At 35.9% G+C, this 72,089-nt stretch overlaps 1 protein-coding gene across 1 annotated transcript; it reads left to right on the top strand.

The window, feature by feature from the left end:
• The first annotated feature begins 19,609 nt into the window (after positions 1-19,609).
• On the top strand, positions 19,610-53,298 carry LOC145266472 (archaemetzincin-2-like). The gene is made up of 3 exons (XM_080122159.1): positions 19,610-19,823; positions 44,758-45,588; positions 51,119-53,298. The coding sequence occupies exons 2-3, from the start codon at positions 44,839-44,841 to the stop codon at positions 51,422-51,424; spliced, it is 1,056 nt and encodes a 351-aa protein (XP_079978285.1). The 5' UTR covers positions 19,610-19,823; positions 44,758-44,838; the 3' UTR covers positions 51,425-53,298.
• The last annotated feature ends 18,791 nt before the right edge of the window (positions 53,299-72,089 follow it).

The raw sequence follows: 72,089 nt of genomic DNA, 5'->3' as shown, positions 1-72,089 counted from the left end.
ACAATCAGTCTCAGCTGTATAAAGAATTAAATGGTAGTAAACAGGCGAGAAATAACAACACTCCAAATACAAAAGATGCAAGGAAGTTCTGGAGTGGGATTTGGTCTGTCGAAGGGCGATATAATAAGAAAGCTAGCTGGTTGGGTGAGATCAGAGAAAGGCTATCAGAAATGCAGCAGATGAAGAACGTTGAGATAACCATCGATGACATTAAGGCTGGCATACGAAGGATGACAAACTGGAAGGCACCTGGTCCAGATGGAGTGATGGGCTTCTGGTTTAAACAGTTCCCATGCCTTTATGCACCTATAGCTGCTGCTCTGCAAAGGGTTGTAGAGTCGGGAGATGTCCCTGATTGGCTTGTGAAGGGAAGAACATCACTGATTAGGAACGCTCCTGCAAAGGGAACAGATGCCAATAATTATAGACCAATTACATGTCTGCCACTGATGCGGAAACTGTTGACTGGTATAGTTGTGGAGAAAATTTATGAACATCTTGAGAGTAATGGTGTTTTTCCTGACGAACAAAAGGGGTGCTGGAAAGGCTCGAGATGTACCAAAGAGCAATTACTAATTGATAAAGCATTAATGCAGGATGCGAAAAAGAAGAAGTGGAATCTGAGCATAGCATGGATCGATTACAGAAAGGCTTATGACATAGTTCCTCATTCATGGATACGTGAAACACTATTGATGATGAAGGTTGCTGAGAATGTGGTAGGGCTTTTGGAGACAAGTATGGCTCAATGGACAACAAACAGAAAGGAGATGGGGCAAATTGGCATTAAACGTGGAATATTTCAAGGAGATTCGTTATCACCACTTCTTTTTGTAATGATAATGATGCCACTGAGCATCCTCTTGAAGAGAGAAAAACTGGGGTATAACTTTGGATCTGGTGACAGACGCCTCAACCATATACTGTTTATGGATGATTTGAAAATATTCGGTAGAAATGAAAAGGAAATGGACAGACTGGTAGAACTTGTGGTGACATACTCAGAAGACATTGGGATGGAGTTTGGGATTAGTAAATGTGCGGTGCTGGTGATGAAAAGAGGAGTAAAGGTTCATTCGAATGGAATAGTGCTGCCAAATGGAGAAATCATGAAAGAAATATACGATACAGGATATAAGTTTTTGCGAGTGTTGTAGGCATCATGAACAGAGAAATGAAGGAGAAAGTCAGGAAGGAGTATCTTAGAAGAGTGAAACTAATTGCAAAGTCGAAACTGTATGGAAGAAATCTAATGAAAGCAGTAAATGCATGGACAGTCAGTATTTTGAGATACAGTGCAGGAATTTTGCATCTCATGGATATCAAAACAAGTTTTAGCAATGTTTGGTATATTTCACATTCGAAGTAGCATAGCAAGGCTGTATCAAAAGAGGAAAGATGGTGGGAGAGGATTGAAAAGTGTAAAAGATTGTGTTAGAACCAAGGAAATGTCATTGAAGCATTAGAGCAAGGAGGGAATGTGTTTGAAGACGCATGTTGGCTGCTACCCATGAGTGATGCTCAGCACATCAACTTAGCAGAGCTGGACGCTGTTATAAAAGAAATAAATCTTACACTGCAATGGCAATCAAAGAAACTGCACCTGTACATGGATTCTATCTGCATCTACCATTGGGTGTCTGACATGCTTTCAGGATGGACAAGAATCCGCACTAAGGCAGCCAGCGAGATGTTGATTTGGCGAAGGCTAGACAAGCTGAAGAGTCTGGTCTCTGAGTATGAACTATCAGTGGGGGTAATGCTGGTAACATCACATTGTAATCGTGTCGACCAACTAACCCATGTACTTCACAGATGGTATGGAGCCGTGAAGATGGGTGTGGAGCACACTGCTCGATCCAGGTGTCAAGAGAACAGTGTATTTTGCAAGGCATGTGGATCCAACAGTGAAAAAGGCAGATTGTCAGGCACTGTGAGGCATGTCAGTCTATTGATCCTGCACCAGAGCAATGGTGAAAAAGGCGATTGGACGTTAAGAAAGTGTGGCAGTGGGTGGCGATGGACATTACCCATTACAGTGGTAAACCCTTTCTAACTTTTATCGATTGTGGACCCACATGTTTTGCGGTATGACGAAACGATTAGACAGGACTCAGCAAGTGTTGTTCGCATCTTGTCATCCATCTTTTTTGAGCGAGGTGCGCCGGAGCGGGGTGCGCGGAGTGAGGTGCGCCGGATAACGATGCTGCTTTTAGCAGCTAACAAGTTTGGCAGCTGCTAGATGAATGGGGCATCCGACTACAGCTGCGATGCGCTTGTGTGCCATCAGGGAATGGCATTGCTGAGAGGCCATGTATTGGTATAACATCATGCCAAAGGATGGGAAATTACCTACAACAGTGCCGCCCAATGCCATATACACATATCGTATTAGACTAAAGGGAATTGATGCTGCACAGCCAGTCAACCAGAAAAGACATACCAAATATGAGGTAGGGGATCCAGTTTAGGTGAGACCACCTGGCAACCGGTGCACCACTAAATTCAAGTGAGGACGAATCTCTGGGGTGATCAGTCAGCAGTCGGTCCTAGTTGATGGAACCCCGCTCCATGTGCGCGATCTCTACCTGGTTTCTGAGGTGCATCATATAACTACTGATGAACGAAATCAACAGACCAGAGAGTGATGATTATAGTTCGGCAGAAACAGAATCAGGACCAGACCCGAAACCAGAACCAAAATCTGAACCAGAACCAGAACCAAAACCTATGAATGTGCCCCTTCACAGAAGTAAGCGGACAAGGAGACCAACCCTGCAGTGCACTCTGTGTGATCATCAGATCAAGGGGGAGTGTAATACTCACCAGAGTAGCAAGAGTCTGCGTATTTGTGCATTGTGTGGATGTGCGTGCAAGCGGTGGCGTGACGGAGGAGGGGTGGACTTGCCACAGGGAAGTGTTGGATGGGAAAAGAGAAAAAAAGATGGAGCCTGGTGTTTTATAAACTGTGGTCTCGCGAGATCGCAAGATCACAAGAAAACAGAGGGCACACATGCAAATGAGACAGGTTGAAAAACTGCATAAAAAGCAAGTTTGAGTGAGAGGAAGGGACAGTGTCGTTTACAGTCACGAGGTTATTGTGTTACTACTGCGAGCGTTGGTGACGATTGAAGTTGAATTCGATACAGCTTATTCTGTGCTTTCACCAAACAGGCCACCATTGAAATAACCAAAAAACTGCTGCGAACCTGAGCAATGATTCCCCTAGCCTTTAACTTTTCCTATCATCAAGTACAGGCTTAATTTTCAGGTTACAAAAGAATTTCAAGGTAATATTTTTAATGATTGTAATAGTCGGGGAACAATTTGTAATGATAACGTTCTAATAAATGGAACACACACTTATTTTGTCATATTAGATGTTAATGTTGCCCGTAGCCGTTAAATGTTTCTCTTTTCTGATAGTAAGGTGCATACAATTTTGTCCAAGGTATTTTATTAATATGAAAGCTAACCATGTAATCTATGATAAACGCTGTGAAAATGTGTGAACAATTGAAAAAAAATAATGTAAAAGATAGTGGCAGAATTAACAATGAGAGTAGCCAAAAAGTGGGTGTTCACTATAATAGAACGTTATAATTCCAAATATAAGCACTAATAATCGCCTGGATAATTTACGAATAAGTGTAAAAGAAAAAAATTAAATGGTAGGGGCAGCATTGTTCAGGACCACCAATTCTTTTTTTTTTTTTTAATTATTTTGCAATTTGAAAGTTTTAAAGGTTTTAAAAGGGTAAACGTGCCCAGTAGCTGACTCTAAATGGATTGGCAAACTCTACTAAATATTTGAAGGCAAATATTTAAGAAAAACCCCCAAAAAAGGCCAATTATTAGCCAGAGTTACATAAATAAAAAAAGTAAAATTGTAAAAATAAAGAGTGCATGCATAAATATATAAACATTTTACAAGTTTGAAACAAAAATGTAGTAGGCAAAACAAACAAACAAAAAAATACAACTAAAAACAGACGGAACAAAAACTCACTTCTCGCAGACACGTGGGTCGTAACAAGCACAATCTACTGGCCAGAATCACCTACACACAATCTGCAGAACGCCCCCTCTCCTTTCCAGTGTCCTGCCTTTATAGCGGCCGGGAACGACATATTTGCATAATCGCGCAAGAGCAGACGTGATTCAACGCTAATAAAAGCCCATGGATGCCATCTTGAAACTCTCTCTTTCGCTCAGCCCAAAACAGACATATCCGAGGTAAGCTCTCTATTTCTCATTTTGGTTACTGCTAATTCTGCTACACTCCCCCCTGATCTCATGATCACAAATGGGGCATGGGGGCAGTCGTCTTTGTCGGGTACTTCTTCGAAGAACCGGAGGCAGCACTTCCTCCTTGTCATCTTCCTCATTACCACCGTTATTGCCGCCAGCCTGTTCCATAGGCGGTGTTTCACAATCAGGACAGGGGGGCAGTATCTGTCTTTGTCGGGTACTCCTTCGTAAAGGCAAGACGGGTGATCCCTTTTTTTTTTTTTTTTTTTTTTTTTTTTTTTTACAAAGGCGTCACCACATTATCAAGGCCCAGAGGCCACTCAAGGATAAGGGTTAAAGAGTGTACAGTAGAAATTGGTCAATATAGTAATCATTAGTAATGAAAATTTGGTAAATTTGATAACTTATATGGAACGGCTCATCAAGAACTTATTTACTTTAGACTTGAACACAACCATATTGTAGTCAGCCGGAAAGCAGGAAAACGGAAGACAATTCCACAGGCGTGCAGTTCTAAGAAAGAAGCTTTGTTCATGGAATCTACGTTTAGGTTTAGGCACAGATAAAGAGTGGGGGAAATTATTGATAGTGTTTACAGCTAGACGAGTGTTTCTTGTGAAAGTTTGGCGAGGGGGGACCATAGATTGAAGCTCAGTTGAACACTTTCCATGAAAATAACGATACATCAGAGACAAACTCGCAACATCTCTTCTGTGAGATAGAGGTTGCAAGGAGGAGAAAAGGACATCTCCTACGAGGCTACGAAGTCTATTTTGAACTCTATCAAGGCAGGACAAATCCTTTCTAGCAGCTCCTGCCCAGATGTGGCAACAGTATTCCATCCTTGGACGTACCTGGCTCTTATATAGATAGAGAATAGCATCAGCAGTGAGATATCTACTGGATCGATAGAAAGATCCCACCATTTTTCCAGCGGCCTTGGCAACAGATTTGATATACGTGTTCCATTTAAGATTAGGAGTAATGGTCAAGCCCAGAAGCTTGTCAAAACTTGAGGCCTCCTGAAGACGAGAGCCATTCATTTCAATTGATGACAAATGTGAATTAGAATGTTGATGATGTAAAGAGAGAAGCTTGGTTTTAGATGCATTAAAAGTAACCAGCCACTCCTTTCCCCATTGTACTACGTGCTCAAGATCAGAGGAGAGAGAATTGGAGAGAACTTGGTCGTTTACTGTCTTAGATGTGCTACCATAAATGGTAGTGTCGTCAGCATAAATGTCTACAAATGATGTAAGGATATGATTTGGAAGATCATTAATGTAGATCAGGAAAAGAGTTGGGCCCAGGATGGATCCCTGAGGGACACCGGCATTAATACTGTGAGCTTCTGATTTTTGCCCCTCAACTACTACTCTTATGAACCTATCAGAAAGAAATGATTTAATAATTGAGAAGACTTTTCCAGCTATACCATAGCTAGCGATCTTATGAAGTAAACCTTTATGCCATACCCTATCAAAGGCTTTAGATATGTCAAGAGCAATTGCCCTAGAAAGATTGCCACCGTCGAGAGATTTGCTAATCCTATGCGATATAACTGTAAGGACATCTGCTGTAGATCTAGCAGAACGGAAACCATATTGAGTGTCACTAAGAAGGTTATTTTTGTTGAGATGTTTGATTACTTCTGTATTTAACACAGATTCTAGCAACTTACTCATGACGCACAGGAGACTTATTGGCCTGTACTGAGAGGGGGATGAGCGATCACCTGAATTCTTAAATACAGGGCATACTGATGAGATTTTCCAGGGAGATGGGAAACTATTCTCCTTAAGACAACGTTTAAACAGTTTTGTAAGTATGGGCGCTAATTCAGGTTGAAGTTTTTTGAGTACTATAATTGGAATACCGTCAGGGCCAGTTGCTTTACTCGAATCAAGGTTTTTGATTAGCTTCGCAACATCACATACAGATATACGTATATCACATAGCGTGTTTTCTGATACAGGAGGAAATATTGGGGGTTGGCGGTCTTGGTCGCAAAGGGTAGAATTAGCTGCAAAGTTCTTGACAAAGAGTTTGGCTTTGTCAGATGCTGACGAGATTACCTCAGGTCCATTGATAATAGTTGGGATGGAGCACACGCTTCTGTTCAGGATTCTGTTTGCTATTTGCCAAAACTGGTGGGAACCAAGCCGCTGCTCAGCTACTTTGGACTTAACAGATTGAGCATACAACTCTCTTGCGTTCCTTATTACTTTCTTACAATGGTTGCTGGCAGTCCTGAAAACGGCTTTAGTTTTCATACATCTATTACGTTTGAAGCAGTGGAAAAAGTGATTTCTGTGCGCAATGGCAGCAGCACATTCTGGAGAGAACCATGGCTGGCTGTTAGGTTTTTGCTGAAACTTTTTAGAGGGTATGAAATGGTCCGCTTCTTCAGTATGTGCATTATATGGCTCTCCATCGTCCTGTGTTATAATCTCTGCTCGTTCAGAAGACATTGTACTGTCTTCCTCTTCCTCTTATGTAACAACATAATGGCGAGGACGTAGATCTTTCATGTGGCGAGGCACACCGTCCACCAAAATCGATTGAGGGCTGATTACCTTGGTGACCTCACCCTTGCCGAACCTCGTGGTACATCGATTTTGCGGTCTTTTGACCCACACGCGATCTCCAACCTGGTAAGAGCTGTCCTTGGGATCTGCGGACGCAGTTGCGAGATTGGTCTCCTTTACTCGAACTTCGTTTTGATAAATCCTGTTGGCAGGCGCAGTGAAGGGAGATGTGTCGTCTCTTGGTGTGATGTTATACCAGTAGACAGCTTCCTGTATGGGACAGCACATTCTAGCCGCTATTCGTTTCACTGTACGGTGACATCGCTCCGCTATGCCATTCCCGGCTGGAGCGTACACACAACGGAATCGCAAGTGAACTCCCCATTTATGTGCAAATGCTTGGAATGCGTTGCTGCAGAAAGCCGTGTCATTGTCTAAAAGGATTTCATGCGGCGAGCCACGCTCGAGGAACACTGTTTCCAACTGATGGATCACGCTTACCGAGTCCTGCCTTGCCAATTTCCTCCAAATGGAGAAACGCGATGGACCACAGTCTGTTAGAGTTAAAAAATGGAAGGTGCCATAATGCGTGATATCCATTCCAATTCTTTGCCAATCTCGTTAACTTCCACCTTTCCCTTTTCCCACCTGACTGGTGCTGGGTCAATGGACTGACATTCCTCACATTTCCGTATGACCGTTTTAACAGTTGCTTTTGTCGTGGTTGGGCAACTTCTCCTGACAAAGTAGGTAGTGCGTCGCACCCCCGGATGTCCACTACCTTTGTGAATAGCCATGATTTGACTCTCATCCAGCTCGTCTGTGTGAACCGCGCATATCACCGGGTCAAGCCCGTTTTTCTTTTTCATTGCCTCAAACCATGTCTGTGGTACTCATGTCAATCGGTCAGCAATGTTTTGTGCTGATGGAACCAGTGTCACGTCCACTGTCAGCCTGTACTCTTTCACGAGCTCCTTTAGAGTACTTAGTCGCCTCCTAATAAGCATCTCGCTTGCTGCTTTGGTGCGTACTCGCGCCTTTCCAGTTAGCGTGTCCGAGACCCAATGGTATACGCAGACAGAATCTGTCTTTATGTTTAGCACTTTGCTCTGCCACTGTAGAGCCAAATTGATACCTTTCAATATGGCATCCAGCTCAGCTAAGTTGATATGTTGCGAGTCACCTTCAGGTCATAGCCAACATGCATCCTCCAACACAGTTTCGCGCATCTCCAAGGCTGCACCAGTTGCTAGGGAGTTAGCATCGACCCATACATTCAGCTCTTTGCCATCCACACACCAATTTCCCCAGACCGGATCATTCCGCTGCACAGATTCCAAGGTTTCAAACATCATATGATGCAGTACGGCGTCCCTTGCTTCATCATCCCAGCCCTTCGTTACCAAACTTATTCTCCTTCTAAGTATTTCACAAGCCACACGAAGCCAACCGCACACCGGAAAGTGCCCGACAAGTCGACCACACAGAGAAAACATTGTTTGTCACGTAACAATGCTGGGAGCCTCTGGAATTGCATTTCCTCGCTTCCACCGTAGTTCACTGTGTTCCATCCAGACTGCCAATCCCAGCACCCGTGCACCGTCCTTCAACCGCTCCGGGTTCTTGCACTCCAACCCGAACTGCGCTAGGTGTTCTCTTACATGGGTCGCAGGCACCACGTCCTCGTTGACAAAAATGTCATCGATGTAAGCAGATGCTGCGCGGCTTACAACTTCTTCCTCAGACAATACTTCGCTGACAATTGCTCTCATGATCAGGGGAGCCACATTCAAACCGAACCCCAGACGGGGCAGGCAATATTTTTTCCCATCGATTTTCACAGTCTGGTATGGCCACAGTGTCTCATGGACCCGGACTTGTAGGTATGCTCTCCTGAGGTCCAGTAGAGACACGTTAGCACCTTTTTGTCTCCATTCGCACAGCTTAGCCGCACAAACATCTGCGTTGGCCGTAAACGCGTCTACGTAATGATTGAGCTCCCGGTAGTCTAATACCGGGTGCACTTTGGCTTTGTTCTGCTGCATCACAGCCATCAGGGGAATTAGGCCTTTGGGAGGTCCCAATTTATCTTCTGGGTACGGCACGAGCCAACCATTATCTATCCAGGTGCGGAGCTCCTGCATGTATTCTTCACAGATTTCTGCCAGCACTAGGTATTCTGACACTCGATTGTGTAGTCTTTCAGGGGGGTGGTCCTCAGACCACTTCCACGATGCGGTCCACGTTCGGTTTTGATGATCAAAGGTGGCAGTGAAATCTGGTTCATTAATAGAAATGGCTGTGCATTTAATATTTTTCCTGTCGCCCAGTCACACTGATCCTGTAGGGTTGACAACGACACTGCCCAGAGCTTTTATGGCATCGATCCCTAGAAGTAAGTCAAACCCCAGCGGTTTGCCACGCACCACCAACACATCGATTCTGGCAGACACACCTTCGTCAGTGGACACAGAGACCGCTCCAACACCGCAGCACGTATGGGACATTCCACCAATCGTTTTGACATCTATGTTCGTTTTTCTCCAAGACCGACACCAGTCTGCATGTAAAATAGTCCTAGAGCATCCTGTATCAATAAGCGCCAAACATCGCATCCCGTCAACATGGATGCTTATCACCGGGAGCGTCGTGCTCGCATCTTGGTGGGGAAGGAGACTGGCGCTTATGTGTCCTCCCCGTGCTCGTTTCCCGAGCAATTCCAAGCCCAGTGTCCACTCTCACCGCAACGGTAACACCGTGTTCCACGTTTTCGACAGTCTTTTGCAAAGTGGCCTTTCATATTGCACTTGAAACAGGTCACACTAACAGGAATATTCTGGGCCCTGTGGTTGTTGGGTGAGCATGTGGCCGCAACCACATCCTGATTGTGTTCCCCAGTCGTCGTCAAAATTCTTGCTCTCGACATTAGTTCCCCCATGATCAGGACTTTGATGTTCGGCACCTGTTGAAGAGCAATTGAGATAGCATCAGGGAACCCAGTGACGAAAGTCAATTTTGTGAGTCTCTCTAAGCCATCTCCCGTAAATCCGGCCAATCCAACCAACTGCCTGATTTTGTTGGCGTAAACATCCACACGTTCTCCAGCCCATCTAACCATAGTTATTTTTCTGTATGCTGCAAACGCGTCGTCGGTAAATGCCTCCTTTAATTGGGCCTCAATCTGGTCTATTTCTCTTTGATCGTCCTCCTCCATTTCCATGTAGAGGGCCAGTGCATCACCTTCCAGATATAAAAGTAGCAGACTTGCTACATCATCCATCTGCTGAAGTTGTGCGACAAGTCTCACTTTTTTCAGCCACGCTACGTCTCCCTCTCCAGAGAACGGCTTGATAATATCGCTGCTTATCCGCACCTTCGCCATAGTCGGGCCGAAATAGCTTGAAACAAAAATGTAGTAGGCAAAACAAACAAACAAAAAAATACAACTAAAAACAGATGGAACAAAAACTCGCTTCTTGCAGACACGTGGGTCGTAACAAGCACAATCTACTGGCCAGAATCACCTACACACAATCTGCAGAACGCCCCCTCTCCTTTCCAGTGTCCTGCCTTTATAGCGGCCGGGAACGACATATTTGCATAATCGCGTGAGAGCAGACGTGATTCAATGATAATTACATTGGGTAAACGCTAATAAAAGCCCATAGACGCCATCTTGGAACTCTCTCTTTCGCTCAGCCCAAAACAGATGTATCCGAGGTAAGCTCTCTATTTCTCATTTTGGTTACTGCTAATTCTGCTACATTGTGCTTGTGCAGGTGGGTGATGTTAGAAACCGATGCATTTCATACATATAGGGTACATTGAAGAGTTTAGCTTTCAAATAATCGCATCTTATTTATTACAATTGGTTCTGAAAGAAAAAGAAATTACGAGATTGTATTAAAAGAATATGGCGCAGAAAAAAAATTGTTTGCAAAAAGTAAGTTTGCCGCATTTTGTTCAATAAACATCCGAAATTTTTTTCAGTATAACAATAAAAAAAAAACGCAGATATTTGTGAGCTAACCTCTTCAAATTAGTACAGAGTTAACATATTCAATATAGCCGTAATCTTTGTGTAGCATTTATAATGGTAATGTATTGCTTATCACCTCCTTTCACATTCACCTTAATGTGACGACATTTCTAGGTTTTCAGGTAATCTGCAAATGAATAACAAATAGCCAAACAACGCGCGCATGTTTCTTTGGCTCACTGAAGGCATAATGTTCTTACATAATGCGATAATGAGAATAATAATATCAGAAAACCAATAAATCTGGTCAAGTTGCATCGAAAAGATAAAATAATTTACAAAAAAACTTCCATAGTTTTCTAAGTGTTTTTTTTTTGTGATTTTTTTAGTAGAAATCTTAATATAAAAAACGCAGACTAAAGTCTTCAATATATAAATATGTATGCAATATGTCTGTTTGAAACATCACCAATCTACACGTAGTATATTTAATGGTATAAAAATACAAAAGCGATGGGTGTTTATTTTTTGTTTGTTTTGACAAAGACGTCGTAATATATCTCTTAGTGACGCCATATTTTAATGTAAGTAAGTATTCGTTTATAAAGTGTACAATTGGATTCCACAATAGGAGAATATATAGAGCTCAGCCAGTCAGAATGGGCGGGCTTTGGAAAGGGATCCTTTATTATTTATGAATTGGAAATTATAAAGATTATGTTAGGTCTATGTTATGAGCCAATTACAGTCGGTGTAATCACAAAATATGGAATGTGTAGAATTCGTTCCAGTGACAATTTGGAGTAGTGGAAGGACTAAATATCTGAAGAGAAAAATAGGGACTCATCTCTCTAAAGATGTTGCGATCGTGATCATGTTGGTCATAGGATGAAATGTAGCATTTTATTATCACGACTAAATGTGTATAAAATGATGTTTGAAAGCTTCATAAGATAGTGGCTATTAGGCTAGATGCATTGAAATTGTATGTGGTATTTCTTGTTGCAAACCTACAATACTTTGGTCCAGAGGGAACTTTCTGCAGTCATTTTATTATATATGGAGATTATGACATCCGGTATTTTTGCTTGAGTTCATCCATTTGTACATCCATGTCCCATAGGATTTTGTGACTTCATTTTCTAGTATTGCTGCCGGTTTGCATTTGTACTGTTTGTCTGGATGTTCAAGATGCAGTTTCTTGCATAATTCTCAGTGTATTGCCTTCCCCTTCATGCCTATTTTTTTCTATTGGGCTAGTTTACTACAATCCCTTATTATATGGTTTATTGTTTCATCTCTTCGTTCACAGAGTCTGCATTTGCTGTTGCCTTATGTCTTGTCGATCCTTGCTTTGATGTAGTTGGTTCTAATTGTATTATCTTGTGTGGCTGTTATTAGGGATTCAGTTTCTCTGTTCAGGTTTCCTTTTGTACCATGTCCAAGTGTTTTCGTCATCTTTTGTCATCCAAATAAATCTTCCGTATAGCTGTTTCTCTTCCAATTTTTATTTTCCTGTCTGATCCCTTATATATTTCTTCTGTCTTGTTTGTTTTTCAGTGTCTCTTGCTGCAGTAATTATTCTTTCAGTGTTCTGCATTATGTATTTTGCTAATTCTTTTTTGTGTTATTTGCACAGTATTCTAAACAAACCAGCCCTCTTCCTCTGTCTTTTCGTTTCACAGTCGGTCAATATCCTTTGAGTATAGTGCATTGTACATAGTCAGGAGTTTCCTGGTTTTCTGGCTGAGATGCCTCAGTTCTTCTTTTGTCCAGAGTTAATGGCACTGCTTATGTGTTTATACGTTTAATTAGGTTTCTACTATATAGTTTAGTTTTAAGGAGTTTTCTTGCTCTTCTGAAGTATTCCTTCTTAATTTTCTCTTTCATTTCTGTTGCGTTGATGGTGTTTGCTTCCAGAACTCCCAAGTTCACTTAGTAGATACCATGTTCACTTAGTGCCCTCATTTCTCTTTATTTTGATAGTTATATGCCTTCCCTTGCTTCCAGTTTTCTCATGAGCAACAGTGTGCATGTTTCCGTAGCGAATTCCATTCGGATATCCTGCCTAAAGATTCTGATTGTGTTTATTAGAGTCTCTAGTTCCTTCTTGGTTTTTGCAAACAGTTTCAGGTCACCCATGTACATTAGGTGATTTATTTTTATCTGTATTAGTGAACTTGTATCCTGCTTGGTATTTTCTCAGTATATTGTTGAGGGGCATCATGACTATGATGAACAATAGTGGTGACAAGAAATCACCTATTTGTATTTTAATTTCAGTTATGTATCCTTGATCAGCTGTCAGTTCATGTCTCCATGTTCTCATTGCATTTTCTGTCAAATTGATAATCTTGCCTGATATCTTGTTCTCGGGTACTCTATTATCCATGCTTATGGGATTGTTATTATTATTATTATTATTATTATTGGCTGAGAATGAACTTTCACACAGGTTATGAAGGATTTCTCCTTGAGAACAACCTGGAAGCTGAAGGACAACAATTCTTCTCAGATTTCCAGTACTCTTTACTTCTTTCGGTGGTATTTGCAAATAAATTTGAATTATAGCAACAGCTGCTTACCATTGATTTCTTGTTGACAGCAGCTATTGGTCTTCGCTGAAATTTGAGTGGCAATAAACCTCCTCAAGGTCACAGTTCTCTTTGCACTCATCCAGCAGAGATCTGGTCAGTGCTCTCTCCTCCGTCTTTCCTTCCTCCTTGACTCCACTTGACTGTTTGATCTCACTTTTTTTTGTTGGGGGGGGGGTCAGTGATGTTGTAATTAAGAGAACTAATAGATATGCGGCTTCAATGTACTTGGTTCCATGCGGCATTTCATGTTTTGCCTCTGCAGCAGTTTGTCTGGTCCGCGCTTATTGCTCATGTGTGTTAGTTTTTACATTCAAGGATTTTCCTTAATATTTCAGCTATTTTGATTATTGTTGTTTGTTGTATTTTCCCAGTCATTCCTTTAATTCCAATTTCCCCCATTTTTTTTTTTTCAAAGTTTTTCGGGATTGTTCCTGGTGCTCCTACTATTATAGTTATCATTTTGATTTTCTTCATCTTCCATATCCCTTTCAGCTCTCTGGCTAGCTGTGTGTATTTGTTCCGTTTCTCCTTTTCTTTGATATTCAGCCTGTGGTTGGCTGGGACAGCAAATTCTACGATTTGACAGAATTTTTCTTTCTTGCTAATTATTACGATATTTGGTCTTCTTGTTTGGATGGGTTTATGAGTTTGTATGTCCATGCCCCATAGGATTTTGTGATTCTCGTTTTCAAGTACAGTTGCCAGCTTATGTTTGTACCACTTATCTGTGCATTCGAGATGCAGTTGTTTGCATAATTCCCAGTGTACTGCTTTTCCCACTTGGTCATGTCTGTTCTTGTATTCCTTTTGGGCAAGTTTGCTGCATTCACTTATTATATGGTTTATGGTTTATTGTTTCATCTCTTTTTCCACAGAGTCAGCATGTGCTGTTTTCTTGTGTTTTGTTGATCTTTGCTTTGATGTGGTTGGTTCTTATCAAGTTATCTTGTGCTGTGGTTATTAGGGATTCAGTTCCTCAGCTTATGTGCCCTTTTCGCATCCATGTCCAAGTGTTTTCATTATTTTCACCTTTTGTCATTCTTATGTATTTTCCGTGGAGTTGTTTCCAATTTTTCTTTTCTTCTTTTATCCTCTGTTTTCTGTTTTATTGATTTTTTTTGTGGCTCTTGCTGCCATGATTATTCTTTCACTATTTTGCATTATGTATTTTCCATTATTATTATTATTATTATTATTATTATTACTGTTATTATTATTATTATTATTATTATTATTATTATTATTACTGTTATTATTATTATTATTATTATTATTACTGTTATTATTATTATTATTATTACTGTTATTATTATTATTATTATTATTATTATTATTACTATTATTATTATTATTATTATTATTATTATTACTGTTATTATTATTATTATTATTATTATTATTATTATTGTTATTATTATTATTATTACTGTTATTATTATTATTATTATTATTATTATTATTATTATTATTACTGTTATTATTATTATTATTATTATTATTACTATTATTATTATTATTATTATTATTATTATTACTGTTATTATTATTATTATTATTATTATTATTATTATTATTATTATTACTGTTATTATTATTATTATTATTATTACTATTATTATTATTATTATTATTATTATTAGATCCCTGTTGTTGAGGATTAGAATACATCAATCACTGTCCTGAAGTGGCGTGTCATAAGAGCCGATTAAAGGGAGAGTCGGGTAGAAGTCTTTAACTTTTGTTGCTAACCCTTCTAGAGGTGGTGGTGTACCCTTAAATTCACCAACCTCATTTATGGAAGGATGTTTAATCAAAGTATTGAAGATAATGACGTAATGGGGCTGGAATATTTCGTGAAGGTTTCACGTCCAGCAGCTATCCCACAGTTCAGCAGTGTGGGCCCGATCATCATCATGCAACTGTTTGAAATTATGGGAATATTGGTGGCTGTAAGGCAGTAAGGATTGACAAGAAGGGTATCCAGACTCTAGGGAGTAGCAATAGAGAATTTTTAAAAACCGTGGACAGATGAAGAAAAAAAGAGTACTGTAGGAATACTTTGTGAGAAGTGGAGGTATCAAATCAGATGGATATATCTGGAAAGTGAAGGAGGGGTGGGAATCTCGAGGAGGAGGTGCTAGGAGTGTGGAGAGTTTGTCATCTCAGTTAAAACATTGGAAATAACAACCTACTCATAGTGATTGCCAGAGATGAGATTGCAAGAATGGTTAGGGATGACATGAATAAGGAAAGTAAAGGTGATGAAATTAATTCTGATAAAAGTATTAAAAGTGTAGGAGTGCAGAAGGAGGGTTAGGGTTTGATGGAAAAGGGAATGATGGCAGTTCTAGCAATGTTGGTAAAGAAGGTCCATGCTGATGGTATGAAAGTTAGGAACTTTGTTGGAAAAAGTGTTGCTTTTCAGCAGAACAAATTTTTCTGAAACAACCAGTCTCAGCTGTATAAGTGGTAGCAAGGAGGCTGGAAGTAACAATACTCCTGATATTCTGAGGAATTCTGGAGTGGAATTGGGTTTGTCGAAAAGCAGCACAATGATAAGGCTTGCTGGTTGGAAGATGCCAGAGTAAGGTTCTCAGTGAGGCAGCAAACGGAGAACGTTGTGATAACCCTTGACGACGGCGTGAAGACTGGCATTCAAAGGATAACTAGAAGGCATCTCGTGCAGAGTGAGGTCTTCTCGTTCAAGCAGTTCCAACGTTTTCTCAATAGCTGCTGCCCTGCGACGGGTGGTTGACTCAGGGACGTTCCTGATTAACTTGTTTGGGGAAGGACGGCATGTCTACATGTAGACATCGGATCAGTCTGTAATTGCTGGCTCCTCCCAAGTCATTGCCATCATTCAAGGTTTATGGCCATCTTTTGAGCAATGGTATTCTCCCTGATGAACAAAAAGAATCCCAGCAAGGCTCGAAGGATATGAAGGATAAACTAATGATTGATAAGGTAGTGTTACAGGATGCAAAGAGTAATTTGAGTGTAGCATGGATCGATTACAATAAGGTATATTACGGCATAGTTCCTCACTCATGGAACTGCGAAACACTGTTGATGATGAAGGTTGCTGGAAATGTTAGAGGACGTCTCAAGACAAGTATGGCTCAATGGAAAACAACGAACAGTGAAGTGTTTGAAGAGACTGCCACCTGCTGTTTCTGGATGACTTGAAGGTATTTGGTAGGAATGAGAAGGAAATGGAGACACTAATGTGGCTCGCGGAGACATTTGACTTTGAAAACGTGGAAATAAAATTTCGGATGAGTAAGTGTGCATCTGAATAAAATTGTGTTGTCTGATAGAAAAGTTGTTTTTTTTTTACACGGTGGTCACCACTTATCAAGGCCCGGAAGCCACTCAGGGATAAGGGTTATTGCAAGTACAGTACGATAGTGTGGAGATTTGATGAAGTGTTTACTTAAGAGGGTGGTTCATTAGGAATTTGTTTACGTTGGACTTGAAGACATCCAAGTTGTAGTCAGGTGGGAAGCAGGCAGACGGAACAGAGTTCCACAGGCATGCAGTTCTAAGAAAGAAACTTTGTTCATGAAATCCACGTTTTGATTTAGGCACAGATAAAGAGTCGGGAAATTTTTCACAGTGGATTCAGCTAGACGGGTGTTTTTCGTGAAAGATTGGCGAGGGAGGACCAGAGATTGGAGTTCAGACGAGCACCTGCCATGGAAATAACGATAAAACAAGGATAGGCTCACAACATCTCTCCTGTGGGAGAGAGGTTGCAGGGTAGAGAAAAGGGCATCCCCCACTAAGCCACGAAGTCTATTTTGTACTCTGTCAAGGCAGGATAGGCTGTTTTTAGCAGCTCCTGCCCAGATATGGCAGCAGTATTCCATCCTTGGACGTACTTGGCTTTTATAGAGATAGAAACAGAAGAAGCAGGGAATACATATTTGGGGGTGTTAGAGGGTGAAGGCATCATGAACAGGGAGATAAAAGAGAAAGTCAGAAAGGAGTATCCTAGAAGGGTGAAGCTCATTACAAAGTTTAAGTTGTACGGAGGAAACCTGATTAAGGTGGTGAATGTATGGGCTGTCAGTGTTTTGAGGTACAGTGCATTTTTGTAATGGTCTGAGAAGGAGTTGCATAACATGGAAATCAAAACAAGAAAAGTTTTAGCAATGTTTGGTATATTGCACATTAGAAGTAGTATAGCTAGGTTGTATCAGAAGAGGAACAATAGTGGGAGAGGATTGATAAGTATGTGTTAGAACTGAATGTATATCGTTGAAGGAGTATGTGGTGAGAAGTGAGGAGTGGATGCTCAAAGTTGTAGCCAATGAAGCTGAAATGGATGGAACTAACACTGAGTATGTGAAATCTATGGACAGAAAAAGGGCAGAAGAATTGGCTGGGAAAAAGATGCACAGAAAGTTCTTCCAGGATGTAGCAGATGTGGCAGATGAACAAGCATGGCAGTGGCTTAGAGCTGGGTATCTGGCTAAGAGCACTGAAGCCTTCAATTGTGCGGCACAAGAGCAGGCTAGAAGCACGACTGTACAAGTGATTCAAAGAGAGGATGTTGCAACAGAATGCCGGATTTGTGGACAGTTTCTGAATCAATTGTTCACCTTGGATTCATTATATTATTGTTAATATCATTATAAAATTGATTTGTACGCAAAAGACTATTTTGTCTGGAGAATTCATTTTACTCCTACGATGACATGTATTCTTCTATTATGTGTCATCCTATCCATGTGCATACTTGAAACAGAGCTTCCTCGCCACATGCTTTAAAAACAGAACTTTCACTAAGAATGCGACTGTTTCCTTGTGTCATCACCCATGTGATTCAGCTGATTCTCGAACTTTTGGTTCAATTGTAGTAAGAGATTAATAAGAACTTCTCTGTGTGTGTGTGTGTGTGTGTGTGTGTGTGTGTGTGTGTGTGTGTGCGTGCGCGCGCACGCGCGTGTGTTCTCACTTCCTGTGTCTCACATTCTGGGACAACCAATTGATAATTTGAAAGGTAAAAAATAAAAACCGAAAGTAAAAACAGCACAAGAATTAGTAGGATGACGACTCTGAAGTGGAAGAATAGGAACCACCATTTTGTCAAGGTGGTTGCACCGAATAACACTCCTGTGTTTACTCTGTAGACAATGGCATTGTTCAAACCGAAAAAGTTCTTGGAGATTATTAGCATGACACGGTCGGCGACGAGGACCAATTAATTAAAGAACAAAAAGCACAAACTGTGTACTAACATTAAAATCAGTTTCATTGAAGAAACGGAATTAAAATAAAATGATATTACAGTTATATATATATATATATATATATATATATATATATATATATATATATATATATATATATATATATATATATATATATATATATGGATAGATGGATGTACATGCTAGTGAATTTCAAATTATAATTAAATTTGAAAATTCTATTGTGATAAAGACATCCTTCTTTAATAAAAAAACAAAAACAAAAACAAAACTTTCCTCTTTTTTTTCTCATTCTGTTCGAATTATTTATGCCTTCCTACTATTAGACTGAAACAATCACCCTGACACACAAATATCGATATATGCGTGAGGATGACATAATATCGATTTTTTATTGCAATAACTTGGTTCCTGGTGACGTAAGTTTATAAATATTACAGTATTTCTTTTTACTGTACTAGGTCAGGGTCACTTCCATGATGTAAGGGTATCTTATGAAGTTTCTGACTTTTACCCCATCATCACAACTATTTAGTTAATAGAAGTTATATGCTTTCCTTTCTTTCTTCTTATCATGCGTCTCAGTGTTGTCGTTCCATTTTACTCAGCGTTTACAAGAGAATAACTTTTTAAAAAAAAACACTCAAAAAACTGGAAGTTTTTAAAATAAAATGAGAGTTTAAAATGTGAATGAAACAGAAGACAGAAAAGGGCGGGGAAGATAGGTAGAAATAAACAGGAGAGAAAGAAGGAAACAGGGAGAGGGAGATGGTTTCGGGGTTTAAACACTAAAGGACTTTGTTTCTCATTTTCCGCAACGCACGCGCGTCGTTGACGAGGAGCAAAGACGCACACTTGAAAACCTTTAGATCTTCGTCTGTACTGACATTCAACTGATATTGTTCATTATAGTGGCTCCCCCACCCTATCTTTCTCTCTCTCTCTCTCTCTCTCTCTCTCTCTCTCTCTCTCTCTCTCACACACACACACACACACACACACACACACTTCCTTTTTTACTTACCTTATAGGCAGTAGTAATAGTATAATTTATAGTTCTACTAAACCCAACAGAGAAGCCGGATCTACAAACTTTTGTGTGCAAAACCGTATGGTTTTGTTAGCCGTTACTCACAGCAAGTTTCGTTTGAAAAGAACTTTTAAATATACAAAATAGAAACATACATTAATTAAATATATAATATATACATTTTTCTCAAATATGACTACGAATACTGCGATTAAACATCAGGTAAGATTCATTAATTTAATATAATATATATTATATAATATATATATATAATATATATATATATATAATATATATATATAATATATATATATAATATATATATATATATATTATATATATATACATACATACATATGTACGTACACACACACACACACACATATTAGTGGCCTGGCAATACCACAGGGGGGGGGGGCAAGCAAAGAAAACGCTAGCTTACCAGGACACTATATATACAAATGTAGACCGATTTGAGCGTATTTTATTAGTTTGAAAATATACGTTTTTTTTTTGTTTTTGTTTTCTAACCAATTGTCATATAATTTAAACCATAGAATAGTATTATAATCTTCAAAAAGGCTGCAAATTTTCACGTAGTTTCGTCCCATAGAACCAAAGATATGAGCATTTAATAGTCAATTTAGCTATGAGTATATATATATATATATATATATATATATATATATATATATATATATATATATATATAGAGAGAGAGAGAGAGAGAGATAGATAGATAGATAGATAGATAGATAGATAGATAGATAGATAGATAGATAGATAGACCGCCTTTTTTAGTAATTTTATAAGTTCCAAATGTCAGTGACTATTAATCAGAATTTAACAAATAAAGGCTCGTTGGAAAGGTAATGACCTGAATTGAGTAGTGGAGTGGGCTATGTGACATTTGCTCTAAAGGTCGCGCATTAAGGCTATCATCCATCATTCAGAGTCTAGTTTTGACACTTTTTTTTACAGCTTTCGTCTCCCCTCAAAAATCTTTTAAAATTACTACTATTTTATAAAAGTTTGAAATTCCAGAAAACGAGCAGTTTCCAAGATATGAAGAAATTATTAATTTAAACGTAAAATAAGCACCCATTTTCTGGCCACTTTTTATCGATTGGGGTCTGGTATTTTTTAAGGGGTGGTATTTATTGTGGCTGGTAGACCAACACAAAACCTACCTTAAAAAACTTGATTTCTATAGGTTTTCGGGTGTACTGAAAACGAATATTGCATTTAAAGTTTCCACAAATAAATCTTTTTCCGGCTATTAAGCAAAAATATGTGCGCTTGCGCGTACAACAATGACCACTAACAAGAATTACATTGCTTAATACCCGTAAAAAGACTTTCTTGCGGAAAATTTAAATGCGATATTCGTTTACAGCATACCCGAAAACCTATCAATAAACAAGATTTTTAAGGTAGGTTTGTGTTGGTCTACCAGGCCACAATTACCAAATAAATACCACTCCTAAAAAAATAAAATACGCTGACCACACACAAAAAAAAAACAAAAAAAAAAAACGGAGGCTATAAAGTGGGTGTTTATTTTACATTAAATTAATATAGAAAAGTGATCCCCAATTTTTCGAAACTATAAATTCTTTATATCTTGGAAACTACTCGTTTCCTGGAATTTTAAACGTTATTTTCGTTTTCAGCATCCTCCAAAACCTTTAAAAGCGGTAATTTTAAAGGATTTTTTTTTTAAAGTAGAAAGATACTGCACCTTTATCAATGTTTCAATTATAGTAATTTGTTTTCCTAGTTTTGCATATGAATTACAAAATATCTTATATTTCCCCAAAACCTCAGGCCTCGATGGAGCGGACACTAAAACTTGCTGCTATGGTTTCAAATGGTCTGAAATAACAGTAAGGAGAGACTTGATTCCAAATATTTCTCATATGTGATATTTCCCCTCTTTGGTTTTCATACATAACGTAAATTTCACAGTGTATAAGGATTATTTGAAATTCATAATGGTACCCTATTTCCAAAAGAGGGGAGATATAACAAGTATCCCTTTCTCCCCCCCCTCTCTCTCTCATTCTCCTGCAAGTTCCATAAGGTTTACATAAATAATTTACTTTGCTATTAGACCGTCATCGTAAAACGGACGTCTTTTGCAGAAAAGTCTCGCAACTGGAAAAGTGAGTGTTGCAAAACATTCACCTGTGATCTGCCTTTGTGAGCCCCGTTCAAACATGCATCAGGTTGAAGTTAAGGTTGGGGTTCGGGTTATGTTGTAGGAAATGTTGAATAAACACATTGCAGAATAGTAGACAGTTAAATATGTTAGTATATGTGGGGCGTAGGAATATGAGAAATAATCTTTTTATGACATAAATTACATAAGCATTCATGATATGTTTATGAGCATGTTTTAGTTAGCCAGTTACTAGTAACTAAAGATCTCTTCAGGCGGAATTTAGGAAAACTCGTACCCGGAAAACTCGTCTCCGGAAAACTCGTCCCCGGAAAACTCGTCCCCTTTTGCTAGGTAGGAAAACTGGTCCCTTATTGAATAAACATCGATTGGAAACACATTTTATGACCGTTTTTGAAGAAGATATTGTGTTTAAAAGAAAATGCATATCCCATAATATTTAAAAAAAATATTTTTTCTTGTTTACTGTTGTTTTAAAAAAAAATTAATTTTTCTAAGTTTTCGTTTTCTACCTAGCTTTGAACTTTCGACTTATTTTAAAGTATTTATTTAGTTAAAAAAAAAAAAGTAATGTCGAGTGTTATGAACAAAAAATGTCCGACTTAGGAGGATAATTGCTCCAAAATAGAAAATTAAAGAAAATATTAAGGTAGCTATAGTTTTAAAACAAGCCCCCCCCCCCCCCAAAAAAAATAGAAAATAAATTTGTATATTTTTAGGTAATGCAATGCAGTAATGCAATAATGCAGTAATGCACATCCCATAATATTTAAAAAAAATATTTTTACATGTTTATTGTTTTAAAAAAATTAAATTGATTTTTCTAAGTTTTCGTTTTCTACCTAGCTTTGTAAGTTTTTGGTGTGCAAACTTATTTTAAAGAGTTTATTTAGTTAAATAGAAATATTTTTACCAAAAAAATGTCCGAAAATTGAAGAAAATATTGAGGTAGATATAGTTTTAAAACGAGCCCCCCCACCTCCAAAAGAAAATAAATTCGTATATTTTCAAGTACTGCACAAGCACAAGTGCCCCCGAAATGACTTTTAAACGATACCCTCTCCTCCCCATGTTAAGAATAGCTTTCGAAATAATAACGTTATTATTTCAGCGCGGTACCAAAATTACATAATACCGTGTTTTCTTTTTTGTTTTGTAATAACACAAGAATTATTTAAACTGAATTAATTCTTCTAAATAAAATAATTGCTTTCTTTGATAATACGTGTTTTCTTTATTTTTGTTTCGTAATGACACAAAAAGTGTTAAAACTAGAGTATTTTTTTAATAAATATTTGGTTTCGTTTTTCCCTATCTTAACTCCGTGATCAAGTTTATTTTTTTAAGCAAGAGTTAAAAAATTTTTTTTAAATATTATGGGGGTGCATATAGTCTCTTTTAAAAACAATATCTCATTCAAGAACGGTAATAAAATGTGTTTTCAATCGATATTTATTCAATAAGGGACCAGTTTTCCTACCTAGCAAAAAGGGGCGATTTTTCCGGGTACGAGTTTTCCGGGTACGAGTTTTCCGGGTACGGGTTTTCCGGAGATGAGTTTTCCCGGGACGAGTTTTCCGGGCATCCTTCAGGCGATATTACTTATACAAAAGCTTAAACCGTTGAACATGCTCATGAATGTGTTGTGACATAATGCTTATGTAAAACAAATAAAAAGTATACCGTGACCTACTTCGGCATTGAGCACTCTTGTTAATATATATATATATATATATATATATATATATATATATATATATATATATATATATATATATATATATATATATATATACTACAAGCCGCAATTTGTCTGTTTTTTTTGGAGGGGGAGGGGGCAGTTTGTTCTCCCACAAAAGATCCAACTTACTTTACAATGATGCAATTGATAACCTTTCCTGCTATAAGTAGGGATTTTGGTTACAACGACTATAAAGTAAGTGTCCATTTTACGATGAAGGTAAGTGACCTCCTCCCCTCAGTGCATTAAATATTTAAAATAAAAATAATGCACCTCTATTTCGAACTTCCGCCATTATTCTTTGATTGATGCTTTTTTATATACGATTTATTATGAATGGTTTCCATTAATGGATGAGAACAAATGTTGCCGGAGAGTTTTTACTTTCATTTTTGTTTTGATTTGAAAAAATATAATGTCAAGATTTACTCGTTTCCGAAAGCAGCGAGGTTAGACTGGAATTTAATTTAACGTGTGTGTTTGGACGCGGGAGGGGAAAGGGGTAGTAGAAAAAAAATTAAAACGCTGCCGCTGCCCCTAGGGACACTTCTGAAAGGGTACAAAAATAGTCAGGCATCTAACATTTAATCAAATCCCACTCCTGAAAGAGGGGAAAATGCCTTGAGGAATTCACCTCCGACGACCAAACTGGACCATATCTTATTCCGAAAAAGATCATTCAGGACAGTCAGTCACTAGGTTTCCAAAATGATGCTAAGGAGGAACATCGGTTCCTTGGCGTTTTAACTAGGAATGAAGTGTAGTATCTGTTTCGATACTACACTTCAAATGTAATGTCTTTGATCAGTAAAGGATAAGTCCTTCTAGACCGAAGAAATTCTCATAATTCACAACCTAGAGTTCCGTTTCAGGAAGGGCAACCAGTGCCTTTTGCTGTTTTTTTACCAAATTTTTTTTTAATACAATTTTGATCGTTTATGCAGCGAATCATTCTTTTCTTCTTTTTTTGCAGTTAATAAAATATGAAAATGACTAATTTGTTTATGAGAAAAAAATGCATTCTGATAGATTTAATCTTGTAATTAAATCAGTTGTTAAATAGGATTTAGAGATTTAAATTAAATTACGTTATCGTTTTATTAATTATTGATTTAATCAAATTATTATAAACCTATTGTTGTTAAGATAAGAATTTTGTTTATAAAATGATTGGGTGTAAAATTTGTTTCAATCCTTTCAATCTTTTAAACCAATGAGAATTTGCTAAGAATTTAAAAAAATAGTTTTTGACAGTTGAAATGTTTCCAAATTCCTTTCAAATTTTCGAGGATATTCAACTGCAGATTGTGATAGTTTCAGATGTTTCTTCCGAGAAATCCCTCTGCAGTCCATTATCAGTTCTGATTTATTTGTTTTTCTTTTTAATCGCTGGCATTAAGAGTTTTATACCTTGTAAACAATTCTCACAGTGACCCAAACACCAACAATGGTAAATAGTGCCACCACTATTGCTCACAGGAAATGACTTCGTTTAATGTTTCACAAACCTTCTCTCCTTTTACTATCAATGCACGGATCTTAATTTTGTCTCAGTTGGAATGAATTGCTCTCTACTTGATGAAGTCCCTTGGTTGACATGTTCATAGGATTGAAGTAGAAGACTACATCAAATCTGTTGCTAAAATCATTGGAAAAATAGTTGAATCATTCCACCACTCCAGAAAATACCTCACACCTGGTGAAATCCTCTGCATTTATAATAGCCAAATTCGAATCAAGATGAAATACTGATCCACGCAGAGGACTCTTTCTGAGCTTGACATAGTACAAAACTGACTTTGCAACTTAATGCAGAATAATCTCTTATCTAAAAGGTTGTTCTTTCTCACAGAAGAAGTGTTGTTTTTCCTTAATCTCTCGATACTTTTATACTCAGTTGACTGAATTTTAAGTTCTGCCACCACACAAAAAGTCTCTTCAACAAAAGCTCGTCTTTCTATCAACACTTCAAAGAACTCTTTCTTCCTTTATTTAACTAAAATCAAATAGAACTTCCATGAACAGAATTTCATGCCTATAGGAAACGTTTCTCTACATGGTCGTTTTCAAGTCCAATGTCAATAAATATCTGTCATGTTGTCCAGTAAATAAATTAAACATTTCTCAATCCTTTCATAGTTTTGTTCCATCATCCAATTGAAAATATCACTACCATCCTCAATTGGATTTTGGCATTGCTAAGTGGTTAACCATTAGTGCAAATGAACAGGACCTTTGAAAACAATGGATGCCAGTATTATGAAAACGTGCATAGAGGAAAATCAAGAGCAGAGCAATGAAATCATCAAAAATAAAAGAATTCGCGTGCAATATATGGGAAAAGCGGTAAGACCATAACAGAAATGCTGAATGGCTGATAAACATGAAAGCAGATCTTCCAGAAATTGAAGAAGGAACAGAAATCAAAATTAATAAGTAATTAAGAAGACCTTACAAAAAATGGCAAGCTGGAAAGCGGCCACACTGTAATACATACTGCGTTTAAAAATCACAGCTTTACAAGCTGAGGAAATAAAACAGATGTACCAGATTGCATAGCCAAAGGAAGAACTAAAATAATACAAAACAATACTTCAACGAACAATTTCAAACAAATACAAACCAATAACTTATCTATTAACCACGTGAAAAATTCTAACAGCGCAGTTAAAAGTCCAGATCTACTACTCCCTATGGTTTACATCCCAAGGAACAAAATAGTGCTAGAAAATAATATATTGTATATAGATTAAAACAGAAAAACATAGTTTGGCATGGACTGATTATAAGTAAGTATATATCAGAATCCACTAAGCATTGATAACTGCGTAAAGAATGTACATCTGACAAAATGATCGATTTATTGTAAATAAAGTAATGGAAACCTGGAAACACTTACAGTTGTAGGATAACACCTGGTTGAGATATGAATACAGAGAGGAATTTTCTAGGGAGATTCTCTCTAACCATATTACTATTTATCATAATAATATGCCACTCAACAACATACTCAGGAAGTGTAATGCTTGATACAAATTCACTGACACAGAAGAAAGAATAAACCATCTCATGTATATGAATGGCCTGAATCTATTTATAAAAGCAAAACGGAATTGAAAAGGTTGATAAACACAACCTGAATTTTTAGTCAGAACATAAAAATGTAATTTAGAATGAAACTATTTGAGATGATAAGGGGAAAGCTCGAAATACCAGAGGAACTACTTAACCATCAATAGATGAGAGAGTTTGGTGAAAATGATGCATACAAATATTCGAGAAAAAGACATCAGAAGATCAAGAGAAATGAAAGGGAAAATTGAAAAACAATGTTTGAGAAGACCAGGAAATCTCTTAGAAATCAAAATATTTTGTAGGAACCTTATAAAAGGAATCAAGTAAGATGTTCCAAACCATTGAAGAACTAGTAAGCATGCACAATGGAGTAAACGCAAAAGATGATATTGACCTGCTGTGTAGAATGGAAAGTAGAGGTAAGAGGACAGGTAAGCAAAGAAGTTATATTGTGGGTGACACAAAAAAAACTGATTATTGTTGCAAAAGACATCTGAAAAATAAATACTAAAATTGAAACTGAAAACAAAATGATGAGAAAAATAAAATGGGAGGAAAACAGTTACATGGAAGATTCATGAGATTGACTAGAGAAGAGAAAACGCATGGACATGGCTACGAAAAGGTCATTTGAACAGAGAAACGGAATTGCTATTGACAGACACAGAGAACAATGCAATCAGAACGAACAATATCAAAGCTGAGCTCTAGCGATCAGGTTACAAGCCTCTTGCACATATGGTCCTCCTCTGCTTGGCATCTCTCAAGGTTAAACAAGGAAAAGCACCTTGAGGTTTTAGATGGAAATGATGAATGACATGAATTATATATATATATATATATATATATATATATATATATATAACTACTTCATTTACTCACATAAAATTAATATACGAAAGTATAGATTTAAGCGTAAACTTTAAGTATTTACTTCAAAAGTGCTTAATACGTAGGTAGAGCTAGTTAGTAATTTATAAAATATATATGGCAATAAAGCTACACTGAATATTCGGCGTTTCATCCACTATAAGATTCGTCAGGCTTATGCGCAAATTCGCGCATAAGCCTGACGAATCCTATAGTGGATGAAACACCAAGTATTCAGTGTAGCTTAATCGCCATATATATTTTATAAATTACTATATATATATATATATATATATATATATATATATATATATATATATATATATATATATATATATATATAAACATTAAAATTAACTAATGCTATAGTTATTGCTTATACTCATCCTAGGCTGGGTATTCTACTTGTATACATATATATAAACTATAGTATTTTTTTAAAAAATTTCTTCTAAATATAAATAATTACTTTTATACCTACAGTTTTCTATTGTTTCATGCTTATGCAATCATCAGTGCAGGAAATGATATACTCCCACACACCCTGATAAAATCCTTTTGGAATCAAATCATGAGACTGATTGCACGGCTGATTTGGACCAAGCAAACCACTCCCTCCCTGACTTTCCTTCGCAAACAGATGCCACCTTGATTATCTAAAAATCACCCCTTCCAAGTGCATCGTATCATAAAAAACCTAGACACCTCAAAAGCATGTGGATCTGATCTTATCCCGGCTGTGCTATTAAAAAAATGCTCTGCCGAGGTTGCTCCAGTTCTCTCCAAACTTTACAACAAATGCCTTAACGAATCTTGCTTTCCTGACTGCTGGAAAACTGCTTCTGTGGTACCAGTTTTCAAGAATTCTGGCAAAGAAAAAAGACCCATTAAATTATCGCCCCATTAGCCTCCTCCCACTTTTTGCCATAATTAATCAAGCTCTAGTTTATCACCTTACAGCTGCTAAACTTCTGACCGAACAACAATATAGATTTAGGCAAGCCCGTTCCACAGCAGATATCTTAACTGTAACGTCTGAACGTATATACCATTCACTGGACAAAGCAGGATAGGGCAGGGCAGTACCCCTAGATATATCTAAGACTTTTGACAGGGTATAGCATGATGGTCTTCTCAGGAAAATCAAATCATATAGTATCACTGCAAGAATACATAAGATAATTAAATCCTTCTTAAGTAAGAGAAGAATACAGGTTGTCCTTGACGGTCGTACATCTAAACAATATGATATAAATGCGAGAGTACATTGGATCTTTATTATTCCTAATATTCATAAATTACCTCTCTGATAAAATTGCCTCTGAGATGGGTATTTTTGCTGACGACAACATGCTCTATAACCGTCACCAGTAGAAAACAAATGAACATATATCTAAGGAAATGGCAGAAACACTAGAGGAAGACCTCTAATCTGTAGTGGAATGGAGACAAAAATGGATGGTCACATTCAATGCTGCCAACACTAAGCTTGTTTCCTTTAATACAGGAAACTTTCTCTAGCTCTAATAGCAATTTCCAAAAACACATTATTTGAAAGTACTTATACTCCTCGACCTAACGTTCACAGGGAATGTGAGTTGGAACAGATACATTGAGAGCATTGCTAAGGCCGCTGCGAAGAAGGTGGGCTCTCTCTACTGTGCTAGAAAGCTACTTGCACCTGAAAGTATCATGTACCTCTATCAGACCACCATTCGCCCATGTATGGAGTATTGTTGTCACATGTGGACTGGCGCATCTGCTACTAGTCTCTCACTTCTGCACAAGGTTCAAAAGAGTTGCCAACCTGATAGGTCCTGAACTGTCATCTAAGCTTCAATGTCTGTCCTATCAACAAAATGTTGCATCCCTCTGCCTGTTCTACAAGTTTTTTAATGGTGAATGCTCTGACAAACTACAAACACTCAACATAAATACCTCTGACAAACCCGACAAGCAACTAAATCCCACCCCTTCACAGTAGAGATCCCTAGGTGTAAGAAGGCCTTCTACTCCAATAGTTTCTTCCCCAGAACTGTTAGACTTTGGAACTCCCTTTCGGGATTCTGCTTTCCCAACCTGTACTGACATGCAGAAGTTCAAGTGTAATGTGAACAGACATCTTGCTGCTCATCTCCCTTCATGATATCCCTGCTACTTCAAAGTGGCTCTGTGCCTTGTTTGGGGTGAAAATTGAATAAAAAAAATCAAAAAAATCTGATTAATTTTCTTTTGGGGAACATTCACTTCTGTACAAGTGATAAGACAATTCAAACATTTTTCCCCGATTCCAATATAATTACAGATTCTGTTCTAAATTCTGCATTACAATTCAATTACCAATTCTGATTCTTTTAAAATTTCTATAAATAGAGATTTGTTGTGTTTTTAAAATTTTCAAATGACTGTAAAACCCTCATGTCCACATATATTTTTGCAAATGTATAAACGATAAGACGTATGATCTTTTTAATTAGTTTTTACTGAAATGTTTTCCTTGTAATTGATTCAAAATTTAGAAGACAACTAAAGATTTATTTCTCTTTTTAAAACAAAGCTGATTTTAAGCCTACCAAACTGAGCATCCTACCTGGCATTGATCGTGACTTTCTTGTGTGATTTGTTCTTGTATGCAATACAACAGAGTGTGCTCTGTTGCGTTGCATGCATTGTTTTCCATGCAGACAATGCAAACATGGTTGGAAGCAGTTGCTTTTGAAATTCCAGCGATTGCCTGGTGCAAGGCGTTGTGGGCATGGTTCCATTCAGGTCAATGCAGAGTTTCTGAAAATATCCAGTGAAAAACATGTCAGCTGTTTCTTGTTAAGAAACATAAATAACAAATGAATAGTGACAGGCCTACATGAAAAGTTTTATGAAAAAACGACAGAGTCACCAATAATAACGTCTTTCACATGCAAAACATGTCCTTTTAATTGGACACATCATCACATTGATAGACTTTTCTCTTGATCAACAGTAACAATACTCTGCCTGTTAGTAATAGCAAAAGTTCCCTGAATTGTGAGCACAGAAGGAATCAGGTGCTAATGTGATTGTAAGATGCAGGAGTTTAAGGAACTCCTGCATCTTACAATCACCTGATTCCTTCTGTGCTCGCAATACCTATACTAAAAATTCACAAAAGTGGGTGTCTATATTTTCATAAAAGACTTTTTTGTCCTATTTGTATAATACTGACTGAAACTAAATATAGCTCAAATTACTCACCCTTTCGCCTAAAACCTGTTTTTTTAAAATACATAATGATCAATTAATTAGTTTAGGAGTGAATCTAATATATACAAGTGAATAAACATACCTAATCATTGTATAGTTCATTTACATTGCCTTTGAGACATTTTTTTGTAAACAAAAGAAAATATGGTTTCTGTTTGATTCCTTTTTTCTTTTTGTTTTATTAATTATTTTTCCTCTTACTATAATCTCCATTACTAACCTTGATTTAGCTCTGTTGAGCAAGATTTGAAACCGGCTAGCCTTTTCATGTTTTTTATTTTTTAATTAATCATGTTTCAAAATAAATAATGTCCATAATCAACCCTGATACAATTTTGTACTCCCCCAAAATATTTACACACCTAACAGTTTGTATGAGATATCTTTGTGAGAATTCAGATCACGTTCCATTTTTTCCTGATAACTTAAAATAAGAAAACACAAGAAGGCGTCTTTGTCCCAATTTAGAATAACCTCCACTTTTTTATGAATGTAGGTCAATCCGCAACACATTTTAAAATTGTTAGCACACTTTGGAAATCAGACAAACAACAATGCAATGAAATTTTTAACTACTCAACCTTTAACCTTTATTGTGGTGACGATCATTAAAAATTCTTAATAACAAATATGCACACAGACATGAAAAAAGTAAACGGATAATCCACAAGATTTAAATTATACATTACAAGTGAGTCACTATTTATCAAGGCCCGAAGGCCATTTGAGGTTAAAAGTTAATGAGACAATAGCATAGAAATCAATAGTGATGGAAATTATGTAGAATTTAATTATTTAAGAGTACAGGTCAACTAGAACTTGTTCAGATTGGACTTGAAGATGGCCATGTTGTAGTCAGGTGGAAAGCAGTACAGAGTTCTGCAGGCAACTAGTTCTAGAAAAAGAAGTTTTGTTCATAGAATTTGCATTTAGATTTAGTCAGAGTGAGGAGAAATTGTTGACAGTGGTTGTAACTAGACAAGTGTTTTGCAGGAGGGAACCATAGATTGAAGCTCTGGAAATAACGATAGAGAAGAGACAGGCTCGCAACATCTCCTGTGAGAAAGACATTGCAGGGAGGAGAAAAAGGCATCACCTATTAGGTTTTGAAGTGTGTCAAGGCAGGATCGGGTGCTCCGAGCAGCTTCTTTAAGAAGAGAACCATTCATATTAATTAGGATGGACCAAGTAGAGATCAGAGCATTGGTAGTGAAAAACTAGAAACTTTTAGATGCGTTAAAATTAACCAGCCACCTTTTGCTCCATTGCACCACGTGTTCAAGGAGAGAGACTCTAAGGAATTTTGGTTGTTGCTGGCCTTTGAAACGTTGCCATAGATGGTAGTGTTTTCTGCATATATGCTGACGAATGAACTCAGAATGTGATTTGGGAAATCATTGATTAAGATAAAGAAGAGAATTGGGCCCAGGATGAATCCTTGAAACATGCGAGGACTTTGAGTTTCCGACTTCTGACCATGGATGGCTATTTGCAGAGAAAAGATTCAATAGTTGAAGAAGATATTTCCAGATATACCATAGTTTAAAATTTTGTGAAGTAGATTTTTATGCCAAATTCTATCCAATTCCTTTGATATGTCAAGAGCTACTGCTATTGACAAGAAATCTCTGTCGATAGATTCACTGATCCTATGTGAAATTGCAATCAGTACATCAGCTGTAGATCTTGCAGGATGGAAACCATATTGCTTGTCACTGAGTAGATTGTTGATTTTGCTAAGTCGATTGGCAATTTCTCTATTCAACACAGATTCAAGCAACTTATTCATCACGCACAGAAGACTAATTGGTACTGAGATGCAGAAGATTGATCTCCACTATTTTTTTAAGTATTGGCCAAACTAATGAGGTTTACCAAGGTGTTGGGAAGCATTTGTGCTTTAGGCATCGATTGAACAGCTTTGTAAAAATGGGTGCTAATTTCAATTGAAATTTTTTTAGTACAATAACTACAATATTGTCAAGACCAAATTACCTTGCTGGCATCAAGGTTCTTGATGAGTGTAACAACATCATAAACATCACTTAGATTATTTTCAGTCGTGGGAGGAAATTTGGGAGGTAGGTGGCCCTGACCACATGGAGTTGAGTTTGATGCAAAATTCTTTGCAAAGAGTTTGGCATCAATGTCAGATACTTATGAAATGGCTTCCGGGCCTTGATAAGTGATGATCACTGTGTAAAAAAAAAAAAATCACCTCAGGTCTGTTGATAATTGTTGAGATAGAGGCAATGCATCTGTTTAGGATCTTATTTGTATATTCAACAAAAGGCATTGAAGTTTCTGGATTTGATGGGCTGAGCATATGACTCGCGCATTTTCTGTAACTCTTTTGCAGTTATTGTTGGCAGTTCTAAAGGCGACTTTAGTTTCAAAACATTACATTTAAAACAATTAAAATAGTGCTTCCTATGTACAATGGTGTACTGTAACTGTCTATTCAATTTCTGTTGGAATTTCTAGAAAGGTATGTAACTGTCTATATCAATGATTAACCAATCAGTTTAATTGCATACTACAGTGAACACATTTTTTTTTAAAACATAGAGCATAGGGGTAATTTTGATATAAACATTTAGAAACAGTACCAGTCAGCCATTTAGTATCGATACGCTGTTTGATGAAGAGGGATATTTAGGGTTTTTTTAAATATTGTTTTATCTTTATTGACACAAACTAGCAGAGACAGGGCATGTTTGTAGAAAAAGATGTAGAAGACCTGCAAATTGTCCATGAGCATCGGGTACCAGAGTAAGTTCGTTAACAATCTATGTTAGGTCATAAGCAAGAGAGATATTGACAAAATCTCCTTCAGCATCTGTTTTGTTTGCGTGGACTAGCCATTTAACATTATGAACATTGAAATCGCCACAGATGTTGGCTGAGGTAGGAGCGGGTAGGGTATGATCAATTTGCTTGGTGATTATTTTTTTTTTTTGTACAAAGGAGTCACCAGTTATCAAAGCACAGAGGCCACACGAGGATAAGGGTTATAGAGTGTACAGTAGTCAATTGGATAATATTGTAATCGTTAGTAATAGGAATTTGGTAAATTGGATTACTTAAGGGGGCGGCTCATCAAGAATTTGTTTATGTTGGTTTTGAAGACGACCATATTATAGTCAGTCGGAAAGCAGGCAAATGGAAGAGAGTTCCACAGGCGTGCAGTTCGAAGAAAGAAGCTTTGTTCATGTTTAGGTTTAGGTACAGATAAAAAGTGGGGAAATTATTGATGGTGGTTTTAGCTAGACGAGTGTTTTTCGTGAAAGTTTGGTAAGAGTAACCATAGATTGAAGCTCAGCACTTTCCATGAAAATAACGATAAAGCAGAGACAGGCTTGCAATGTTTCTTCTGTGGGAAAGAGGTTGCAGGGAAGAGAAAAGGGCATCCTCCACTAGGCTACGAAGTCTATTTTGAACTCTGTCAAGACAGGCTAAGGTCTTTCTAGTAGCTTCTGCCAAGATGTGGCAACAGTACTCCATCCTTGGATATACTTGGCTCTTATATAGGTAGAGAATTTCATCAGCAGTGAGATATCTACCGGAAATGCTGATCTCATTATTTTCCCAGCAACCTTGGCAATGGATTTGATATACGTGTTCCATTTTAGATCAAGAGTAAAGTGTTAAAGAGAGGTGGGGGCGAGAACTGTGTCCAGGCAAGCAGGAAAATAAACAATGGCAATTCCAGGCAATCAAAAGAAAGATTGGTGCCAGGAAAAGGTGACCTAAGCTACATTCAGGCAAACGAAAATAAACAATGGAAATCCCGGGATTTGTAGCAACCTGTATCCATGACATCTATTGGTCAAGGATCAGACCAAAAACCAGCAAATGTGCAATAAACAAGCTGGCGAGAAAATAGGTTAGCAGGTTGAAGTGATACCAATAAATAGAGGCGAGCGAAACAAAGCAACAATCAGACAGTCAAAGAGATGGACAGAAGCGAAACACAAATTGACACAGTTGCGACCCACCTTTGCTACTAAACCCTACCACCGTCATTTTGTTGAAGTGTGTATATTAAATATATCATAAAATAAACAAAGTCTTTATTAAAAACAAAGTGTCTCGCATTCATTCATAAATGAAATAACCATTTTTATAGCTAGATAATCACCAGCTAGACATATATATAACGAAAGGTGACCCAGAATCTTGTCAAAACATGGAGTCTTCCCAAGATGAGAGCCATTCATTTCAATTGATACCAGATGGGGATCAGAGCATTGGTGATGTCAAAGATGCTTGGTTTTAGATGGATTAAAATTAACCAGCCACCTCTTTCCCCACTGTACCACATGCTCAAGATCAGAGGGGGGAGAGTATCAGAGAGAACTTGATCATTTATGGCCTTTGAAGTGTTGCTATAGATGGTAGAGTTGTCAGCATAAATATCTATGAATGATCTTAGAATGTGATTTACCATAAAAAAACAGTTAACCAACACAGGTGCTTCTGCGGTTCATTGCTACTTTAATATCCACTTGTCACCATCAAAATTGGTTTAAAAATCTTTATCCTAAATCTGGCATGGCCTGAGTTTCGTCGGTTGAATAGTATTCCTACTGGTTGCCAAACTTCACCTGGCATTTAGCAATTGTAGCTCCTCCCAGTCGGTCTTTCACATTTAGGCTCAGTACGACATCGATTCCCGCAATAAACTTATTCAGCAAAATCATTCTGTGTAGCAATGGCATATTCCTCACCACAATCTCGGCATCAGCCTCTTCACAACACTCCACCTCTCTGACATCTATTGTTCTGGTTCCATTCTAAGAGTCGGTGACAAGCATAGTGGTACAGCCGAGATCAACAAGGGCTCTAACCATTTTTCCATTGAGAGTGGTCACTATCTGTGGCAACAAACCCTCACATATCTTTTTAGTATTAAAGGGTGACTACTGGTGTAGTAGCACCCCTTTACTAGTTTCTCGGTATTGAAGAGCAATCCTTGCTAATGTGCCCAACCTGGCCACACCCAAAACAGATAACGCCTGATCGCGACTCTCTACAGTCTCTTTGCAACTAGCTTTAGCGACCACATGGCTTCAGAATGTCACTGCTTAACCTTACTTGTTCTCCCATTTTCTCCATTCACTGAAATAGTTTGTGGTTAAAAAATGTTAACTAACACACTGCTGCCAAAACTTCACTACTCTGAATCTCGATATTCTGCTGTCAAACCTCAACTCCAAATCTCGATGCTTTTTTTTATTCAAGTGGAATCATCTCATTTGCATGTCACATTACAATCATATAAAGAGAAAGGCGACCATTTTTATTTTTTTCTCCTTATCTACATGCCACTCCACAGGCTGCACACAAACAAGTTTCTTTAAATTTTTAATCACATATCACCTGCATTAAAAAAAATTATAATGGATGAGACCAGTCGCAGATCACCAACAGTCAGCATGATCTTCTTTTGTTGCAACTTTGGCTTCATGAAGTGTTGTGGAACTTCATTGGCGTCTAACCACTGAGCTGAGTGTCGTCGGTTGTCGTAAAGAACCCATTTTTCATCACAAGTGAGAACCCAGTGGAGAAACGAGTTGTTCTTGCTGCGTAAAAGAAGGGAAGATGACACTTCATAACAGCGTTTATTTTGGTTGTCATTCAATTCATGAGCCATTCATTTATCAATTTTTTTTCTTTCTCTCTCAAGTGGTTGGAAATGGTCGTATACATTAGTCTAATTCAGAAGCAAGTTCTTGAACAGTTGTGTGTATATAGGGGTAGGCTATAGAAACAAAATTTTTCAAATAAATGCCAAAAGTGGCTTATTACTTTCATTTATATGTAAATAGATGGGAACAAGTGATTTTGTTCAAAACGGGTCAAAATTGGAGGGTCGCTGGCCCCAAACGTGATTTAACCGCGTCGACGCGTGAAAATGGCCCAAATTTCACCCCCAAACACACTTAATCACTTATTGAAAGCCACAGGGTGCATTTTTTGACTATAAATGCATTTGTATCATTAAATCTAACATTACCATTGGCTATCCCACAAGTATAGGGCTTTTTAGGATATCTCAGAGTCCAAAATGGGTCAAAATTACCCCAAAATTAGCCAAAAATGGTCGGAAATCACGGATTTTCCAAAATGCACCTCCCATGGGCCCAAAGACACCTCTACATGGCAGAAACTGTTGGGAAATGCTTGAAGCAGGCACTCTCCTAACTTTTGCACTGTTAATGAGGGGTATAAGGACCTTTAAAAGGGGCTAAATATGGCCGATTTAGCCAAAGAGAGTCAAAAAGTCCCTAAGAATCAACATAGGTTATCAAAAAGGGGCTTAATTTGAGTTATAGATGGAAAATTACCAAATAAGGAAATGTTTTCTTTCTGTAACAATGCAATGGCATCTTTAAATAGACATGATAACATTGCATTGCATTAATTGTGAATTTGATTGAACTTTGCTTTCTTTTTCAGTTAGTAAAATGCAATGAACATGGCTGGTATAGCAGGGCAGATTAACGAAGATTATAATTATGATGATTGGACTTATCTTCTGCTTGATTCTCTTCCAACTGAGGCTGAATGTGTTCAAGCTGTGCAACATCATGCTGCCAAATATGCTACCACGACACAGAAAAATCATATTCACTAGTTCTCCTTGCAATTACTACAATTGTGGCAGAAAGCCTTTGGAAGTGATGTTCGTTATGTTACATTACCTGGGATAAAACATAAACTTGATCGATCGCTAAATATTTACGAAAAAGATGTCTACAAAGCAAAGGGTTCCAGACGTGTGAATATGATTAAATGGAAACGAGAGCACCATGTCCTTCTCAATATACTATCAAAAGATGTGAATCCTGATGAATTTGATGTACATGAACGAAGATTCTTTGTCGATCAAAAGTCTCTCTCTCGCAAATGGCTCATTGACACTTTCCACGTCGATATGGAACATGAACGGTTTCTGGCAGAACAAGAACTGCACAATCGTTTGGATTTGGACGATGATCAATTTGAAGTGGAGGATATAAGTGACCAATTGCCAGAGCATGATACCTCAAACAATTTGAACTACTCATTAAACAGATCGGGTACAATCCCGAATTGAAGAGCAGAAGACATTGAAAATTCAATTTTTGTTGTGCAATGTCATTGGTGCATGGAACTTGACAAGACGAAAACCAGTATTTGTGCTAGAGAATAATGATGTGATTGACAAGCTCTTTAATGCATTATATTGATATTTTACTGTTGAATGATTTTAAAGTAATGTGAAGTGAAGCTGTGTCTTGAAATAACAAAATAATTCCTTTGCTAATTACTCATACCTTTTATCAAGTTATTCAATATATTGGTTACAAATCGAGAAATAGCGAATCGAGGGCCATTTTCATCAATTTTGGGGTAACTATGAGAACAATATGAATTCAGACTCTTCTTGGACAGCATTTTATTGACATTCAATGTTCAATTTACAATTAATTACTTTCTGAGAAGTTGATGTAGTAAAGTTACGATGTTTCTAAAAAGTATCATTGATGAATGAACTAATGATTCATATGTTATGTACCGTAAAGCGTAATTTAGTCATTTTTGGATTGTTTTGACCCTTTTTACACCCCCCAAAGATCTCTAAATACTCTAAATACAAATGGATAAGATAACAGGGTGGTGATTTCAGTCTTCCAACTGTAAAAAGCCATACAGGAGTGTTTATAGGAGCCCGATGAGATATAATACCTGCATTTTGGGGATTATCCGTGATTTTTGTTCATTTTTGGCTAATTTTTGGGTAAATTTGACCCATTTTAGACCCTTAAGATACCTTGAAAAGCCCTATATAGGTGGGATAGCCAGTGAGAATGTTAGATTTAATGATATAGAGCCATTTATGGTCAAAAATTGCACCCTGTGTGGCTTGGGAGGTGCACTTTGGAAAATCCGTGATTTCCGACCATTTTTGGCTAATTTTGGGGTAATTTTGACCCATTTTGGACTCTGAGATACCCTAAAAAGCCCTATACTTGTGGGATATCCAATGGTAATGTTAGATTTAATGATACAAATGCATTTATAGTCAAAAAATGCACCCTGTGGCTTTCAATAAGTGATTAAGTGTGTTTGGGGGCGAAATTTGGGCCATTTTCACGCGTTGACGCGGTCAAATCACGTTTGAGGCCAGCGACCCTCCAATTTTGACCCGTTTTGAAAAAAATCACTTGTTCCCATCTATTTACATATAAATGAAAGTAATAAGCCACTTTTGGCATTTATTTGAAAAATTTTGTTTCTATAGCCTACCCCTAGTGTATATTCACTTTGACTGAGGCTCTTAATTGATCCTTGTCAATATCCGATGGCCGACCACTATGCTCATAAACTTCAAGATTCACGTCGCTGCCACGAAATTTCTTAAACTAATATTGTGCTGCGTGTTCAGTAGTGGTTTCTTAGCTAAACACTTCATTGATATCATGAGCTGTTTCAGCAGATTTTGGCCTAATTTGGAATAAGAAAATTGTGTGAATTTGCTTTTTTTCCATCCTGAATTTCTGAAAAGACATAATTGTTTTAAAACGATTTTAATTTAAATTTAATTATATTTAATTCGATAGAGTGAAAAAATTTAACTTTAAATTTAATTAGATTTAATTCAATAAGGTGAAAAAATTAAATTACATTCGATGGAGCAAAAAAATTAAATTTAATAGAGCAAAAAATTAAATTTAATTAGATAGAGAAAAAAATTAAAATTTAATTACATGGAGCGAAAAAATTATATTACATTCGATAGAAAAAAAAAATTAATTCGATAGTGCAAAAAATTTAAATTTAATTAGATAGAGCAAAAATTTAAATAGATAGAGCGAAAAAAATAAATTTAATTCGATAAAGCAAAAAATAATATTTAATTCGGTAGAGCAAAAAAATTAAATTGAATTAGATAGAGCAAAAAATTAAATTTAATTTGAAAGAGGAAAAAATTTAATTTAATTAGATAAAGCAAAAAATAAAATTTTGTTAGAAAAAGCTAAAAAAAATTCTATTTAATTGGATAGAGCAAAAAATTGAATTTAATTAGAGCAAAAAATTAAATTTAATTAGATAAAGCAAAAAAATAAAATTTAATTCGATAGAGGAAAAATTAAATTTAATTAGAGCAAAAAATTTTATTAGATAGAGCAAAAAAATTAAATTTAATTCGATAGAGCAAAACATTATATTTAATTAAATAGATCAAAAATTAAATTTAATTAGATAGATAAAAAATTAAATTTAATTAGATAGATCCAAAATTGAATTTAATTAGATAGAGCAAAAAATTAAATTCAATTCGATAGATCAAAAATTAAATTTAATTAGATAGATACAAAAATAAAATTTAATTAGAAAAAGCAAAAAATTTAAATTTAATGATATAGTGCCAAAAATTAAATTTATTTCCATAGAGGGGAAAAATAAAATTTAATTCGATAGAGCAAAAAATACAATTTAATTAGATAGAGCAACAAGTTAAATTTAATTAGATAGAGCAAAAAATTTAATTTACTTAGATACAGCACAAAAAAAAGAATTAAATTTAATTCGATAGACCAAAAAATGAAATCCAATTATATAGAGCGAAAAAATCAAATTTAATTAGATACAGCTAAAAAATTAAATTTAAGTAGATAGTGCAAAAAATTAAATTTAATTAGATAGTGCAAAAAAATGTAATTTGATTCGATAGAGCAAAAAAATAAAATTTAATTAGATAGAGCGAAAATGTTTTATTTAATCCGTTAGAGCAAAAAAATGAAATTAAATTAGATAGAGCGAAAAAATTAAATTTAATTCGATAGAGCGAAAAAATTAAATTTTATTCGATAGAATGAAAAAATTTTATTTTATTCGATAGAGCAACAAAATCAAATTTAATCCGATAGAGCAAAAAAATTAGATTAAATTAGATAGAGCGAAAAAATAAAATTTAATTTGATAGAGCGAAAAATCAAATTTAATTCAATAGAGCGAAAAAATTTAATTTAATTAGATACAGCTAAACAAATTAACTTTTATTAGATAGTGCAAAAAATTTAATTTGAGTAGATAGAGTGACCCATTTAAATTTAATTATATAGAGCAAATAATGAAATTTAATTAGATTGAGAAAAAATGTGAAATTTAATTAGAAAGAACGAAAAAATAAAAATTAGATAGAGCGTAAAATTAAATTTAATTAGATACAGCAAAAAATTAAATTTTATTAGATAGAGCGAAAAAATGGAATTTAATTAGATGGAGCAAAATATTTAAATTAAATCGGATAGAGATAAAATTAAATTTAATCAGATAGAGCGAAAAAAATAAATTTAATTAGATAGAAAAAAAAATTAAATTTAATTCGATAGAGCAAAAAGATTTTAATTTAATTAGATATAGCGAAAAAATTGAATTTAATTCGATAGAGCAACAATTTTAAATTTAATTAGATAGTACGAAAATATTAAATTTTATTTGATACGGCGAAAAAAATGAATTTAATTAGATGGAGCGAAAAAATTAAATTTAATTAGATATAGCGAAAAAAATAAATTTAATTAGATAGAGCAAAAAAATTTCATTTAAATAGATAGAGCGAAAAAATTTTATTTAATTAGATACATCTAAAAAAATTTTATTTAATTCGATAGAGCGAAAAAATTAAACTTAATTCGATGGAGAAAAAAATAAAATTTAATTAGATAGAGCGAAAAAATCTAATTTAATTCGATAGAGCAAAAATCTAAATTTAATTAGATAGAGCGAAAAAATTAAATTTAATAAGATAGAACGAAAAAATTTTATTTTATTCGATAGAACGAAAAAATTTTATTTTATTCGATAGAGCAACAAAATCAAATTTAATTAGATGGATCGAAAAAATTGAATTTTATTAGATAGAGAAAAAAAATTTAAATTTAATTAAGTAGAGTGAAAAAATTAAATTTAATCAGATAGAGCGTATAAATTTTATTTAATTAGATGGATCGAAAAAATTTAAATTTAATTAGATAGAGCGAAAAAATTACATTTTATTAGATAGAGCAAAAAATTTTAATTTTATTAGAAGGAGCGAAAAAATAAAATTTATTTAGATAGAGCAAAAAAAATAAATTTAATTAGATAAAGCAAAAAAATTAAATTGAATAAGTAAAGCGAAAAAGTAAGTTTAATTCGATATAGCAAAAAAATTTAATTTAATTAGATAGAGCTAAAAATTAAATTTAATTAGATAGAGCGATAAAATGAAATTTAATTAGATAGAGCGAAAAATTTAATTTAATTAAATTGAGAAAAAAATGAAATTAAATTAAAAAGAACGAAAAAATAAAAATTAGATATAGCAAAAAATTTTAAATTTAATTTGATAGAGGAAAAATTCCATCCAATTAGATAGAGTAAACAAATTAAATGTATTTAGATAGAGAGAAAAAATTCAATTTCCTAATGAACCGCCCCCTTAAGTAAACACTTCATCAAATCTCCACACTAACGTAATGTACTTGCAATAACCCTTATCCCTGAGTGGCTTCCGGGCCTTGATAAGTGGTGATCACTGTGTAAAAAAAAAAAAAGATAGAGCAAAAAATTAAATTTAATTTGATACAGACAAAAAATTAAATTTAATTAGATAGAGCCAAAAATTAAATTTTATTAGATAGAGCGAAAAAATGGAATTTAATTAGGTGGAGCAAAATATTTAAATTAAATTAGATAGATATAAAATTAAATTTAATAAAATATAGCGAAAAAATAAATTTAATTAGATAGAAAAAAAATTAATTTAATTCGATAGAGCAAAAAGATTTTAATTTAATTAGATGGATCAAAAATTTTAATTTAATTAGATAGAGCAAAAAAAATTTAATTTAATTAGATATAGCGAAAAAAATTGAATTTAATTCGATAGAGCAACAAATTGAAATTTAATTAGATAGAGCGAAACATTTAAATTCAATCAGATAGTTCGAAAAAATTAAATTTAATTAGATAGAATGAAAAAATTAAATTTAATTAAATGGAGCGAAAAAATTTAATGTAATTAGATAGAGCGAAAATTTTTTATTTAATTAGATACAGCTAAAAAAAATTTATTTAATTCGATTGAGCGAAAAAATTAAATTTAATTCGATGGAGAAAAAAAATAAAATTTAATTAGATAGAGCGAAAAAAATTAATTTAATTCGATAGAGCAAAAAAATTAAATTTAATTAGATAGTCCGAAAAAATTAAATGTAATTAGATAGAGCGAAAAAATGTAATTTAATTAGATAGAGCGAAAAAATTAAATTTGATTAGATAGAGCGAAAAACTTTTATTTTATTCGATAGAGCAACAAAATCAAATTTAATTAGATACAGCGAAAAATTAAATTTAATTCGATAGAGCGAAAAAATTGAATTTTATTAGATAGAGAAAAAAATTTAAATTTAATTAAGTAGAGCGAAAAAATTAAATTTAATCAGATAGAGCGTATAAATATTATTTAATTAGATCGATCGAAAAAATTTAAATTTAATTAGATAGATCGAAAAAATTGAATTTTATTAGATAGAGAAAAAAAATTTAAATTTAATTAAGTAGAGCGAAAAAATTAAATTTAATCAGATAGAGCGTATAAATATTATTTAATTAGATCGATCAAAAAAATTTTGCTTAATTCGATAGAGCAAAAAAATTAAATTTTATTAGATAGAGCAAAAAAAATTAAATTAAATTCGATAGTGCGAAAAAATTAAATTTAATTAGATAGAGCAAAAAAAATTAATTTAATTCGATATTGCAAAAAAAAAAAAAATTTAATTATATAGGACGAAAAAATAAAATTTAATTAGATAGTGCAAAAAATTTAAATTTAATTAGATAGAGCAAAAATTTTAAATTTTATTAGATAGAGCGAAAAAACAAAATTTATTTAGATAGAGCCAAAAAATTAAATTTAATTAGATAAAGCAAAAAAATTAAATTGAATAAGTAAAGCGAAAAATTAAGTTTAATTCGATATAGCAAAAAATTAAATTTGATTAGATAGAGCGAAAAAATTTAATTTTATTAGACCGAAAAAATTTAATTTAATTAGATTGAGCAAAAAAAATTAAATTTAATTAGATAGAGCGAATGAAATAAATTTAATTAGATAGAGCGAAAATTTAAATTTAATTAGATAGAGTGAAAAAATTAAATTTAATTAGATAGAGTGAAAAAGTGCTCCATAACGTAACACATTCGGTAGAAGTATAATGGAAATTTGTTCGAAAATACATTTTTGAAATCAAAATTAAAAATTCCACAAGAACATTTTTGTACAGCTAATAGTAATTTTTAATATATTTTAAATATTCAGAATGTTAAAAATGTTTAATACTTGAATTTGATCAGGTGTCTGATAATTTATATTATTTGTGATAGGTAAGGTGCGAATGTATTAGGTTGGTAGGGAAGGCATTGATGTTATATATATAATATATCTGGGAGAGGTGGAGTGTTGTTATATTTAAAGAATTAATTTGATAATAATTGAAGAGTAAAAGATAAGCTGTATATTTTTCAAATGATGTCGATTTCTTTCGACATATGTATGAATATTAGTGAGTTATATGGTTTCGTGGTTTATTTCGTTAGTAGAAATTTTCTTCTGGGTGGGAATTGTTTAAAAACCTCAATTTTGACGATCGTACAGATTATAGAAAGTTTATTGTCTGTATAATCCTGAATTTTTCAGCAGTGCAGTTCCTGGAAATAAGTCTATAAAGCGTTTTTATTCTTGAAGATCTTCCATTTAATTTCATTATTAGCTGAAAGATTGATTTATTTTATTTGAATTTTGAGTTACTTTTGTGTCAACATATTCAACTCCATTATTTTTGTACCAAAAATATTCAACTTCATTTTTGTCTTCATTGTTTTCTGTTTTTGCAAAAAAATTTCAATTTAATTTTTATAAAGATGAATAATCATGTGACTTATTATAATAATGACATCATTTCTTTTTGTGTTATTTATTCAAAATAATATTTGCATTTTCTTTGTAGATATTTCACAGCAAAAGGCGATCGCATCCATAATAGAGCAATTGTAGAAAATCACAAAATACGGGCCAATATCCATACAAGATGTCGCGTGAAGCACCTACTGGATTTCTCTGTCCCTGGACTCCTCGCAGGGTAAAAAAGCAGAGGTTCCTGATTGGGTCTTTACGGAATAAGACGCCCGCAGAACAGAGATTTTACTCCCTAAGTCTGGACTGTTTGGAAAACCATGCTGATATCAAACTCTTCAGCCTCAAACTCCGTTCTGTGAACGTCTACCTCTTGGACCAAACCTATACAAACTGGAAGGTCAATTGGGACACAAAGAATCTCCGGCACCAATGTCGCTGCGTCTGTCCAATAAAAACTATCATTTACCTCCAGCCCCTTGGAGATCTGCCCGATTTTGTGACCGGCTTCAGGTTAAACTTTAGTGGCTATCAAATCGACTTATTGTCCTTGCTTTGTGAATTTGCTAAAATTTACTTCCTTGGTGTTGATATCAAGGTCTCGGCGAGTGTGAAGGTGGATTTTGAGCAAGAAGGAATTGTTGGTCGGGTGCACCCGGCTACTAAACATTGGCAAAATCTATCGACGAACTTCTTTCCTTTGCTTAAGAAGATGTTGCCAAGTGATGCTTATGGTATATTGGGGATTACGTGGACAGATCTGTATCCTGCTGAAGATCTGAACTTTACCCTAGGTGAAACCTCATACAGGCACAGTGCAGGTGTGTTCAGTTTTGGTAGGTTTGAGCCAAAGCAGTTTAAGGATGGAAAGAAAGTGGAGGACATTAGTGAAGTGGATGAACTGCTTATATGGAAACTTTTACGAGTAAGTAAATTCTTATAAAGCACGTTTTTATATTTGGGTTGTAACAAGTAGCAAGTGTAGATCCTACAATATTATTGCATGACGATTTGATCAAATGAAATATATTTATCAAAATAACCAGAGTAATGTACTTTTATAATATATGTGGTAATGGTGATCTATTTCCAATTTAATGTTATAAATAAAATAAAGTTATTTGGTGTGGAAGCAATCCCAATTTTACTAAAATAATATTTATTTCGAGTTAGAAGTATTTGACATATTTCACATATGATAAGAACCTGTTTAGTAGATTTTAAGTCATTTATTTTCAAAGGATTGAGATTCTGCCACCTTTGCATCCCTAAAAACGAAATCAAACACAGCGCTATTACACTACCTTTTATGTCTACTATCTTTGTTCGAAAGTTCATGGTGATCGTTTAAGTAGTTGATAGATGGACAATTTGCTGGCCGTTTGGAGAAAAGTGTAGTATTTGTTCTAATAGACTTTAAATTTTAATCCAAACACTTTATATCTTCTACCCTAGGTTAGTAAAGTAGAAATCTGAGGCAACTGAAATTTCTGTTCCAATCCAAAGTGCCGCTTTTTTCCCCTCATTAAAAACTGACCTTGTTTCTAAATCTGTGTTCACGGCATAATCACATTGACACACCAGTTCCCATCAGATCACCAAAGTTAAGCAACATTGAGCCTGGTCAGTACTAAAATGGGTGACCATTTGGGAATTCCATGTGCTGTATGTGCTCTCTGCTTATCTCGGCATTGTTTCCATTTACCTTGGGCTTCTTGCCACTGGACTTAAACAGTGCCAATTCAATAGAGGTGAGGTTAGAGATTTCAGCTACCCTTTCAGGAGGTATCCATTGTCTTTTGAGACTGGACGGAAGCTTCGAATTCATGGCGGAGGCTAATAAATAGGTACAGACCAATCCATAAACATTCATTTTTATAAAGTCATCTTTATTTTATACAAGGTGTCTCACTAAGAACATGACCCCTTTTGAGGTCAATACCTTTGCCAATTATTATTGTGTGCTTTTCAAGAATTATAGAAACTCAAATATCATTTCAAAATCGCGTTCTAAGAAGAAAAAATCTGATTTCATAGTATAAACAACCCACTGTCATTTTAAAAAAATAGATTTGATTTCCTCTTTTTCGTTTCAGAAGGAAATTACAAATCAAATAAATGAAAAATTAATCGCTACATTTAAATAATTTATAAGTAAAAGCAGTAATTTTTGCTACTACCTATTGGAATTTTCTTTCATTTTTGTTTCTGGATTAACGGCCTGATTTACAACTACAATAGGGGTCAAAAGAGTTTGCAGACCTATTTTTTCTCAATTTCTTTATTAATTTTGCTTTATTTTTCATTTTGGAGTCTTCCATCATTTGCTGGTTGCCATTCTGGTTCGTTCCATTACTACACTTTACGATAAAAGCCAGAATTTAATAATAGTTCGACATTTTCCACTTTTCAGGTGAGCCAAAAGTTTATGCAGGTAATCTTAATTTATTGATAATGACTAAAGGAAAGATGTTGACAGATAGGGAGATGGGTGAAATTGTTACATTTCTTGCTGCAAAGAAGTCTACATTGGAAATTTCGAAAATTTTGTAACGAGATCATCAAACTGTGAAACGTTTCGTCATTGACAGCAAAGATGGAAGAAAAAAAGCATAAAAGTGGCAGACCAACGGTGACTTCACCACGAGATATTAGGAAAATCAAGAAGAGTTTGCTAGCAAACCCACACAGCACAAGCAAAGATATTTTCGATCATGCAGGAGTGTTTGGCATCTCTAAAAGGATCCGAAATCGGATTTTGAAACAGATAGCCGACCAGAGAACACAGACAAAATGTCCTCCTTTGTCCTTTGAGTAATATAAACTGTCAGAAGCGACTAGCATGGGCCACTAAATATTTGAAAACCAATTTTCAAAATGTTCTCTGGACTGACGAGGCCAGAGCAACCCTCAACAGCCCCGACGGTTGGGCCAAGGGATGGCTTCTTAAAGGCAATAGCCCACGCTTGTGATTCAGACATCAGCAGAGAGGAGGAGGAGTGATGATTTGGGCTGGTATTATTGGAAGTGAGATTGTTAGTCCTTTTTTTGTCCCTGACTGTGTCAAAATGAATTCTGTGAACTACTGCAAGTTTTTGGAAGCAAATTTACTGCCCTGGTTGAATTCACAAAATGATGCTCTCAACCAGCATCTAATTATCCAACAAGACAAATGTGACACTTATGTCACCCGCGTGTCGTCTAGTAGTGGATGTTCCCCGATTGTTTTCGGTTCACAAAAGCTTGGCTTTCAGACAAGGGGATCTCTGGTGAACGTCTGATGGACTGGCCACCTCAGAGCCCGGATTTGAATCCGATAGAGAACCTCTGGTCGATTCTGAAGAGGAAGGTTTACGAAAACGGACATCAATTCCATAGTAAAAAAGACATTTGGGAGAGAATCAAGAAGGTATCTTCTGAAATAACACCTCAGCAAGTGCATACATTAACATCTTCTGTTGATAGAAGGCTGATTAATTTGATTAAAAATGGAGGAAAGCGAATAAAGGGTTAAATAGTTTCATAAATTCGTATTGTTCTGTTAATTGTTATTTGAGTAATAACTGTTTTCTTGTAATATGTTATCAATATATGGTACTATAATCATGATGACACAATTTTTCGAATTATATCATGTTTAAAAATGGTATTTATTGCGGATAAATGAGTGCTTGCAAACTCTTTTGGCCCATATTCCTTCCTGAAATAATTAAAAGATCCATACCCCCCCCCCAGAATATGATTATTTGGTTTCCGTTTCTATGAATTTACTTCATATATTTGCATATCAAACAGTGAGTAACATAATTATTATATTGGAAAATATTGAAGCATAAATTTATCAATTTATACAATTTGCAAACACTTTTGAACCCCACTGTAGGCCTAAAACATATCTGTAAATATGTAGCTAAAATATGACTATAACTTTTTTTCAATAAGAATTTACAATATATATATATATATATATATATATATATATATCGTGCGTGTGTGTATGGCAATCGTATATTAACCATGTGAATTGAAACTAGAATGCTAGATTAACAACCTCAGTAAGAATGGAGGAAATTAATGAGTGTTTTATTTTCATTTGTGAACATTCTTTTATTATTAACTAGCCTGGGTGCCCGGCGTTGCCGTAGTAGTAGTAGTAGGCAGGCAGGCAGGCTTGAACTAGTACCGCTAAGGAGGAAAAGAACATGAAAAAAAAACGTGATTTCTTTGCCGTTGCGTCCATCGCCAAACCGGAAGTGGCGAAGGTTTAAATTAAGGCTAGTCAATTAAAAAGAGGAGATGACTTTCAAAAATATCGGCGAAAAAAGTGACCCCTCCCCTTGTAGAAAAGTGCTCAGTTGAGGGTGAAGAAATTAATGTTTTTGGCCAATTTTTTTATATTTGTTGTTCGAAGGGTCGAGCTTCAAAATGATACTGATCTTGTGAAAATTCGTCGCCTCTGTCTAAAATTTTAGGTAGACATACAAACATACATTTAAACAGACAGGTGAGATTTACATTATAGATTTCAAACTAGCAAGAGGGATACACCCAGCCTTGCAGGGTCATAAAATATGCTTAAACTTTAATTCCTGCAGATTTTGTATTTATTATTGCAGAACCAAATCTCTATTGAGTATTATGTTGTACCTAATATATAATAGTGATTTCAAAAGATTGAAACCACAAAAAAATAAAGACGTGAGTGCCAACAGCTAGAATCGAAACCAAAACATTTAGCGCTTCAATTGTGTCTCCTCTGTAGAGATAGATAAAAGATAGGCATGAAAGATTTAATATTAAACGACTTGAAGAAATGAATTTAATTTGCACATGCGCAGAAGAAGTAAAAATATGTCAGCAAGTTGAAATGAACATTTTGCATTTCAACTTGCCGATATATTTCTGTACGCGTTATTCATCAATCCAAACAAAGATTTCACTCATTATAAACCATCCTTGGTGTATGATTACTATTTCCTGTTTATTTCAGTGTTATGTGATCAATAGTTTAAGAGTTTATCGGTTAAATATTTACACACAGACAGACACACACACATACATCTCTGTTTTATTTATAGAGATGTTAAATATTACTTGGCTTTAATATGTTTTGAAATTTCCGTAAAACGTTTTTTTTTTAATGCGGATCAGTCTGGCTTACTTCACACTTCCTCAAATGACATTTAATTTTTAATCTTTATATTGTAAGTTATTAATAAAAGATAAAAGATTATCCCCAACGAGGTATACATCATCTAAAAGAGTCTGTCTTATACATGTGGCGTATTTGTCTGTTTGTCTGTATTTCCATGTGTATGTCTCTTCACCTTGGGATGCAATTAAAAACAAAGCCCTATATCCAGATTAACCAAACTTTTCTGCACACAAAATCAAATTAAACTATTAAAATGTCAATTCGTCACAATCTGCATCGCATGATTGCATTTTCTTGTTTGCAATCTTGGGTTCTTTCTAGAATCTGGTACCTACAAGAGGGACCACGGGAAGGTTGTCAACATCCATAAGTAAAAGTGGAAATATGGAACCGACTGGATTCGAACTTGGTACACCCAAATCGTCAATCTGTATTGTATTCACTTCACCAAATCCAATTCATAATATTTGCATGAATTTTGTAATATACTAATATCAGGTCTTTGCTTGTGCTGCACACCAATTCATATTTGAATGTTTCATTTTAGAAATAAAAACATAAAAATGTGTTGTATGCTTTAGAGCAAGATCACTCACGCTTTCTCATCGATAAACAATGGTGATGATTCTTGTTAGTAAATGAATGCTTAAGACTTAACAAATGATCGATTTTTTTTCTTGATAAAAATAGATGTTTTCTAGAAAAACACCTAAAAAAATGTATTATTTACTGAAAAGGATGAAATTCGTTCATATTATTGAAATGATTTGTATAAAATGATCGTTTTTTATTATATTTCACATAAATTCACACATTTTTCACCCGTTATCCACCATTTTGTAATGCATTCCACAGTAGCCTTTATTCTGTGTTTGGTACGGTGATAAATGAGAGTTTCATCGATTTCAACGTGAAAATCCTAACACTAATCCGATGCATATGGGTATATGACCCATAAAAGTAGGTCATGGTTGTGTTTCAAAACTTATTTTCATATTTGTGGCAAGGCAATTGACTGTTTTTTCCTCGCATTGAAATATACCATTATGATGCATGAAATAGAGTAAAAAAAAAATGCAGACTATATATTTTCAAAATCTTACTGTAAACTTTCATTTTGTGAAAGCGGAAGAGACATTTTCCTTTTCTTTGTTTACATTTAAAGTTTTCAAAAAAACTGATGTTTATTGGACTATTAATAAACAAGAAATACATAGTAACTGAATTGAATATTTAAAATGTCTACAAAAAAATCCTATTTGTCATAGTTTATTCTCCTTTTTCTCTTTGTCTTTCGTAGGTAACTGTCCATGAACTTTGCCATCTGTATGGCCTGAAACACTGCGAAGTTTTCCACTGTGCCATGAATGACAGCACCTCCGTGGAGGAGGCATTATCCCAACCAATCTTCCTTTGTCCAATCTGTCTACGGAAACTCCAAAAAGCCTGTGAATTTAAACTCGTGGAACGCTACTCAAAGATGCTAGACTTTTTTGAGAGTCTCTGCGATTCCAAGCCTTATTATCGGTTCGCCCATGCTAAAGACTGGCTCAAAGACTGCAAAGAATTTTTAGATTCAACTTCTGAGACGACAATACTGCAATGAAAGGATATGCATTCGTTGAACTCCCTAATAATTCTACCTCAACGTTTTTGTTTTAACCATTTTTGTATGGGAATACTTACACGAGACGACGTGAACACAAAATTAAAGGCATCATCTATATATACGGACGCAATAATAAAAAGTAGCAAAAAAAATTAAATAAGAAAATAAAAAAAGAAAAACGGAAACAAGTGATTAATTACACAAAAAAATAAAAATACAACTAGAAAAATATTGGCAAAATTATACATCCCACTGTATGACATCATTTTTTTCATATTTGGAATTAACAGACAGATAGAATGGAAAGGATAATATATTTATTTTATATGAACAGAATACAAAAAACTAACTATTGAATACATGCTGACCAGCCCCCGCCCAAATAAAAATGTCACCTATGAAACTGTTAATGAAATGCACAATACTTTTGACAGAAATTTGGCTGTTAAGGGGTCAAAGTTCAACGATTTGACCTTTGAGAACTTTACCAAACTCCTCTGCCAAATTTGGGTATAAACAATTGAAATTTTAGATATAGGTTCCTTGGACATGGATCAAACTTAATAACTTGATTTGAGCCCCAAACAATAAATGTTAAGGGTCTATAATAGGAGTCAAAGTTTTAAAAAAATTTGACCTCTGCGGTCTCTACTAAATTACTCTGACAATTTTTGGTCTAAACATTTGAAATTTTATATAAAGGGTATTCAGAGAAAGGGCAAGCTTTTTAATCGGTTTGGGCCGAAAATTTGAGCTACCAATATATAAATGTACGTATGTATGTATGTTTGCATGTCTGCCTAAAACTTTCGACAGAGGCGATGGATTTTCACAAGATCAGTATCGTTTTTAAGCTCGACCCTTCAAACGACAAATACCGAAAAATTGGCTAAAAACATTAATTTCTTCACCCTCAACTAGGCACTTTTCTACAGAGAGGGGTCACTTTTTGCCGATATTATCGAAAGTTATCCCCTTTTTTCGATTGCCTAGCCTTAATTTAACCCTAGGTCACTTCCGGTTTGGCGGTGGTTGTAACAGAAAAGACGTCACGTTTTTTTTTCACGTTTTTTTCCTCCTTCGCGTTACGGGTTGGAGCCTGCCTTCCTACTACCACTTTTCTGTTTTTTTTTTCTACTCAACACTCCTCCAAACACCAGGGCAACGCCGGGCACCCATGCTAGTATATATATATATATATATATATATATATATATATATATATATATGGAGAGAGAGATATAGATAGATATATATGTATATAGATAACTATATATATATATATATATATATATATGCATGTACATATATCAATAGATATACACATATATATATATATATATATATATATATGTGTGTGTGTGTGTGTATGTGTGTGATTATTACACTCTCCAGCACATCCAGGTACACTTTTGTGTTTACTTTCAAGCCGACTTAGAAGATATGAAGTGCTATGATGTGACCCTCACTTGAAACCACATCAAAACCATAACTATGGCCACAAACTCTGTGTTCATCACCCTGGGAACGTCCCTCTTATTTGTGGCAATCTAGCGATGCATTTTGAGGATGTTGGCAATGGTCCTGTTGTCTTAACTTGAATTGGTAGAGAGCATGAGTTGTACAGCAGCGCATCTCTGATCTCACTCGTTGAACATTGTGTCACTCCCATACATGATAGAAGGCTCCTATCGCTCTTGGGATTTCTACACATTCGGCCAACTACTAGGTGATCTGCAACAAAAAAGAAAACTGGTTTTCATCAAACGAAAATGGAATCAGGTTGTCTTTTCTAGGGCGACAATTTTATCGTTCCACTCTGTACGGATAGATATGTATACATGTTAACATATATATAATATATATATATATATATATATATATATGTATATATATGTATATATATGTATATGTATATATATGTATATATATATATATATATATGTATATATATGCATATATATATATGCATATATATATGCATATATATATATGCATATATATATGCATATATATATATGTATATGCATACATATATATATATGCATATATATATATATGCATATATATATATATGCACATATGTATATATGCATATATATATGCATATATATATATATATATATATATATATATATATATATATATATATGGCATAATTGCGTTGACGCACCGGTTCTCTTCAGATCACTGAAGTTAAGCAACAACAAACTGTGACTGATGGGTGACCATTTTGGAATTCTAGGTGCTGTATGTGTTCTCTGCTTATCTCAGCATTTGTTTCTAGCCGTCTTGTACACTTCACTTGCCACTAGTATTTAACAATGTCGACTCAGGAGAGGTGTGGTTGGAGATTGTGCACCTCCTGCCAATAAGACTTTCATACAGAGGCATCTCTTCGTGGGTAACCATAGTCTGTCAAAGACTGAGGGAGGCCCTATATATATATATATATATATTAGCAGGATGTCATTATTCAGGTACGCCTGATTGAAAACGAGAGAGTTCTTTTTTTTCCTGATTTTGTTGGATATCTTTTCAATTCGCTGAGCGGTCTTTTTTATTTTGGCTGCCATGTTGTATATTAGTGCGCCCAGAAGTTGTTGTTCAGCCATATTCTTCTCAAGCACTTTCTATTGGTACATTCGATCGTCGTCAGGAGCGATTGTTGTTTCTGTCGTTTCCTTTTTCTTAATTGAGGCTTGGTGTATTTATAGCTATTTATTTTTTTTTTATTATTCAATATAAAGGTGGGTGCAGGATGAGTAGTTGCGAATTATTTTTATTTTTAATTTTGATTTTCTTTTTATATTTTATTTATTTGGTTTATTTATTGTTAGTTATTGAATATATATATATATATATATATATATATATATATATATATTGTGTGTGTATAGATATGTATGTATGTAAATATACATGTATATATATATATATATATAGATAGATATATATGTATTATATAGATAGATGTTTACATATTTATATATATATATATATATAGATATATACATGCATGCACAAGTGTACAAATGTGTGTGTGTGTGTGTGTGTGTGTGTGTGTGTGTGTGTGTGTGTGTGTGTGTGTGTGCGCGCGCGCGCGCACAAGCATCCTTATACCCCACAGTTCTATATATGCAACCCACATATTGTCGTAAAATTGTAGCAATATTTGACCTGGGTTGTTAGAATGTTAAAAACAGAATTTTTCACATGAACGATAAATTAAGTAGAAAATCAGAAACTTCAATTATCATTATAGCTCACGTGTTCAGAACGTTACAATACCGTCTTCAGTGACATGATAAGTTGATAAAATATTTCCTTTATTTTCTGAAGGAAAATGGTTGTGTTTCAGGCAGCTGATTTTTCCTCCTATGGGGGATGTGTTAAGGAATGACCCACAAAGTAATTTCTGTATATACCATATAATGTACAAAAAATAAAAACCCTGAAAAAACCCGCTAAATTCAAATGATCATGTGTTGTTTTCATTATTAATAATTTCTACCGCTACAGTTATTAAACGATAAAAAAGCTGCAATAGAAAAACAGTGAGCTACACACCAAGATTCTGTTTACATGAAGAGTCAACTGAATGGATAAACCGCTGGAGTCAAAGAATTGGTTCACCATAGCGTGCAAAAATGAGAGGAAATAGCAATTTGTGATCAACTGATAATTGATCACAATCCATACTTTAAAATATTTTTTTATTGAAATTTATAAGACCTGCTTAGATTGGTAAATTTCTTTGTTGTCTCTTCACTTGTTCTTAGAAAACTTCTTCAGTAAGTTTGCAAACCCTCAATAAGTTTGCAAACCTCCAAATAGTTTGCAAACCCTCAATAAATTTGAAAACTTTAAAATAGTTTCCAAACATTCAATAAATTTGCCAGCCTTCAAATAGTTTGCAGACTCTTTTATTAATTTTGCTAACTTTCTAACTAGTTGGAAAACCCTTTGAAATTTGGCAAGCCTTCAAATAGTTTGCAAATTCTCAATAAGTTTGCAAGCCTTCAATAAGTTTGTGAGCCCTCAATAACTTTGAAAACCCATGATAAGTTTGCAAGCCTTCAAATAGTATACGAACCCTAAATACCTTTGCAAGCTTTCAATTAGTTTGCAAACCCTAAATAACTTTGAAAACTCTCAACAACTTTGCAAACCCTCAATAACTTTGCAAGACTCTAAATAGTTTGTAAACCCTCAATAACTTTGCAAACCTTCAAATAGTTGCAGACTGTCGATAAGTTTGCAATTCTTCAAATAGTTTGCAAACCCTCAAGAACTTTTCAAACCCTCAATAAGCTTGAAAATCCTCAATAACTTTGCAAGCCTTACAAATAGTTGGCAAACCATTTATAATTTCAATTAGTTTGCTAACCCTCAATAACTTTTGAAGCCCTGAAATCATATACAAACAGTCAATAAATTTGCAAGTCTTCAAATAGTTTGCAAATCCTCAATAAATTTGCAAGCTTTGAAACAGTTTGCAAATCCTAAATAACTTTGCAAGCCTTCAAATAACTTTCAAACCCTGAAGTGTTGAAATTTAAGTTTTAATCTTTTCAATACCATATCATGCACAAAAAATTTCTCATTCTTTTCTTTCTCTGACACGCGAGTTAACCATACAAAAAAATTAATCTGTCATTCTTTTCCTACTGACACGAGAATATGCAGAAATGATCATGAGTGAACAAAAAAAAAAAAACCCTTTTCTTCAGCCAAAGAATTATGTGCTTTTTACATGCAAATTTAGACGTGGTTGCATTTGAGCATATGTAACTTTTTTGTGTCTTTTTGGTTGGGTTTCAAGTTTTGAGCATCGCACACGCCACCCTTAGTTACTTGTTTCTGTGACTGTTGTCACACTCCTCCCTAATCTCATGATCACATAGGCTGCATCCTGGTTGTGGTTAACTTTGTCGGGTGTTTCTTTGCAATTGTAGGGCCTCTTTAGAACCGTGGGCTTTATCAAGGGTGTGTGTGTCTTCAAAACCCACCTCATGATCATCTTCTGGGTCTGTTTTGTCATCGCATATAAGACTTTCCAACATGTTCTCTGAGGATGTTGTGCTGTTGAAATCTTCTTCTGACAAGAGTAAATGGTATTGGGGGTGCAGGTCCTTCATGTGTCAGGGCATCCCATCCACCAAGATGGACTGTAGACTAATTCTTGGTTACCCTACCCTGGCCAAATCTCATGGTACAACAACCCTCTGGTGTCTTCACCCACACATAGTCTCCAATTTGGTATGAACTATGCTCAGGGCTACTGATGGTATAACATCGATTCCTTTCACCCAGACCTCGTACGGTATACGATATTGGCTGGTGAGGTCCAAGATGACTCGTCGTCTTTTAGAGTCATGTTGTACCGGTAGACCGCCTCTGATAAGGAGCAGTGCATCCTAGCCATGATCTGTTTCACGGTGCAATGGCATCAATCTATTATGCCATTCCCAGCCGGGGTACATGCAAAGCGAGATCTCAAGTCCCCACCCATTTTATCTGCAAACGTTCTGAATTCTTTGCTGCAAAAAGCTGTTTGTAGTTCGTGAGGTGGGCTACATACAAAAAAAAAAACACTTTCAGTTGGTGAATTATAGTTGCCGAGTCCTGTTGTGCTAATTGCCTCCACACTGAAAACCATGACAGTCCACAATTTATGATAGGAAATGGTAAGCATTTCCATTCCCAACCGTTGCCAATCACTGCTCACCTCCAGCTTTCCTTTCTCCCAATGAACTGGTTCTTGATCTATAGATTGGTATTCCAATCTCGGATCGATATAAGCATTGCATTGCACTCCTAGATGTCCATTGTTTCTGTGAATGGATGTGATCTGGGCCATGTCACAGATGCTTGGGTCCTGCATCCGTCTTCATAGCATTGAACCATCATTGTGGTATATGCGTTAATTGATTGGCAATGTTGTGAATTGATGCAACCAATGTCACCCCTAATAAGTTAGCAAGCCTTCAGATCTTCACCGGCTTTGCAAATCATCAATAAGTTTGCAAGCCTTCAAATAGTTTGCGGACCTCAATGACTTTGCAAGCTGTCAAATAGTTTGCAAACCCTGAATAACTTTGCAAACCTTTAAATAGTTTGTAAATCCTCATTAACTTTGCAAATATTTAAATAGTTTTCAAACCATCATTAACTTTGCAAGCCTTTCAATAGTTTTTACCTACTTGTCATAGGAGAACATAATCTCTCCTATGATTGGATTAAGAAACATATAAATATTTCTTATAATATATAAATATGTTTATTGATCTATTAATTAAAACATTAAGACGTTTCTAGAATGTCGTTAATCAAAAATAAATAATAATCGGCGTCTATAAATATAAAAAGGCGTAGAACGCCTTTTTGTTCTTTTTTTTGAGTCTCTAGAAGGTTCCAGGAAGTTCCTTTAAAAACTCATATAAAAGAAACACTATTGGTGGGTAAAGTCAGTTCGTGATATATTTTGGGATGCAACAGAGGCAACCAACGTCCGAATTCCGGCTTCCACATTAAGGCCATAAAAACAAAAACCTCACTGAAGAAACTGGCTGTCTGGATTCTGGTAAAGTTTTTATTTATTCTTTGAGTTTGTTGACCGAAGCACATATACATATAAAGCAAACCATTTCAAAACACAATACATTAAGAATTACGATCTTTATGATCTAAGGGAGACAATTTATTAGCGAGTTGTCGCTCTTCAAACATGGTATATCTTTTCTTTTGTTTTCCTTGTTAATTTATTTTTAAATAAATTTCTTTTTCGTTAAATCTTTTTCTTTTGTTTTAATTTTATTACATGTGGGTGCTGATAAATCCCTAGACCATACGAGCTATGATTGGCACACATATGTAATAAATGGGGGCTTGTACAAACAAACAAAAAAATCCATTTATTAAGTTAGTCAACATCCGATGAATATATATACAAAAGGAAAATTTATACCAAACTAAATAATAATAAAAAGATTCGTTCTTTCTTTCTTTACTGAGATAATGACATAATATTTATTATTAGCTGTGCGCTATTAAAATATATATATATATATATATATATATATATATATATATATATATATATATATATATATATATATATATACATTGGTCTAACGATAGTTCAAAAAAATAAATAAATAAATAAAACAAAATATATGCATATATATAAATTTATAAAAAAAAATAATAATAAAAAATTGATTTGCTTACGTAATTTCAGATAAATAATAAAGTAAATAACATTTGAAAATATTTCAAATATAAAAATAAAACAATCTGGCCAAAAAGACGCTAGCATTCATAAAAAAAATTAAAATGTCTACTGAATGACATTGTACTATTTTATAAACAAATGCAAGGGAGATAACTATATTATCAAAATAAAAAAATAAAAATTTTTTCACCGTGTCAAACAAATGCAAAAAAAAAAAATAAAAAATAAAAATTAAAATAAAATTAACAAACAATATAACATATAGATATATGTTAAATTTATATCGAAGTGATTACGTAATTTCAAAAAAAAAAAAATAATAAATAAAATAAAAAAAAAAAAAAAAAATAAAAACAGACAAAAATGCTATCGGAAACTCAGACGCTTTCAAATTTTTTTTCCAACATAATCTAACGGAAATAACTACATTATTCAAAATAGTTGTTAACATAAGGAAACAGCGTTCCATATTCGGTTAAAACAAAAAAAAAATTAATTAAATATAAAATATTAAATTATAAAATAAAATGCCTTTCTCGGTAGAAAATTTTAGGTTCCAAAACAATAAAAGAAGACTTCTTTAAGTTAAAAAAATCCGAACTATTAGATATCGCTGATTATTTCGAATTGGATATAAATCCGAATATGAATAAAGCTGAAATGGAAAATATAATCGAGGCAAAACTCATAGAAATAAATTTGTTAGACCCTCATAGTTCAAAAATACAGGACAGTACTCTACGGTTACAATTAGAAGTTAAAAAATTAGAAATAGAAAGAATGGAATTGCAAAGAATAGAATTAGAAAAAATGAAGTTGGAATTGCAATCCAGAAATATAAATTCCTCACCAATTAATTCGTCCTTCGACGTAGGACGAAATATAAAACTCGTACCACATTTTAATGAAGCAAGAGTAGAGAAATATTTCCCTCATTTTGAAAAAATAGCAGTAACGTTAGGATGGCCGTATGAATATTGGCCAGCACTTTTACAATCGGGACTAAGGGGACGAGCTGCCGATATATATTCTGCATTAGACAATGAGGATTCCTCAGATTATGAAACTATTAAAACTGTCATACTAAATGCGTACGAATTGATTCCGGAAGAGTACAGGTTAACATTCAGGAATTTAAAAAAATTTGAAAATCAAACTTTCGTTGAATTCGCCAGACAAAAAACGGACTTATTTCATCGATGGCTTAGAGCAAAAAAGGTAAATGGCGACTTTGAGAAATTAACACAACTAATATTATTAGAGGAATTTAGCAGATGTGTCGACAAAGACACACAATTGTACCTAGACGAAAAAGATATTACAAACATAAATGACGCTGCGATACTCGCAGATACTCATAAGGTAACTTTACGAAAACGTTACGAAAAAACAAACCTGTCCCATAAGCATTTAGATGGTTACTCTTATAATAAATCCTCAATAAGGTCTCAAACTCATAATTTTTCTCGCAATAATAACATTCATAACAGACAAAAACCCTTTCCCAACTGATTCTATAGTTAAATGTACTTACTGTGGTAGACGCAATCATCTGATATCTGAATGCAGAATAAGAAAAAGAGATAACGAGTCCAATATAAACTACAAACCCCACGCATTCGCAAACACAAGAAAAATCAATTCTTTCCCGCACTCATCTCTCCAGAGTTCAAATGAATTTAAAAATAATACAGATTCGATCATGCAAACTTATAAACCATTCTTATCCGATGGCTGCGTTTCCACAGGTGACATTAAAAACACTACTCCTATACAAATCCTAACAGACACAGGGGCGTCCCAAATACTTTTACAAAAAGACATTTTACATCTATCCAATTCTACCTTCACGAGAGAATACGTCCTATTACAAGGTATCGACTTAAATTCTACAAAAATACCTCTACATAAAATATATTTACAATCTAGCTACATAAACGGTTTTGTTGTAGTTGGGGTTCTTCCCACCCTACCAGTAAAAGGTGTTTCCTTAATCTTAGGGAATGATCTAGCAAACGGTAAAGTTATAACAAATCCGATAATTACAGATAATATAGATTTAACAGACACAAATGAAGAAAATAAACAACTGCTAGAAAACCACAACACTTCATTACAAGACACTTTATTAAAATTAAACGAAACATTTATAGCGCACGACCTAGAAAAATTAAATAATAAAAATAAACATTTAGATATTAGCACTGTACATAATGGAAACACCACAGGAGAATTACAAAATAATCTTATAAAAGAACAACAAGCACAAGAAAACTTACAAAACTCTCAGGCTAGAATGAAAACTAGATACGATAAAAACAGTAAACACCGTACTTTCCAAATAGGAGATAAAGTACTAGTATTCTTACCAATTCCATCTAATTGTTTACAGGCAAAATATTTTGGACCATATGTCATAAAAGAAAAAATTAATGATGTAAATTGCATTATACACACCCCAGATAGGAGAAAGAAAAATAGGTTATGCCACATCAACATGTTAAAACCTTACTTAAGTAGAAATTCTACAGCAACAACACGGCCAGTTTTTACTTTGAAAACTATTTCAGATATTGACACAAGCAAAACACCTTCGGACACTGAAAAAACTTTTCTTAAAGAAAAAGAAATAGGTCATTACAGTAAATTAAACAACTCCGAAATCCTACACAATCTAAACAACAAACTTATATATTTATCTTATGAAAACAGAAAAGATGTATGTGCTTTGGTAAATAGATTCAAAGATCTTTTTCCAGATGTTCCTAGGAAAACTACAGCAGCAATACATAATGTCGTGGGCAATGCAAAGCCCATAAAACAACATTTCTACCGACTAAATCCCATCAAGCTCCAAATTCTGAGAAAAGAAATTAAATATATGCTGGAAAACGACATTATAGAACCAAGCAACAGTGAGTGGAGTTCACCATGCATCCTCGTGCCTAAACCCAATGGAAGTTACAGATTTGTCACAGACTTTCGTAAAGTCAATGAAATCAGCAAGACTGATGCTTATCCAATTCCTAGAATTGATGATTGTATAGATTCAATTGGAAAATCAAAATATGTCAGCAAGTTTGACTTGATGAAAGGTTATTGGCAAGTACCTTTAACCAATGAAGCCAAACATATTTCCGCATTCGTCACACCAGATGGTTTGTACCAATACAAGGTTATGCCATTCGGAATGAAAAATGCACCAGCAACTTTTCAAAGAATGATGCATTCCATATTACAGGATCTTGACGGATGTGAGGTTTATATCGACGATGTGATCGTTCACAGCAATACATGGGAGGAACATTTAAAAATTTTAACCCAATTTTTCAGAAAATTACAAACTAACAACCTGTGTATCAATCTCAACAAAACTGATTTCTGCCAGGCAAAAGTCGAATACTTGGGGCATATTGTGGGTCAGGGACAAGTGAAACCCATCTCAGCAAAAGTGGACGCTATTAAAAAATACCCTGCCCCAACCAATAAAAAACAACTTATGAGATTGCTAGGTATGGCAGGATTTTATAGGAGATTCTGCAAAAACTTTTCAACAATAGCAAGTCCACTCACCAATCTTTTAAAAAAGGCTACAAAATATAATTGGACTGATTCCTGCCATAATGCTTTCAATAAGATGAAATCAACTCTTATTGAAAGTCCAGCCTTATCAACACCGGATTTCACCAAACAATTTAAATTACAGGTTGATGCCAGTGATGTGGGTATGGGTGGAATTCTCACTCAAGAAGATGAGCATGGCTTTGAAAAAGCTATTGGTTATTTTTCAAAAAAATTCAATGTCTACCAAAAAAATTATTCCACCATTGAAAAAGAGTGCTTGGCCTTACTATCAGCTATACAGCATTTTGACTTTTACATTAATGTGACTGTGCAGCCTGTTTTAGTTCGCACTGATCATAACCCACTGACTTTCCTAAACAAAATGATTAATAAGAACCAAAGACTAACGAGATGGACTCTTCTTTTACAAGAGTACATTATTATAATCGAACATATAAAAGATAGCGACAACATTATCGCCGATGCTCTATCTAGAGCATAACCTTGTTTCTTTTCACACACACACACAAAAAAAAAAAAAAAACCATTAAAAAATAAAATAAATTCACACACTCAAGTATTACATATCTAACACAAAAATTATACAAATTTACAAACTGTACAAATATACATCTAGTGTAATACTATTATCCATATTTCTCACTTACAAAAAGAAGAAGGAACATTGACTAAAAACTTTCAGTACCTTGTATATTTATTGATATTGACATTTTCTTTGTTTGCTTTCACATTCATTTTTTCCAGGTACCAGACCATAGCCAGCCTTGTGAAATTAAAAGTTTTAATATCTAGATATCAAAACTTTTACCTTGAAGGGGGGGAGTGTCATAGGAGAACATATTCTCTCCTATGATTGGATTAAGAAATATATAAATATTTCTTATAATATATAAATATGTTTATTGATCTATTAATTAAAACATTAAGACGTTTCTAGAATGTCGTTATTCAAAAATAAATAATAATCGGCGTCTATAAATATAAAAAGGCGTAGAACGCCTTTTTGTTCTTTTTTTGAGTCTCTAGAACGTTCCAGGAAGTTCCTTTTAAAACTCATATAAAAGAAACACTATTGGTGGGTAAAGTCAGTTCGTGATATATTTTGGGATGCAACAGAGGCAACCAACGTCCGAATTCCGGCTTCCACATTAAGGCCATAAAAACAAAAACCTCACTGAAGAAACTGGCTGTCTGGATTCTGGTAAAGTTTTTATTTATTCTTTGAGTTTGTTGACCGAAGCACATATACATATAAAGCAAACCATTTCAAAACACAATACATTAAGAATTACGATCTTTATGATCTAAGGGAGACAATTTATTAGCGAGTTGTCGCTCTTCAAACATGGTATATCTTTTCTTTTGTTTTCCTTGTTAATTTATTTTTAAATAAATTTCTTTTTCGTTAAATCTTTTTCTTTTGTTTTAATTTTATTACATGTGGGTGCTGATAAATCCCTAGACCATACGAGCTATGATCGGCACACATATGTAATACTACTCAATAAGTTTGACAGCCTTCAAATAGTTTTCAAATCCTGAAAAAGTTTGCAAGTATTCAAATAGTTTGAAAACACTCAATAACTTTGTAGATCTTCAAATAGTTTGTAAACCTTCAAATAGTAAACAAACGCTCAATAAGCTTGCATCTCTTCTAATGGTTTTTAAATCCTCAATAGGTTCACAAGGTTTCAAATAGTTTTCAAACCCTCAATAACTTTGCAAGCCTTTAAATAGTTTGCAAACTCTCAAACAGTTTGGAGGCCCAAAATAGTTTGCAAACCTTTAACGAGTTTGAAATACTTCTCTAATCCATACAAATCGCTCTCCCAACAGCACGTTTCTGCCCTATTCTTTTCCAGTCGACCACACCTGGCCTCTCGCCACCAATGTCGCACCGCACAATCTGAACGTCAGCAATATGCAATTCTTTTCAAGTTTTCTAGGTTGGCAGTATTTTTGCGCGAACAGTTGGCAGAGTTGGTGGAAATTTTCTGTTTCTATGTCTATCCTTGTAGCCATGTCATTAGTAAGGGTGCTGGAGGTAAACGTTTTGTCTGGGCTGACGTTATCCGCCTGATAGTCAGGGACCCGAACCTTGGATTAACCACTAAGGAGGCTGTCCTATCAGCAGGTGCAAAGTACTGGGGCTGCTGTATTGCCATTTGGTGAATGGAATCTGGACCATGCAGTAGCTTCTGGTGGGGCCTCTCGATGCCATACTAGTGGGTAATTGTTACGGCTTTACCTTATCATGTGGTACAAAAAAAAAAAAAAAAAAAAAATTCTTCGTTTCTTTTTCTCTCTTAGTTTCCCCTCTCTGTCCTGCTCTAAGTAAATCTGTCGACCTAGTCCACAAATTCCAAAATTTCATCATGACAAGTTTCAAGAAAAAATACACGATTAAACCCGGTTCTCCAACTTCCAACGTAGACCCCTACTACCATGTCTCCTTCTCCAACATCAGGGGTCTACGTTCTAACCTTCCAGAGGTTGAAACCCAATTACAGGAGACTAAACCAGACCTTTTATTTTTAAGTGAAACTGGCATTGGACAGGCTATTTCCCTAGATGAGTTTGCAATTACAGGATACTCTAACTTAACTTCTAAATCTGACCCCCAAGATCGCCATGGGCATGGAATATGTGCCTATATTAAAGATAGCTTTCCATGTGGGAGGGACATCTCCAGGGAAGATCCTAACTTACCCTATATGTGCTTCCGGGTTGCTTTAGCTCACACTACTGCATTTATATTTACTCTCTATCGCCCCCACAACAGCGGAGTTACTATCTTTCAAAGCATATCTGAGAAAATTGACCAAGTCCTTTCTACTTATCCTTCAGCTAACATTCACGTATGTGGAGACTTCAATGTTCACAACGTCGAATGGTTGACCCACTCAAACAAGACCGATGATGAGGGGAGGTTCTGTCATGATTTCTCCATTGCCTATGACCTCACTCAGATTGTTCAGGAACCTACCCGTGTGCTCGATAATGATGGCCAGTATGCGAGCCTACTAGACCTTTTTCTCACAACTTGCCCTGAACTATGTTCAGTTTCTGTTCTGTCGCCTCTTGGATCTTCCGACCACTCTGTTGTATCAATTAAGATAAAAATGAAATGTAATAAGTCCCCAGACGTACCTCTTCATCGTACAGTATATCGATACACTAAGGCTGACTGGGATAGCTTCCGTACATTTATATCTGATCTACCTCTGCATTCCATGTTTAAAAAGGATGTGTCCTCTATAGTATTAGACCTAACTGAATGGTTAATTGTAGGTATTGACCATTTCATACCCTCTAAAAAGTTTCAGCAAAAACCTAACAGCCAGCCATGGTTCTCTCCAGAATGTGCTGCTGCCATTGCGCACAGAAATCACTTTTTCCACTGCTTCAAACGTAATAGATGTATGGAAACTAAAGCCGTTTTCAGGACTGCCAGCAACCATTGTAAGAAAATAATAAGGAACGCAAGAGAGTTGTATGCTCAATCTGTTAAGTCCAAAGTAGCTGAGCAGTGGCTTGGTTCCCACCAGTTTTGGCAAATAGCAAACAGAATCCTGAACAGAAGCGTGTGCTCCATCCCAACTATTATCAATGGACCTGAGGTAATCTCGTCAGCATCAGACAAAGCCAAACTCTTTGTCAAGAACTTTGCAGCTAATTCTACCCTTTGCGACCAAGACCGCCAACCCCCAATATTTCCTCCTGTATCAGAAAACACGCTATGTGATATACGTATATCTGTACGTGATGTTGCCAAGCTAATCAAAAACCTTGATTCCAGTAAAGCAACTGGCCCTGATGGTATTCCAATTATAGTACTCAAAAAACTTCAACCTGAACTAGCGCCCATACTTACAAAACTGTTTAAACGTTGTCTTAAGGAGAATAGTTTCCCATCTCCCTGGAAAATCTCATCAGTATGCCCTGTATTTAAGAATTCAGGTGATCGCTCATCCCCCTCTCAGTACAGGCCAATAAGTCTCCTGTGCGTCATGAGTAAGTTGCTAGAATCTGTGTTAAATGCAGAAGTAATCAAACATCTCAACAAAAATAACCTTCTTAGTGACACTCAATATGGTTTCCGTTCTGCTAGATCTACAGCAGATGTCCTTACAGTTATATCGCATAGGATTAGCAAATCTCTCGACGGTGGCAATCTTTCTAGGGCAATTGCTCTTGACATATCTAAAGCCTTTGATAGGGTATGGCATAAAGGTTTACTTCATAAGATCGCTAGCTATGGTATAGCTGGAAAAGTCTTCTCAATTATTAAATCATTTCTTTCTGATAGGTTCATAAGAGTAGTAGTTGAGGGGCAAAAATCAGAAGCTCACAGTATTAATGCCGGTGTCCCTCAGGGATCCATCCTGGGCCCAACTCTTTTCCTGATCTACATTAATGATCTTCCAAATCATATCCTTACATCATTTGTAGACATTTATGCTGACGACACTACCATTTATGGTAGCACATCTAAGACAGTAAACGACCAAGTTCTCTCCAATTCTCTCTCCTCTGATCTTGAGCACGTAGTACAATGGGGAAAGGAGTGGCTGGTTACTTTTAATGCATCTAAAACCAAGCTTCTCTCTTTACATCATCAACATTCTAATCCACATTTGTCATCAATTGAAATGAATGGCTCTCGTCTTCAGGAGGCCTCAAGTTTTGACAAGCTTCTGGGCTTGACCATTACTCCTGATCTTAAATGGAACACGTATATCAAATCTGTTGCCAAGGCGGCTGGAAAAATGGTGGGATCTTTCTATCGATCCAGTAGATATCTCACTGCTGATGCTATTCTCTATCTATATAAGAGCCAGGTACATCCAAGGATGGAATACTGTTGCCACATCTGGGCAGGAGCTGCTAGAAAGGACTTGTCCTGCCTTGATAGAGTTCAAAATAGACTTCGTAGCCTCGTAGATGTCCTTTTCTCCTCCTTGCAACCTCTATCTCACAGAAGAGATGTTGCGAGTTTGTCTCTGATGTATCGTTATTTTCATGGAAAGTGTTCAACTGAGCTTCAATCTATGGTCCCCCCTCGCCAAACTTTCACAAGAAACACTCGTCTAGCTGTAAACACTATCAATAATTTCCCCCACTCTTTATCTGTGCCTAAACCTAAACGTAGATTCCATGAACAAAGCTTCTTTCTTAGAACTGCACGCCTGTGGAATTGTCTTCCGTTTTCCTGCTTTCCGGCTGACTACAATATGGTTGTGTTCAAGTCTAAAGTAAATAAGTACTTGATGAGCCGTTCCATATAAGTTATTAAATTTACCAAATTTTCATTACTAATGATTACTATATTGACCAATTTCTACTGTACACTCTTTAACCCTTATCCTTGAGTGGCCTCTGGGCCTTGATAATGTGGTGATGCCTTTGTAAAAAAAAAAAAAAAAAAAAAAAAAAAAGAAGATGTTCACGATTCTTTTCTTTTCTGCCTCCCCAGGGAATTTTTCCCAGCTTTTATATCCTCCTATCTAGAAAAAAAAAAAGGAAGAGACAGGAAAAAAAAATAGCTTCTCCCATCATGCCCTGCCTTCCCAAGATGCCCTTTGTGTATATAAATGAGCTAGCCATCCTTTCCTTCTTCTTTCCCAAAGAGCGATGCAGATACACTCGGTACGTTGTTTTTTTTTCTTTCTAACCATATACCACACACGCCCCCCCCTGATCTTTGAGATGAATACGACACTTCATAATCCTTCATCCAAGCAGGCTTCCTCCTCTCACGTTGATGCCTCTGGGGGACAACTTCTTGGGGGTTGACATTTTCAGGTTCACTACAGACATTCTCGCCCAGTTGTAAAGAACCACAATGTGGGGCTAAGTCAAATTGCGGTGCATCGTTAGCTTCTTGGTGGATCTTGACTTCCTTCTCTTCACTCGCATCGGCAGGGTTACATGACGCAGGTCTAGGATATGCTGGGGAATGCCATTTACCATCACGTTGTTCTTTGACTGCATTCCAGTTACGACCCCCATCCCCCAGCGAGTGGTACATTTTGCATTGGGGGGCTTCACCCACACCTCCTCACCCACTTTAATGGTAGCTTCTTCACCCTCAATTCCTACTGTTTTGTTACATGGATGGCGCCACTTATATGTGAAGATGGCTCTATGAGGCACAGTTGTCTCATTTTGTCTGGTTTTCAGTGAGATGTTGTACCAAAACATGGGTGGAATGTTGCTTTTTACCGCAGCGGCCTTGATGGTGCGATGATTCCTCTCCACTATCCCATTGCCACTCGGCCGATATGCTGCCCCCAAAAATTGTCCAACTCCTCACTTATCACTTTAAAAGCTTCTGATCGGAAAGTGGGGCCATTGTCCATTAATAATTCCTCAACCGGTCCTCTCTCCAAAAATATTTCTTCGATGACCCCTCCGATCGCCCATGCAGCTTTTGCCCTGATCTCTCTCCATATGGCAAACTTCCCGAGTCCACAGTCGACCATCGACAGATACAGCTTATGGTGATAATGGGTCACATCAATGGCCAATCGCTTCCAGTCCTCTGCAATGTGTAACTCTTCTCCTGCTTCGTGTCTGGATGGTCCGGGGTTCTATCGATTGACAATCCTGACAGTGCTCCACTACCTCCCTGACCTCCTTCTCGGTGGTTTCTGGGTAAACCTCTCTTGCCAGGAATAACAGCCATTCTCGACTAAAGTGGTGCATTTCATGTATCTTTTTAACTTTCTCCCCTGCACAGCATACTGAGGAAACCTCCTTTCTCTGTTCCAGCCAGGCCTTCTTTACCTGTGTCATCGAATCCGCCTTGTTCTTTTCTGATGAGGCCAGCACTACAGATACCTTCAACTGGAATTCCACTATCAAATCTGCGAGTGCTCCAAGCCTGCACTTGATAAGCATTTCTGCAGCACCTCTGGTCCTAACTCTCTTATCGCCAGTCACTGCCGACCTGATCCATGAAGCTACCGTTGCCGAATCGGATTTGGTTTCAATCGTTTTCAATCCCCACTTTAGGGCCAGATTGATTCCTTTCATAGCGGCCTCCAGTTCGGCTACGTTGATATGGGAATAGTCGTTTTTCTTTTTTAGCCACGCAGCATCTTCCACAGTTACACCTCCCATCTCTAATACGACGCCCAATGCCAGACTACTGGCATCGCACAAAATCACCCCCACGTCTCTGCCGCTGACGTACCATTCCCGCTTTACTGAGTCTTCTTTCATAACTCTTGCGATGATTTCTTGTAGCATGTTCATTCCTCGTCACACAGCCCTCCCAGCCATCGGTACCCATTTGTCGTTTAATAAAGCTGTACACTATCCTGAGCCAGTAGGTGATTGAATAGTGTCCCACCAGTCTCCCGCAGACTGAGAAGTGTTCTTGTTTTGTCAGGTCGGTTCCAATTTCGGGTATTGCATTCCCTCGTCTAAAGACAAGGCTTCCTTTGCCATCTCGGCATAGTTTCAACCCCAACGCCGCGCCTCCATCCAGGAATTTTGCCGGTTTTGCAGTCAACCCATACCTCGCGACATGGCCTCTCACTTTCTCCGCTGTCACCTCTGCTTCCTCCACGAGAATGTCGTCAATGTATTAACTAGTGGCCGTGTCCACTGTACAGTCTTTACTCAGCACCGTCTTCAGCACGGCAATCATAATTTTGAGGGCTGAGCTCAGCCCAAAGCCTAACCTCGTCAGACAATACATCTTCCCCTTGTACCGGACCAATTGATGTTGCCAGAATTTTTCATCTACATGGATCTGGAGATAAGCCGACTTCAGGTCGACCATCTTAGTGGCCTGCTCCATCCTTCTCCATTTCCTCATAACCTCTTCACATACGTCAATCCCGTTTCCAGTGTGGTAGGCTACGTATCTGTTTAATTCTCTGAAATCCAGTACCGGTCTTACTTTGTTCTTTGTGGGTTGAACAACCGCCAGTAATGGTAGCACTCCTTTTTCTTCACCTGTCCACGGTTTCAGAATTCCCTCCTCTATGCTCCTCTCCACTTCTTCGAATCCTTTTCTTATTTCTCCTCGCAGTGTTTTCTCATAGCAGCTTACTTTGTTTCGTAGTTCCTGAGGCCCGGAGATCCATTTCCATTCCACTGTCCACCTTTCACCATCAAACTTCGCCAGGAAATCCTCGTCCTCGATGCAGCAAGCCTCTGGTTTTCATGTTCTGATATTTCTATCACCTTCCACTCCTGCCATTCCTACTGCGCCGAGGTATCCGAAAGTTACTTGGCCCCCTCTCAACGTAGCGCCCCCCCCCCCAGTTGGTTGATCGCACTTACACCTAAAATCACATCAACATCACCAACCAGATGATCCAACACCAGGGCTCGTAATCCAATAGGCACACCTTGCACCAGTATTTCCGCTGTTGTCTCTCCTAGGCATTTCACCTCCCTGCCATCCACGGTCTTTATACTCCTGGCTCCGCTCCATGATTTAGCGACATTCTTCGTTAATAATGTCATGGTGCAGCCTGAGTCAACAAGGGCCATGGCTCTCTTCCCATTGACCACTACCGGTAACTGAGGCAACATTTCATTATGCGCCATTTCCATATAGAAGGGGGAACCACTGGCGCAATGGCTCCCCTTCACTCATTTCCCTGGTCCCGTGTAGCAAAGCAGTAGTGGCTAATGTGCCCCACTCGTCCACATCGGTAGCAGGTGACCCTCGATCTCGGCTCTTTGTAGTCCTTGAGCAGATGAAGACCCTGGCACCGGAAGCACTTGATGGCAGGTCTCCTCTCCTGTCGCCTCACTGCCTGTCTCTCGTCATTCAAGTGGGGTCTCATGCACTTGTTTCCATTCACAGCTGCAGCCACGATTGGGTCCTTGACATTCTTGACTAGGACTCTGGCATGGACCAAGAGATCGTCCACTTCCATCGTATTGATCTCAGTGATTCTCTGAATGTTCACGGAGATTTCTTCTGGGAAGCCATTCACTAGGTATAGCTTTACTGACATCTCCAGGCTCCTCCCCACGTAACCAGCCAATCCTGCCAGTCTCCTGATCTCCACAGCAAAGACGTCAACTGACTCTCCAGTCCACCTCAAACTTGCAAGCTTCAAATGGACTCTCAGAGAAAGCCAATTTCAGTCTTTGCTCCACTGAGGCAAGGTCTCCCTTATCTTCATTGCGCATCTGCTGGTAAATAGTAAGGGCTTCCCCCTTTAAGTAGAGCGGCAACAGGGTGACCAAGTCTTTGATTTTTTGCAACCTTGCCACCATCCTTAGTTTTTCCAGCCATTTAATTAGGTCACCCTCCCCAGTGAAGGGTCTCAACATCTGAGTTGAGAGTCTTCATTCAGCCATGTTAACCTGCTTGACACGCCAAAATAGCTTCTAATCGATACGAATCGCTCTCCAACAGCACGTTTCTGCCCTCTTCTTTTCCAATCGACCACACCTGGCCTCTCGCCACCAATGTCGCACCGCACAATCTGAACGTCAGCAATATGTAATTCTTTTCAAGAGAAGATGTTCACAACTCTTTTCTTTTCTGCCTCCCCAGGGAATTTTTCCCAGCTTTTATATCCTTCTATCTAGAAAAAAAAAAAAGGAAGAGACAGGAAAAAAAATAGCTTCTCCCATCATGTCCTGCCTTTCCAAGATGCCCTTCATGTATATAAATAAGCTAGCCATCCTTTGCTTCTTCTTTCCCAAAGAGCAATGCAGATACGCCCGGTACGTTTTTTTGTTTTTTGTTTTCTAACCATATACCTCACAACTTCCAATGGATTACAAACCCTCAATAAGTTTTAAAGCCTTCAAATTCTTTGAAAACCCTTTGTTAGTTTGCAAATCTTCAAATAATTTGCA

The sequence above is a fragment of the Euprymna scolopes genome, chromosome 41 (assembly GCF_053919585.1).
Source record: "Euprymna scolopes isolate OS-2025 chromosome 41, ASM5391958v1, whole genome shotgun sequence".
In the NCBI taxonomy this organism is placed as follows: Eukaryota; Metazoa; Mollusca; class Cephalopoda; order Sepiida; family Sepiolidae; genus Euprymna; species Euprymna scolopes.
Note: the sequence above shows the minus strand (reverse complement) of the source record. Positions and strands in the feature narration are given on the sequence as shown.

Bases quoted from the DNA above. Each gene is read 5' to 3' on its own strand.
- LOC145266472 (XM_080122159.1), top strand. From the start codon at position 44,839: ATGTCGCGTGAAGCACCTACTGGATTTCTCTGTCCCTGGACTCCTCGC. The intron at 45,589-51,118 runs GTAAGTAAATTC...TGTCTTTCGTAG, and splicing joins TTATATGGAAACTTTTACGA to GTAACTGTCCATGAACTTTG.